The 72,089-nt window shown below is 37.0% G+C and overlaps 2 protein-coding genes and 1 long non-coding RNA gene across 5 annotated transcripts in view; 2 read left to right on the forward strand and 1 right to left on the reverse strand.

Annotated features, from left to right (window-relative positions):
- Positions 1 to 6,375, forward strand: part of LOC145632184 (uncharacterized) — a 20,477-nt gene extending 14,102 nt beyond the window's left edge. Inside the window, exons 3-5 of the long non-coding RNA XR_014112514.1 lie at positions 3,784 to 3,935; positions 5,728 to 5,881; positions 6,024 to 6,375. This is a non-coding gene — a long non-coding RNA (uncharacterized LOC145632184). The remainder of the gene's footprint in view (positions 1 to 3,783; positions 3,936 to 5,727; positions 5,882 to 6,023) is intronic.
- A 2,882-nt stretch (positions 6,376 to 9,257) lies between these two features.
- Positions 9,258 to 27,903, forward strand: LOC145632185 (uncharacterized). 3 transcript variants are annotated; one of them, XR_014112515.1, is made up of 8 exons: positions 9,258 to 9,351; positions 12,995 to 13,222; positions 13,383 to 13,433; positions 15,444 to 15,495; positions 15,564 to 15,622; positions 15,736 to 15,781; positions 22,794 to 22,997; positions 27,765 to 27,903. XR_014112515.1 is itself a non-coding variant. In XM_081684495.1 (7 exons), exons 2-7 carry the CDS (start codon positions 13,094 to 13,096, stop codon positions 22,931 to 22,933), a joined length of 477 nt encoding a protein of 158 aa, XP_081540621.1. In that variant the 5' UTR covers positions 9,258 to 9,351; positions 12,995 to 13,093; the 3' UTR covers positions 22,934 to 23,282. The 3 variants fall into 3 exon arrangements, 2 of the variants coding, with proteins under 2 accessions (XP_081540621.1, XP_081540622.1); XM_081684495.1 differs by lacking the exon at positions 27,765 to 27,903 and having other exon boundaries at positions 22,794 to 23,282; XM_081684496.1 differs by lacking the exons at positions 9,258 to 9,351; positions 27,765 to 27,903 and adding an exon at positions 10,843 to 11,052 and having other exon boundaries at positions 22,794 to 23,282.
- Positions 27,904 to 40,148: 12,245 nt separating this feature from the next.
- Positions 40,149 to 41,393, reverse strand: LOC145630883 (zinc finger protein 8-like). Its single transcript, XM_081683007.1, has one exon. The coding sequence runs from the start codon at positions 41,168 to 41,170 to the stop codon at positions 40,187 to 40,189; it is 984 nt and encodes a 327-aa protein (XP_081539133.1). The 5' UTR covers positions 41,171 to 41,393; the 3' UTR covers positions 40,149 to 40,186.
- Between the last annotated feature and the right edge of the window lie 30,696 nt (positions 41,394 to 72,089).

The raw sequence follows: 72,089 nt of genomic DNA on the forward strand, positions 1-72,089 counted from the left end.
ATGAAATTAGATATGTCAAAGGCTTATGATAGGATCGAATGAGATTTTTTAGAAGCGGTTCTGAATAAATTTGGCTTTGATCAGAGTTGGAGTAGGTGTGTGATGAATTGTGTTCGTTCTGTTTCTTTCTCGGTGTTGATTAATAGGAAGCCGTATGATGTTTTTACCCCGAGTAGAGGGATCCGACAGGGTAACCCTCTTTCCCCTTATCTGTTCATTCTGTGTGCGGATATTTTTTCTCACCTTCTCCAGAGGGCGGAGGAATGTGGTACTCTTCATGGCATTAGAATTGCTCTGACGGCTCCGGATATTAGTCATTTGTTGTTTGCGGATGATTGCATTATTTTCTCGAAAGCTAATATGCAAGATTTGGAGGCCATTAATGATGTGTTGGAGGTCTATGAGAAGTCGTCGGGTCAAAATATTAATTTTGATAAGACGACTATTTTTTTTAGTAAGGGTGTTGGAGAGGGCAAACGGCAAGAGTTGGCTAATAGGTGTGGTGTTAGGGTGGTTGATATACATGATCGTTATCTTGGGCTTCCTACAGTGGTGGGGCGTTCGAAGAAGGTTATCACGAAAGGGATTACAGAAAAATTGTGGAAAAACTCCAAGGATGGAAGGGGATGGTTCTTTCAAAAGCGGGTAGGGAGGTTATGATAAAGGCGGTGGCCCAATCTCTCCCTACCTATGCAATAAGCGTGTTCAAATTTCCATCTTCGTTTTGTGATGAGTTGAAATCCTTGGTAGCACAATTTTGGCGGGGGCAAAAACAAGGGGAAAGGAAGTTGCATTGGTTAGCTTGGAAGAAGCTATGCCGGTCAAAGAAAGAAGGGGGATTGGGGTTTCGAGATTTCAAGTTGTTTAACAGTGCTCTTCTTGGGAAACAGGCTTGGAGGTTGGTGGCTCAACATGGCAGCCTTATTGAACGTGTTAATACTACCCAAATTCTTCATATATTGAGGCAGAGATGGGGTTGAATCCAAGTTATACTTGGCATGGTATTTGGGAGGCAAAGTGGATGGTTAATAGGGGAATGAGATGGAGAGTGGGCAATGGAGAAAATATCAATTTCTGGTCTGATTGTTGGGTTTCGATTACTCAGACTAGGAAAATCATTTTGCCAATGGGTGCTAATGCTGCGAATTTAAAAGTTGCTGAGCTTATTGATCAACAAGCAAAGTGTTGGAAGATGGATCGCCACTCCGAGTTGCTGATCCCTTTCGAAAGGGATAGAATTCTCAGTATCCCTATTAGTAAGAGGCTGCCTTGTGATAGTTTGTATTGGGACTTGGTAAAAGATGGCTGCTATTCGGTGAGATCGGCTTATAAAGCTCTTTTTAATGATGATTGGCATCGTGGTGAGGAAGCTCCTTCCAATGTGCGTAGTTTTTGGTCAAAGATTTGGGGTCTTGATGTGCTACCACGCATTAGAGTCTTTGCTTGGAGAGCATCCCAGAATGCTATCCCGACGAGGAGTTGCATCAGCCATCGAATTCACAGATATGAGGCTCTGTGTGGCATCTGTAACAGAGCTGATGAAACTGTCCTACACGCCCTGAAGGATTGTCATGTGGCTAGGGCTGTTTGGAGTTGTTCCTCCTACGAGCATGTGGCGTCTTGCGATTTTAGTAGCCTTATAGACTGGTGGAATTTTTGTTTTAGCTCGTTGGAGGAGGAGGATGTTGAGAATATTGTTACTCTTTGCTGGGCCGTGTGGAACGCAAGGAAAAAGCTGGTGATGGAAGGTGAGATCCCCAATGTTGATCAGATTGTGAGCTATGCTTCGAAGATGAGTGCTGAAGCTCGTGCTGCTAGGCAGTAGTGTTGCTCGAATGGGACTGCTGCTGGGATGAGCTATCCTTCGGTCTGGAGTGCCCCTGCTGTTGGAGTGTTTAAAATTAATGTTGATGCAGGTTGTTTGGGGGATGTAGGCTCGGGGTTGGGTGTGGTCTGCAGGGATGGTGGTTGGTAAGGTTAGGTGGGCTGCGGTGTCCCAGGTGCATGAGACATGGGATCCGAATGTGGCCGAGGCAAAAGTAATCTTGCTGGGGCTCAAGCTGGTAAAGGAGAAAGGTATGAGCAATGTGGTGATCGAGAGTGATTGCCTTGGAGTTATTGAAGCTCTTTGCAAGCGTGTGAGAGGCTCTAATTCCGTTCATTTGATTATCGATGATATTCTTGAGTTTTATTCTAGTTTTTGCTAGTATCACTTGGTCTTTTGTCAAGAGGAGGGGGGGTAATAAATTAGCTCATTTTGTAGCTTATTTTCAACCATGGCTAGTTGGTTTGAGAATGTGGAATGATGTAATCCCTGATTTTATTTTGGATACTTCTTTGAGTGATATACCAATATAATCTATCCCGTCCCTCGGGGTCTTTCAAAAAAAAAATATTTTGTAGATAAAAATATATGGCCGAAATAGTAGGACGGTGTCAGTTTTGGATAGAGTTTTGTATTTTTTTCATATCTTTTTTCGTTATAGCTCGAAATTAATATTATAATATATCATAGGAAAGATAATTTCAAGATGTATCCAACCATATAATATTTGGATAAAGATTATGAGGCACAAAAATAATATCTGACTGTCTTTGAACATCTTTAAATTCAAATAGAATTATGATTAAAAAAAGGAAAGTTTTTATAAAAGGAAAGTTTTTATTTAACTCAAATTCTTTAATCTTATCTTTTCAAAAAGGATAATTAAGATCTTTTAGAAATTTATAGAAGATTCTAATTAATCCTAATTAGTTTAGGAATAGAATTAGACCTTTGGACCCTCCACATGATCATTGAGCCGTAGGTAAAAACCAGTTTGGGCCCAGTTTAGTATTTTGGCCATAACTTCCTTATTATTCATCGGAATTGGGCTTATAATATATCGTTGGAAAGGTCTTTTCAAACCCATCCAACACTAGTACAAAGTTGGGCTTAAGTAACATTCATTGGTAACACTTTAAAAATTTCATGATTGGTTGATTTTTCAGTAACACTTTTGTAACATTTTAATATTAGGTAACATTTTTTGTAACACTCTAATATTAGGTAACACTTCATAGTAACACTTTATTATTAGGTTATTTAGGTATCATTTAATTGTAACACTTTAATATTAGATAGAACTTGATTGTAAAACTTAATTTGATAAAATAATAGTAAAAATAAAACCCTCACAGCCTCACAACTCTCTTCCTCCTTATTTCTCGGTTTCTCCATCAAGCATTCAAGCTTTCTCTTTCTCTTGAAACTACACCTCCTTTCCACCGCTAACCCCTTCTCGATCTCGGTGCTCCACTGTAGTCCACCGCAGCCTACCTCCATTGCAGCACGTGCTCCTAGTTAAAGAGACAACGATGTTTGCCCCCTCAAAAGACATCGATTGTCACCTCCTGGCTTCCATCTTCGGCGGCTTCCACCTTAAAGTTTGGGTTAGTGTTAGTTTCGTTTCTTCTCCCTTCCATTATCAACAAGAGTTTTGAGTTAGCTAAAGTTAGGGTTTTAATTCCCTCTCTCTAATCTTGTTGATGATTTCTTAATTTGATGTTTAATTTCACTATTGCCTCAAAAAAAAAAAAAAAAAAAAAAAAAAAAAGTTCACTATCTTCATACTGAATTTTGTGTGCATCAAAATTGGTCGATGTATTTTGATGAGTTTGGGGTTTTTGCTTTTTCTTCTTTTCGATAATTGCCGTTTTGATTTACATTGTAATTTGATCTTTGTTGACTAATCTATCCAATTTAATTTAATTATTTTCTATTCTGAATTAATTCCTCATAAGCTTGTCGAGAACCCAAGTAATTATGGGCAAAAGAGATGAAGAAATCCAGGACAATACCAGTTATAATCGGAGGAATGGTGTTTGATTACTTTGATATTCAATAAGCTACTGCTGCTATTCCTGCTACTGCCAAAACCACTACTACTAGCAAGGTTTTTTGTTTATTTTTATTTTTTTAAAGCTCTAATTATGGAATTGGATTTTTATTTTTCATTATCTCGATACTTTTTCTTATTAGTTGTTAATTTTGTAAGAAAGTGTGATAATTGCGTCATTTGCCACATTTTCTAAGCTTTAATTTTGTGGGGGTTTAGATGATTAAATGGCTAATTTATGCAATTTACTCTTTTTTTTTCTTCTAGATGTTGCTTAATTTTTTTTATTTGGATTTAGGTGTCTAATGAGTTTAGCTTCTACTTCAGTAAAAAAAACTCAGTTTTAATACTATGTTTATCTCTTTCCCATGGCTACATTATCAGTTACGTCTATAGTCAAGCTCTCGATTATACAAGGACTAGGAAATTAGCATGATTATCTTACTTTAATGTATTAGTAACACTAAGAGGTGTTATATTCTTTTAAGGTGAATTAACATATATACTTAAGTATTAGTTAGTATTAATCCCCAAATTTAATTACCAATTTATTAAAAAAGTTTAGGATTACCGTCAAAGCAATTAAATTGAAATAAAAAGAGAAGCAATCAGTAAGCTTCTATAGGCAGACAAATAATACTTGCTACTTCAAGAGTAGTTTGGGATGTCATAGTATTAATGCAAACTCTAGTTATATTAAGGGTTGGTCCCCTAAGAGCTAGAACTGAACATCATTTGTAGAACTTAAAATGTTAGGTTGAACAAAAAGCATCTATTAGCAGCTCATAAATGCTTATTAAACCACAAGAAAATAGAAAGCAGATAAGACTTTAAAAAAATAAATAAATTAGAATCTTGATTGTTAATCTAGCCGAGGTTCAAGACTTATCATATGTCACAAGTCATTATGATCCAATTGCTGGATTTTTGCTCTGTTTCCTCAGTATCATAAACAACAGCCGTTTTACTGATAAGAGTTTACCCAGGGATAAGCCATCATGATTACCTCAATCATAAAGTTGGGGTGATGAGAATTGAACCTCCAACCTCTTAGTTGAGAGCGTGCGATCTCTAATTTTCTACCATCAAGTTTCCACTTGATTCTCATACCTTATTGCTGCATTCACATACGTCGTATTAAGCGTGCAAAAATGTTATGCAGTTCACCAGAAAAAGCATATTTTATTGTTCCTTGAGTAAGGTTAATGTACTTAATAGTACAATGAGCTACATATACTTTAGTAATCCCTCACCAAACTGTCCTTCATGTTAGGTGTTTAACAAAGATGTTGCCTTCAGAATAAGGGTATATAAAGAATGAATTTCGTTGAAACTTTGAGGTCTCTGCAATTCTGTGAGGTTGTGTGCAATTAATCTTGCTAATAGTCTGAATTCTTATGGTGGCTGGTCTATATGTCCTAGTTCTTATGTGAAGTCTGGTGCTTAGTTGCTCTTTATGTGCTCATTTGCTCGAATCTGTAGTCAGCTGCCTAACAAAGGTAATAAGCTCTTAAAATCGTATCCTAATCAGTGAAAGTGACCAGTTTCGGTCCTATGACATGCATGCATAATTCTGCAGAACAAAATTCAATGCATGGATTTGTGACTTAGTTCCTGCATCTGATCCATGTAGGGAGAGAACCTTTAGTTTGAACTTAATGCATGCAATATCAGTTAGCTAGTCATATATGAACTTTCCCTAGTAGGTATGTTTCTAGTAGGGTTAAAACATGTTTAGCATGGTGTATCAATTAAGCAAGTGTCAAATCTAGTTATTAATAATTCAATCCATGAATAATAAAATGATTACTCTCACTTGATCATTTCCTTTTTTTTCATTTTTACACAGGAATTGAACAGCCCTTCATGGATGTAATGCAAGTTTGTATTCCTTGTTCCTCAATGGTGAATGAAAAACTATAGTTTTGTTCTGGCCAGTTCACTTTATAGTCTGCCAACAATGAAAATTGGACATAGTTTTGTTCTGGCCACTCTCTTTTGAGGTAAATCAAGAAGGTGGAATTAGCTATGTAAACTCTGAACATCAGGCTAATAATCTGCTAGGGGTCTGATACTCTGAAAATCTGAAAATTTGTTTGTCATCAATAATGTTTGTCAACTTGTTGTCTTGTGTGTTCTTTGTAGGAAGCAAGATCTAGATGGAAGAATATGAAAAACGTAGACAAGCAAGGATAGAACAAAATAGAAGCAAAATGAAGGATTTGGGGGTTACATCCATGGCTTATGAAATGAAAGAGTCGATGAAGGGCTCTAAATAAACGAAAAAGCACTAACTCTTAATATTGCGTTATTTCATTTTTGTTCTAGATGTTTGATATATGATGCTTTCACAAATTGGATCAAAGGGATCAAGATGTAGAATTGGGATAACAAGTGAAGATGCTACAAGAAGCACTTACTGTTACTGTTGTTTGGATGCTTTTACTGCTATTTTTTTTGCTGCTGGTGCTGTTTTTTGCTGCTGCTGCCGCCGCTGCTGTTGCCACCGCTGCTGTTTTTTGTTGTTACTGTTGTCTGTTGCTGCCCCCTGCTGTTGCTTGCTGCCCCCTAATGCTACTTGCCGCCACTGCTGCTGCTGTTTGCCGCCAGTGCTGCTGCTGTCTGCCGCCACTACTGTCTGCTATTTCTGTTTGCTGCTACGTAATGCTGTTTGCTGGTTTGTTACAGTTGCTGCCGTTCTGCTAGCTAGCTGCTACCGCTATTTGCTGTTATTAATGTTGTTTATTGCTATCGCTGACTGTTTTTTGAAATTTGGAAGTTTTCTTATTTCCTCACTTTTTGCAAGCCAGAGATCGTAGTTGCTTTTCATTCTGTTTGGATTATTACGAAGTATATTGTTTGGCCAAACATTAAAATTGGTGTTTATGAATTTTCTTATAAGACTTATGAAATTATTTCAATCCAAATTGTTGCCTATCATATATGTTAATTTCTTATTCATAGTTGTTGTGCATATTAATATTAATTTTATATTTAAAAAAACATTAATAATAATAATAATAATAATAATAATAATAATAATAATAATAATAATCTATTAATTAATTAGGTGCTACATTAGTTTGTAAAAAGTGATACATAATGTCGAAAAAAGTGCTATTATATGTCCAAGATAATTGAAAAATGTTACCTAATAATCAATAAAGTGTTACATTAGTTCAAAAAAGTGATAAATAATGTCGGATAAAGTGATACTATATGATTGAAAAATGGTACTAAAGATAAGTAAGTGTCCCATAAGAAATAAAAGGTATCACTTTAAAAATGGTACTAATAATATTAAAAAATGTTACATAAGAGGGTTTATAGCAACACTTTTAAAGGTGTTACCATAGTTACCCAAAGTGTTACATAAGACCTTAGGTAACATGGGCGGATGTATCACCCACTAAAGTGTTACATATTGTCTATAATAACACTTTTACCACTTTATGTAACACTTTTTAGGTGTTACTTAAGGTTAGTTTTGTACTAGTGCAACTACACCATTATTGGACCCATATCATGGATCAAACTAAACTGGAATACACGTTTTTTAAAAATAGGGTAAGAAAAGAAATATTTTCAAAAACCAAAAGAAGAGATATTTTAATAAAAACATTCTCATCACTAGACTTTTCACACTTTTTCTTTGTTCGATAATCAATGACATGAAAGGTATTCATTGCTGGGTTTGGTTTTGGGGAGACACATTTGGGTGTCTACACTAATGGAGTTAGGATTGATAATTATGTTTCAAAGAGTTTGAAATTGAATATAACTACTCCTTTTGAGAATCCTTGTTTTGTACGAAATGGAATATATTCAGATATTATTTTTGTGCCTCATAATCTTTATCCAAATCTTATATTGTTGGATATATCTTGAAATTATCTTTCCAATGATATATTATAATATTAATTCCGAGCAATAACGAAAAAGATATGAATGAGATACGAAACTCTATCCAAAACTTACACCCTTACACTATTTCGACCATATATTTTTATCTACAAAAGATTTTAATCTGATTCAAATTGGGTTGGAAAGTAGACTTCAAGAGATTTCTAACGACATATTATATGACTTATTTAGACTTCTAGATCAAAAGATATGATAAAACAAAATCCGCAAAAACTGTCCTGCATCGCCAAAGTCGCCTAACGACAAGTCCTGTCGTTGGCGAAAGAAGCGTGTTTTATTCCTTTTCGAACTCTGATTCGATTCTATCAATTTTGGACTATTGTCTTATAAATAGGGTCCCTAGACCTCCGTTTTTCAATAACCAAAATTCTTTAATTTTCTCTCTCTCTAAGCTAAAGCTTATTCTTCTCTTCCTCTTTCTAGCCTAGCCTTTTACAAACACAATTCCTCGCTCATTAGATCTAGACACATTTAACCAAGTTCGAAGTTGCCTTCGCTCTAGACGTGAAAGGTTGATATTTTATGAGGGTTTGGTCCCAAATCCAGTTTAAACATTTTAACTCTTTCTTTCAATTCTTTAGTTATTTATTTAATTTTATTATATTTTCCTAGAAGTTACTAACGTGTGTATTTTGTTATTAGAAAGAGATACGAAACATCCAAGTAAGTACTTTAATTGTTCTATTGATATTATGATATAGAAATCATGCTTAAATTATTATTTTGATTCCTAGTATCATGTTTGGATGTTTTATTGCTTCCTAGTATCATATTTAGGGTAATGATTAAGTTTCTTATATCAAGTATGATTAAAAGAATGCTTCCTATTTTCTTTCCTAATATCATGTTAGGGTTAAAGCTATGATTTTTTATATGTTTAGTGACATGCTAGGGTTTGTTATTAATCTTGTTAGTATCATGCCTAGGATCTTGCTATTATTATGCTTTATTTTTAACATGAACATGATTATTTTGATTATGATTATGGTTATGATTATTATTATTATGTTGCTTGATGATTGATATTGTTATTGCTTGATCACGCCTTTTATGCATGTTTAAAGGGAATTGTTACTTGTAATCACGCTTAATAAGATAATTAATAATCTTGTTTAGGTTAATTTGATTATAATTCAAGTGATCACCAATAATAGTTTTGTTTGTGAATTAATATTCAACCAACATAGATTAAACAGGTTTAGGGTTAACCTATTGATTGCATGTTAGTCAGAAAGCGCACATGAATACGAGAAGAATAAAGTAGAGACCTATTTTATAGGGCGAGTTCTTTCTCTTTTAGATTGGATTCGTACCCTCATCCCCGAACACCAGTCATGGTTCTTGACCTATTGGAGTTAACGATCTCTTGGATCGTTAAGGGGTGTAACCTTCACCCTGTGAACGGTTTACAATTTCCTAAAACTTGTTGGCGACTCTTTCGCTCTAGCTTCCTTTCCTTTGGACGTCTCCATGCTTAAGTGTATGATCACAGTGGGGTTGAAGTTTGGGGTAATGCTTGAAATATTCTCTACAATAGGGGAGGGATCCGGTAAGAACATTCTCTTATATAAGAACCCTAGTTTTATAGGAACCAATCTCAACCGTAGAATTAGATTGATTTGAACGGATCAGATTAAAGGAGGAGAATTAAGGGCAGTTTTGTGAATATGATACCGCCACCTCTATTACTAAAACCCAAAACTCTATACAATACCACCATTAACGACCAAATACAAGCTTTGATTCAATACTTACTCATATTTGAGGTCAAAATCAACGATCAGTGTTAACATAAACAAGCATAATTAAGCAGTTTGAGTACATTTTTTCCGCAAAGCTCTAGATTGATGCAATTCGTCAGATTCGAGTGCGTTTTTTAATTCATTGGATGTTCATTACTTTTGTTCATGTCCGAATTTTTGTTATTTTGTCTATTCGTTGTTTGAATACGTTATTTTCGTTGTTCTAATTCAATAAATTTGTTGTTTGTGTTGTTCAATTCGAATTCAATAAATTTGATGTTTTTGATTTTTTTTTTTCACCTTAAATTGCGTCATTTGTGTTGGTCTAAATCTGAATTATACATATTCGTTATTTGTGTTATTCCAATTCATCAATTTCATTGTTAATATAATGTTAGGGATTTTGTATTTGGAATAATTGTTCAACCTATTCAAATTTAGGTATATATTAATATTGCTAATTTTTTTGGTCTTTACAATCAGACATTTCTGAGCCAATTTTGTAAGTTTATGCTTTATGTTTGAACTTATACTCCAAAATTTTCGAAGAATTTGATGATTTTGTAAGGCGATTTTAATATATAGTTCGAATTGTTGCAGGATTACAATGAATACGCTAATAGAAGTTTCTTGAATTTATGTGCCTGCTACCATTTTGTAAGAATTTTTATACAATACAATATAACTAGTACAATATCAAAAGTTTTTTTTTTTTAAAAAAAAAACGTCATGTCAAAATGAACATATAATCTATTATACATGATCGTTATATACCTTGTAGTTACATACATGTCTTTTTCAACATGACCACTTGATGTTATTATATCCTTCAATAGTTGAGAATCATTCATAATGATTATAGAACATATATGAACTTTTGTGTATTCTAACCCAAATTCAGAATGAATATTCATGTTGGAGATGTTACATAAAAATGAACATTATTTTTGAAATTTGATATATGAACTTAAATAATCTATGTCAAAGTGTTATTGAAATGAACATTTTTGTATACTTAAATAAACAACTATAAACATATATGTGTATCAAAAGAATTTCAATAAAAAAAAAAAAAAAAAAAAAAGAAACGTCATGCCAAAATGAACATATAATCTATTATAAATTATCATTATACTTGCAATTGCAGACAGTGGCGGACCCACGTAGGGGCCCGGGGGGGCACGTGCTACCCCAAAAAAAAAAAAAAAAAAAAAAAAAAATAATAATAATTTTTTTTTTAGAAAAAAACCACGGGGAAATGAAATTAGGAAAGGCTTCCTGCCTTCCTCGTCTCTTTTCTTGTTCAAAGTCTAAATCCTAACTTCTCACTTCCGCCCACCCGCCCCACCGCACTCAAATTCACTGCTGCCGCCCGCCGTCAAGCCGCCTTCCCCTGCGACCCTGCTGCTCGATCTTGGCCTCTATCCTCTGACCTCGGCTCGACGGAGTGACGGACGAGTGGACGACGGCTCTGTTACTTATCTTCTCCGGTCGTGGTGCTTCTCCAGGTAAATTATCTTCTCTCTCACAGTTGAATTTAATACTTTATACTTGTATAATTTAAGCTGTTCCAATTGCAATATCATCTCTGTTATTGTAGAGGATCTGAATGTTGAATTAATTTAGTTTAATACAACCTATAATTGCCTCTCCCAAGTTAGGAGTTTTTTTTTGTCTTGATTTAATTTAGTTTGGAAGAAATCGGCTACTAGAATGAGTCATGAACCAACTTAGTAACTGCCCACTCTTCTCGTGTGGAAGCCTGGAAGGCCTCTAAATCTCTAATGGTGGTGCAACATGTATGTGTCAACCTTTTCACAGCCTTCACTAGTTCACTGTTTCACTATTTGACAATTACTAATTAATCTAATTAATTACAATTACTAATTGTTGTTTCACTGTTTGTTGCTAATTGATAATTTGCTATTTGCTAATTGATAATTTGCTTATAAGTTTGTTGCTTAATGCTTATTGTTTACTTTAACTCTTTAAGTGGGTAGTGATTTTTCTTCAAAAAAAAAAAAAAAAAAAAAAGTGGGCAGTAGTGGGCTTATTAAACTAAATATTATACCAATGAAGATGATTAGATGAACATAATATTATACCAATGGTCTAATGTTATGTTGTGTGGAAACTAATTTGCCTTAGCGCATTTTGAACTTAGTGTCATAATGTACGTTGTCGGTTGTGCTACCCCTCCCCCAAAATCCTGGATCCGCCACTGATTGCAGATATGTCATTTGTCATTTTCAACGGGACCACTTGTTATTATATATTTTAAAAGTTGAGGATCAATTACAGGAAATTTAGCTTAGCGCTCATTTTGTATTTTATTTACTCTTGATTAAATAGGAATATCATCGTCATCTCCATTTATATATACTTATTTTTTTTAAAAAAAAAAAAATCAATTAAGAATTACATAACTCCATAATGTAAATGATTAATTAAATAAACACTTTCAAATCAAGTAAAAATAACACTTACATTTCTCTAGAATTTTCTTCCTTACTCTCTTAAAGATCATGCTTCGCTCTAAAAAAAATTTAACACATTGTTTTACTTGTTTTCTGACCAATGTTTAGTAAAATTACATTGAATTACTTACAATGATTCATTTTGCACACTTGATGTATCTTATTTTTCCTGAAAATTAAAATCGCAAAAAAATTAAGAAAACTTATGGTTTGTATTTTATTTTCAAAAAATGAACAAATGTACTTACGATTGTGCGTAATTTTCGTTGTTGTTTTGCATAATCTAGCGCAATTTCTTCCTTTTATCAAACATTTTTCTTGATTTTTTTACTTAATTTTGAGATTTCTTCCAGAAATTTAGTAAATTATTTAATTTTTTGGTGAAATAGAAAATGGAGAGAGAAAATGAAAACTGCAGGTAACAGTGTACATTTTTTTGTTTGTGTTTTATTTTATTTTATTTTATTTTTTGTAGGGTAATTGCAGTAAATGTTGTTAGTGGGGGAAGCAAGGGCTATATGGTAATTTTGTGCGGAGGGGGGGGGGGGGTGTAGGCAGTTTTGGCTAAAGGGGGGTGTAGCCATCAACAATTATACAAATGGTCCAATTAGGCCCTCAATATAATCAATTGAGAAGCTAATGGAGTTGACGAACTTTGGTCATCAAGGTTAATTTGATGTATTTGTAAAAATTAACTCTTAGGGTTACATGGTGAATCTAAACATTAATAGTATATGATGAGTAATTGCAAAATCCAGAGGTATATGATGAAAATGTAGTCATTAAATTTTTATTATTATTCAAATTTTTTAGTGATCACTTTTTTTTACTCCGTATTTGTTTAAATTGTTCTTGCCTTTATTTTTCTAACTTCAACAATACTTTGATATTCTTGCTAACTTAAAAAGTTCATGCTCTTTATTATTTTATTTTTTTTCCTTTTTTCCTTTCCAAATTCATAATAATTGCAAAGAAAGAGAAGTCTAAGTACAAGAATTAATTGAAGCATTGGAGTATTAGCATAAAAAAAAAAAAAAAAGCACACAGCCAAATCATTAGGGCAAGTGGAGAGATGGGAACTCGAGAAGTGTATGAGGAGAAGCTTCGAACTGGAAATGCGTATCACCATGCTCCCACCATCAATCCTGGCCTTGGCACCCCACGTTGCCCCCGTTGTCTCTCGCTCCTCGACTCTGATTCTGTATATTCTCTCAATCTTATTAATCTGTGTGCTTTCTCTTTGACCTTTTCCTTTTTCTTTAGCTCCATTTTGGTGTGCATATTAACAGTTTGACGATTTGTCTCAAAGAGTTTTCTTGCTATGCTGACTACTTGCCTTTTTGGGTTTCTTGTTGATTCAGAGGAGTGGTGAATGGACAATTACTCCTGTGTTGCATGACGCTACAACTGTGGTATGAATCCTGTCTTTTCTGTTTCTGTTTTTGTATACCTGAATATAGTAAGCAAGCTGCCTGTACAATCTATTTCTTGCAGTTCCTATTTCTCTCAGAAATTGTAGACGAACTTTGTATTTTGTTAAATTTTTGAATGGAACCTAATTGCTTATTTCTTAAAATCTGTCTTGATGAAGTGAGACAAATTGAAACCCACGAGGTGTTAATCGGATGTGTTTATAGTAGTTAGAGGATTTGGAGCTTTTTAATGCAATGTGCGAGTATATTTTTCATGTTAGAGCTAAGTGTGGTCATTTGTCTTTGTCTTGGTTCCCACTTAGGGTTCTTCCATTTTGTCTTGGCTACATATAGACTTTGCATCTTGATCTCAAGGTTTGTTTGATGGGCTTTAATGGGTTCAAGTTTGCAACGCTTTCTGGACTGTTGAAGTTTGTTGAAAAAAATTAAGGGCTGGGGGTGTAAATGGGTTGGGAACACGTAGTTTAGACAGGGGAGGCCATTCATTCTGGATGTAATAAAAAAAATAAAAAATAAAAACTTTGACAAGGCTGGATTTGATAATTAAGATGGAGAGTTCTGCTTGTGATTGCAGGAATTACTTGTAGCGAGTTGGTTGGAGAGGTCGAGATGACCATATATTAAAAGTTTGCCCAGTGGGAGAGGATGGCAACAGATAAAAAATTGAAAGCCAATACATTCCTCTGTTTGTTTAACAAAGGAGTTAATTGAGGACTTGAGGTGTACTTGATAGTATATGTGGAGGACATTTTCTATGTAATCTCCTTTTTTACATGAGATAATCTATATTTATTAATCAAGCACCTGTCTTGAAGCAGCTTTGGTTTTTGTTTGGTGTTTCTAAAGGTGATTTCTGATCACATGTTAGAAATTTTTTTGGTAAAGAGAGTGCATGTTAAAGTATGTATATGAGTGTATGGGTTGTCTATCAAACTAGGAAATCCCTCCTTTGAGTCTCTGTTTGAAAACAGGATTAGTTTGTTATTTTTAAGAATGTCATTCTTATTATTTGTGCCTCCTGATTTCATGCAAAATTGGTCTTAGATTTTGTCCTACCAATCTCGTGAAATGATTTTGCAAGACTTGTCTTTTAATGTGGTGGTAGATGCAAAAGATTATTGCTGCTGCTGTTATGCTAGATAGTTAGTTGCTGATATGAGGAGGGCTGATGACGAGAGAGATTTTTTTTTGACAAAATCATGAAGTAAGAGGAGGTGTAGGTGGATGGTGGTGTAGGTTGTTTCTATTCTTCCCAGCTGTTGGCTTTAAAAACCAGCCAACAGACAAGACAGTGTTAAACTGCCAGAGATAGACTAGTCGTTTTCCTTTATCTCCTCACTTGGTGGTGATGTCTTGATAAATGTGATTATAAAGTAAATTCTTACACTGATTCTCTCGCGGCAGTTGGCATTTGTTCCTTTTGCAGCTTAAGATTGTATCACCTTGTCTCGAGAAACTTATTAGATTCTTGTAGATGTCATGATTGTCATTCCAAATTTGTATATCGTTTAGTTGTCTTGGTTCTCTTTTAAAACTCTCTTAATTTTACCTTGGACACTTTCTTTTTCTCACTTAACATACCTTTTTCCAAACTCTTTTAACTGATTATCTTGTTATGTCCTTTTTTCTATATCATACAGCTCCTTTATGACGCTTCATGTTAGCAGACACTAAATCATTTTGGGACTGTGGCTTTGTTGTTGTTGTTGTTGTACTGTTTTTTGTTTATAAGATTGGCATTATTTGTCCACTCTTTTAAACAGTTGGAGGACTCAATCTTGTCCTTAAAGGATGTATTAAGATCTGTTTATAAAATGATTTTTTTTTCCCTATTCATATATGCCTTTACGGAATACAATAGTCATTGCACTGGGATCAAGGCTTTCACATCGTTCTGATTTTACTTTTGGTTTTTAAGCCCCCCTGGCTTCGTCTCTAAAATTTCTCCACCCCATTCATCTAAATGTATATATGTGGACTATTATGTAGGCCGGCTGTGGGATTGGAGGAATGCTAAGTGCTACTCATGTTTTCAACACTGGTAATTTCCTGTTTTACCTTACTTTCATTGAAAAGAAGTCTCTGCAGTCTAATGATACTTATTTTTAGGTATACCTTTCGTCCAGAAGTATGTTAAAGGACCCAAATGGCTTCCATTTGTTGTTGGGGTAAGTCCAATCCATTCACAGGCAATTGTAAATTTATCATGATATTTACTGACCTTCATTTCTGTAAATCTTATTTTAGCTTAATCTTACTGTAATTTCTGTACCTGCTGCAGCTTCCACCCTTACTTTTGTCTTCAGCTGCATGTGCTGCCTTTGGTGGTAAGATTTGATTTATATCTTACTATAAATTGTAGAATATCTTTTTTATTGAGTAATATTTTAGTGTGTAGCTGTAGGTTGATTGTTGGTGCATGATAGTTGCTGCAAGTCCTTAGGCAGTTGCATGTACGATCTCTTGTGCGAACAAGATCCTTAAAAAAAAAAAATTCCCTTTTCTCTCATTCCAATTATTTAATTTGCAAATTGGTAGAATTTGTTAAAAGACTCCTATATTACTCGCTGCTTAGAAATATTGGCATCAACTTTTTTGTTGTTTGCTCAGTCCAAGTAACTCGAGGAATTATTTGTTTGATGTCATTGATACTTAGATCGCTAGATTCACTACTATCAAACAATGAGTTGAGGCCTAAAGCCAAAAGGTTGGTTATTATAATTTTGCCTCCATAGTTTTGATCGAGGATAGTAAAGAAATTATGAATCTCTCAAGTTCTAACTACCCTCACCAGTCACCCTACATCACCACAACATGTCTGGGCTCTCACAAAGCCTCATCATCAATGTCTTATAATGTCTGTCAATCTGGTCTAACTAATGGCCTTTGCCTTTTTTTATGACCACTCATGTTGAGCTTTATTAATGCATTGGCGGTGTTCCTTCCAGTGTCAACTGACTAATCTACTTGTTGCTCATCAGACTCTTCACCAAAGTTGGCTAAAATAGTATAAATGACATTGGTCACAGAAAATATGGACAGCTTGGATCCCATTTGGCATGATGTAGCATTAAGGGTCTTTGATTATCGTTGTGTGACTAAGGTATTGGTTTGTGTGAATCCTTGGTTATTGGCAATCTTATGGCAAGGTCAGCGAGTTAGAGCTGAGAGAGTGATAGCTTTTGGATAAAGAGTTGAGTATCCCCCCCCCCCCCCCTCAATTAAATAAAGAAACTAATTTAAAACCTGCTTGTGTTTGGTTGTATATGTCCTAAATTGAGATGTAAGAATAGAGAATTACTTAAGCTTTAAATTACCTTAAAGGCAAGTTGAATTTAGATTCTATAGGTATTTGATGAATTAATTTGATTCAATAGTAGTAAAGGAAAAGAAGAGAAAGTAAGGGAAGGGTAAAAAAAGAAGAGAAGGGAAAGTAAAGAAATTTTATTTTCCAATGGTTGGTCAAGGAAAGGAAATAAAGGGAAGAGAAAAGAAGTTTGATTTGCAACTTTTATTTTTCTCTTTCTAGTCAAATTCTTCCAATTTGAGGAGGAAAGGAAAGCTAAAAAAAATTGTGTAGAGGATTCCCTCCCAATTACATTCCTTTCCTTTGAATTCTCATGTCATTTATCAAAACCAAATATGGGATCATAAATAAAACCTTTTCCATTCCGTTCTTTTCTAGCCAAATCCCTTCAAGGGAAAAAGGCCTCAAAAGGCCTCAGTTTAAAAGGAAAAAGTTATGATAATATTGAAAGTTTTCTTCATTAACACTATGTTAGGATAATGAGAAATGAATGGAAAGGAAGAGAAATGAAAGGGAGGCCTACATCATCCTTTGTTTGGATATCTTATAAAAGGAGGGAAGAGAAGAGAATTAGAAGGATCCATCTTTCTTCCCCTTTTATTAAACCAAATCCCTCCATTGTTGGAGAGATTTAGTAGCAAATGGAAGATCACCCTCTCCCTCCCTCCATCACCTCCCTTTCCCTTTTTCTCCTCCCCTTCATTATTGTTATCCAAACATAATTGGCTTTTATTTTCCTAAAGTTTTGAAGGAAATTTCTTAATTACCCATTGTTGCCCTCTCCTTTTGTGTTTCAATGTAAATTTAGCAATTTGTAACCATGGTATTGTTATCACTACCTCCATTTTTTATTTTGTGCAACAAAATTAGTGACACATTTCCTAACCCAAAATTTCTTAATGTTGTTAATGGAAACAAGGGGTAAGTGATTAATGGAAAAGAGATAAAAATAAGGATAATTAATAAATCAAGGCCAACCGCGACTAACTCCACCTACCACCACGAACATCACCCATTCAACTAGCACCAACAACCTCTTTCTCATCACCATCCTACCACCACCAACATCCACGCAGTCAACCATAACCATTACCACCCACAGGACCCTCCCGCTTCTTGAAAGTACCACCATCCACCCATCCTCTCCTTGAAACAACCACCACCCACCTTCCTGCTTCCCAAAACCACCGCCATTCACCCTCTCTCTTCTCGATCCACCACCATATACCCTCTCTCCCCGAAACAACCACCACCCAGCCTCCTCTTCCATCCCTTACGATGCAATGCCTTATCCTCATGCAAATATAGAAACTTAATATCCTTCCTAACTCCTTCCAACCAAGTCATTTTCGATCTCCCTCTCCCTCATCTAACCCCTCCTTGGTCCCACCCTTCCACTATTTATACCGGTGCACCCTTGAGTCGCCGTCTTACATGGCTAAACCAACATAGACGATATTCCCTTAGTTTGTCTTTCGAATAACCTCGTTTCTGATTCCATTTCTTAGAGTGTTCCCGTACATCCACCTTGACATTCGCATTTTTGTAACCTCCATCTTTATAATGTGCTCCTTCTTAGTAGCCTAACATTCCGTACCATAGAGCAACACTAGTCTTATGGCAATCCTGTAGAATTTTGCCTTCAATTGTAAGGGAATGCTTGGTCACATAACACTCTCGTGGTTGCTCTCCTCTTAAGCCACCTTGAGTCCTTGACTTAATTATGTGGGCCACGTCTTAATCAATGTCACCATTTTTCTGGATGATTGACCAAAGATATTTAAAGCATTCACTCATGGTCAAGTCCTTTCCATCCAAACTCACCATCTCATTGTTTGTCCCCCTTTGAGTACCAAAGCGGCATACCAAATATTCAGTCTGTCTTACTCCGACTTAGCTTAAACCAAATTCCAATATTTTCCTCCATTTCTCCAACTTAGCATTAACCCTATCTTTAGCTTCATCCACCAAAATGATATCATCCGCAAACAGTATACACTATGGGACTTAATCTTGAATTGGTCTAGTTACTTCATCTAAAACCATTGCAAAAAGGAAAGGGCTTAATGCATAGATGCAATCCAATTTTAATAGGAAAATCTTTTGTCAACCCTCCACATGTCCTCACATTTGTTGACACATCCCAATACAAATCCTTAACCAGGTCCACGTACTTTGGTGGGATACCTTTCTTTTGCCCACCAAAGCACATCTCTTGGCACCTTGTCATATGTCTTCTCTAAATCAATAAAGACTATTTGATCCTTCTTCTTTACCCAATAAAACTCCATCATCTGCCTTATCAAATGGATTGCTTCCATAGTAGATCTCCTTGGCATAAAACCAAATTAGTTATTCAAAATGGTTTTGCATGCCCTCAAACTATATTCAATCACTCTTTCCCACTACTTCATAGTGTGGCTCATAAGCTTGATCCCTTGATAGTTAAAATAATCCTGAGCATCTCCTTTGTTTTTATGGACCAGGATTAAGTTGCTCTTCCTCCAATCTTGCGGGATCCTTGTAGCTCTCCATATCTTGTTAAAGAGATCAATGAAGCAATCAATGCCAATCTTACCCAAACATCTCCACACCTCTATCGGTATACCATTCGGCCCAACTGCATTCTTAGGTTTCTTCTTTTTCAGTGCAATCTCCACCTCTATTCCTAATCCTTCGCTACACTCCATGTTGATTTCTTCATCACTTACAAAGGTATCTCCTATTCCCCCTTCATAACTTCCATTAAACAATTCATCGAAGTACCCCTTCCACTTTTGAACAACTTGGTTCTTATCTTTTATACACTTTACCATGCCAATATCCTTCCTTGCCTATTGTCATCTTTTCGCCATCTTATAAATGATCTTTTCTCCCTTGGAGTCAAGCTTTTCATAGACCTCTTGATAAGCCTTTTCTCTCGCTTGTCGAACCACTGCTTTTGCCTTACTCTTAGCCTCCTTATACGCTGCATAGATTTCGCCGCTCCTACATTTTCCCAAGGCGTGATAACATTCCCTTTTTTGCATAATTACTTTCCACCACGAAGTATATGGCAGTATTGAAGTTCTCCCCTTTGATTCCCCTAAGACCTCTTTGGACACTCTCAAGAAACAGTTCTTCATTTGTAACCAAGTCATGTCTAGATCCACCTCTCTATCCTAATCTGACTCCTTGATTACCTTTTCTGTAAAAACCTTAGCATTTGCATCCCTTAGAGTCCACCATCCTATCCTTAGCTTCTCTTGTCTTCCTTTTTTCTTCGCCTTCTCTTTCAAACAAATAGTCATAACCAAAAGCCGATGTTGGGTGACCACACTCTCTCCTGGAATGATCTTGCAGATTAAGCTACTTTGTCTATCCGTGCTCCGTTAGGAAGTCTATTTGTGTTGTATTTGCTCCACTCTGAAAAGTTATCAACTGCGAATCCCGTTTCTTAAACCAAGTATTAGCCAAAATTATATCACATGATTGGGCAAAATCCATAATAGCTTCGCCACTTGCGTCCTTTCGCCCATACCCAAAGCCTCCATGAACCCTCTTAAAGCCATCCCGGCTTACCCCAACATGCCTATTGAAATCACCTCCAATATATAGTTTCTTCGTATGGTAAAAACCCTGTAGCACCTCATCTAAATCCTCCCAATATTGTTGATTCTCTTCTGCACCTAAACCTAAACCAACTTGGGGAGCATAAGCACTAACGGCATTCTCAATCTCCTTGCCACAACGCAACTTCACCCTTATCAACCTGTCATTCTTCCAATAAACATCGATTACCTCTTTCGACAACCTCTCATCAAGAATCACACCAACTCCATTCCTAGCTCCACCATTCCTCATCCTGTGGCTTGTCTGTCCAGCGTACCACACTTTATACCCCAAAACCAAGCCTCGAGATCCTTCTCCTGTCCACCTTGTCTCTTGGAGGCACATGATGTTTACCCGTCTTCTCTTCATCACTTCTACCACTTCTGCTGATTTTCTCGTAAAAGACCCCACATTCCAAGAACCAATCCGCAAACTAGTCCTTCCTCACACGCTCCCTAGTACCACACTTAGGCAATATGGTGCGTCGCTTCGGGGCAACGACCTAACAACCCTTGCATACTTATCACTGCACCCAAGAAGTGAAGCGCGTCGCTCAGTAGGGAACGCCCCAATGGCACACCCTTGTTCATTTAACACCACACTCTTGCAATGTGGCGCGTCACTTCTGGGCGATGACCTAGCAAGCCTTGCATACTTATCACTACACCCGGGTCTAGGAAGTACAGCACGACGCTGAGTAGGGAACTCCCCCACTTAAATATCAGTTTTGCTCATGTCATGGGATGTGACAAAGTTTTACACTGGTGGCCTACTGAAACCCTCCTTTATCCGGGGACTGACGGTTCCCCACTGGCAGAGTTAACTAAAATTGGAAATTGTCCAGTTACAACCACAGTGTAAGGAAAGGGATGGGAAGGATTAAGAGAAAGGGAGGGAAATAGTGACCTTTTACTTTTCTTCTAAACAATTGAGAGAGTTAGTTTATTAAAGTGGAAGGAAAATGAACCCTTAAGGGAAAATGCATCCCTCACTTTCCCTCCAAAATTTCATATCCAAACATAATTTAAGAAATTGTAAATCACAAAAATTTTCAGTGATGGGTGCACTAGTCTCAACTCTTGATGTCATTAACTTTATCAATCTAATTCCCGATTCAGCTAAATGAGAACCATTGGTTTAGACTCCTTTCCAACTTTTAGTGTAATTGGCAGAGCTCGGAAGGCGATATGGGTTCAATCTGGGCTGATGAACAGGAGGCAGACTGCAGGTTAGGGATTAGGATGTGGGTTGAAAGTGTAAAATTAGGAGGTAATGGGGTGTTTGTCTTTATGTTAGTTCTATATTCAGTAACTAATTCTCAGGCAAAGAAAAAAATTCTTAATCAATATGTATTTCCATGCCACCATGCCAGCTTGATATTAATGTTGTTACTGAAACAGGAACTTAATTTTCACTAATTATCCAGGGTAGACCAGATTTTTTTTCTCTTTGTGGTTGCTCTCATGGTTGAACTTATATCTGCTAGCAAGCTTTCAGCTTTAATTCTAATGGAATCTGTCAATTTTTTTACAAAGTTATCTCCTTTTTCTATCTATTGTGAATGAATAGCCACTTCATTCTATTCTAGTGATAGTAGTGAAGCATCGAGGGTAAACTATTCTTCACAGGAACGAAGTATACATGTAACTCTACCCACTAAACCCATCTATTGGCGAGAGCATTTTCTGAGTGCAAGACAAGGAGTCAATCAAAATGTTAATACATTTAGAATCTAGTCTCTGGTGGAATTTCTTGGCAAATTTTCCTTTGCTCTGAAACATCCTTGACTTCTTGAGGTACAAATGTACAATGTATACAAATGTTCCAGAATTCACTTTGAAACCATTTAAAAACATAAAAGCAATTTACAGAGGAAATAAAAACTAATTAGGCACATTTTGCCCTTTGAAAGCAAACTAGAAGGAAATGTCTTTTTTGGATCTAGCCTTAGAGTGCGAAAATTTAGTTTTGTTAAGGAAGTTGGAAGCCACAAAGTTTTTATATTGAAAGGGTAAGAAGGGACTCGGGTATGCCATCTGTGGTCATGACTCAAATTATTGGGGCAGAGGTCTTCTTTAAATGGATGATATAGCATTTCACTGCAGGGATAAGGAGATATAATTAGGAAGTACTAAGATGGAGATGAGGGAGAGGGACACATTTACATTTCATGCTTTTTAGAGTTTGCATTTGCGTTTTTTCACACTAATTCTTGTTTTGCAGGCAGAGCATTCTTTCTTTCTTTTTCTTTTTTTTTTTTTATTTTTTATTTTTAATTTATTTATTTATTTTTTTTATAATTATTTATGGTACTTGATTGATTCAGTAATGTTCGAATAGATCGGCAAGTAATGTTAACACGAATTAATACTCTTGCTCTTTTCAAGTCTATACTTAATGTATGTCTGTCAAATAAGTTGATCAAGGCATCAAATGTGCAGGTTATGCTCTTCCTAAATTTACCCAGCTTACCGTGACATCATATTATGCTGCTTCAAGTGCTTCACATTATGGGATATCTCTACTCACTAGACACATTGAAGAGGCACATATGTCAACCTCTCAGCAAGAGAAACTCTGATGATGATGATGATGATGCGTGTAAGATGACTTACGTGACACAGCTGCTGCTTTGCTTGTACCAGGTTAATGTTTATGGCCACTTCCTGTAATGCATTTATCTAGAATATTCAATTCTGGATTTTTCGTTAGTTCCCTTCTCCCCTCCCCCCTCTTTTAAAGTATGACTTCCACCTTTTTTGAATTTAGTTGTCACATTACTATTAGGAATACGTCCAACCTTTTTATCTATATATTGTTAGGAACAGTGAATTATACTTGAATTTTAAGGCAGTTTTAGCCGAGTTATATGTATAGTTGAAGATATTTAAATCTTTCATAATAGATAGAGACATTTGATTGATCTGACATTTACTTTGTTGATCTTTGCACAGCCAAAGTTATTTCATTGTCCTCCTTTGCAACTTGCAATAGATATTTTCCTTGCTTTTGAGCTTAATTTTAGAAGTAGCTTGTAAACAATCAGCTTGTATTTTACTTAAATGGTGGTTCATTGAGCCCACACAACCCACATTATTTTGTGGGAGGAATAACTAAAGTCCAACCTTTCTTGCTCCAAAACTATTCGAAAGAGAAGAAATGTGGGACTTGTAACCACTTAGAATAGTTAGGCTGGGCCCAAATCTGTTTGTGTTAGGGCCTCAAGTCATGTCTGAATTCCATAGGCCCAGTAATCTGCTGTGCAATTGGGACAGTTGGTGATGGGCCAAAGAGTTTAAAACCACATGTCATAATTCTTGAATAAGGTGGTGTCCTACACTCCTATCCATAAACAAAAGAAAACGATATTAAAAGGGATTAAGGTTTAGATTAGGGGATACTTCAATCATGTTGTACTGTTGTCACTAAGAGGGACATTTTGATGATATTCAATGCTGCTTACTATGTTACTCGAACTCTTCATTTTACCTCGTATACCCGTGTTGGATCCTCGACAAGAACACTTCATTTTGGGCCAAAATCATGAATTTTTTTCTCTATATAACAAAATTTTAGGGCAAGGGTGGGTATCTGAGTGTGAGTAACATAGACTACTGCCCTTCTATATTCAACATCTCAATTGATCTTCAAACCAAAATTTTTCTAAAGTCTTCCTTTTCCACTCTTTACTTTCAATTTATAGGTGTCTCTCCAGTAAATCCATGATTGATTATTCAACTGGGGAACATAGTAAATCCTCTATTCTTTGTCTTTGATGAAATAGGTTTAGTCCAGAAATCGAGTTAGCGTGAACCATGAGCTGTAGAAGGTTAGGATCTTGACTAACTGAAACTCAATGTCAACCTTTCCTGTTTCCTTACTAGACATATGTTTGTTGAACTGTTGCAACCCAATTTTTGTAGTCAAAGTTTGTTGCCGTCTTAGCTTGATTGTGTTGCTCACTAAAAAGTTACAACTTAAAAGGAAGCTTTAGTTTTCGAGTTTGGTTAAGAATTATTTTTGAAATTCTTCGTAGGAAACTTCTTTTTCCACAAATCATTGCTAGTTGAAGTAAAGGTTTGAGGTTTTTCTTTCCAACTGTTTTGATGTCAACTTCACTTGTCTACTTGCCACTTCTCAACTAGATATTTTTGTGTGTTTTTGATTCAAAATTGATATTATCTTGTACTGTGTGGTTTAGAGTACTTTGATGTGTCTCAATTGATTTGCCAAAATATTATGTGGATCATATAATATTATTAGGTGTGACAAAGAACCGACAATTTTCTTTATAAGTCTAGTATTTGTATGATGGATATTCTTCATTTTATGTCTAATAAATACTTGGATAAATGATGAGGACAAATCGCAACTATTGCGACTGCCCATTTAAAGCTCCCATGTTGTATAAGGGAATTTCAAAAATATAATTTTGTTCCTTGAATTTGGAAATATGTATTTCATGTCTTATTTTTATTTTTGTTATAAAATATTTGGAATTTTATTTTAGAAATATATGAACTCGTTGCATTTTCCTATTTCTGTCTCCTTTTTTAGAAATCGTTATATGAGAGCTAATACTAGTACAGTAGGTGAATGAATAGGTAAGCTCTGAATTGATTGAGCTATTATTATTGATTTTAACTGTTGTACTCTTCTGGGTATTTTTTCTGGTTAGAAATTTAATGTGATGTACATGTAAGAAAATCATTCAATAACATTGTTTTGGGGATGGTAAGATGAAGAATTATTATTATAGGTTGGACCCATCATGTTCTAATTGGGTGTAGATTTACACTTTAGACCCTTGAGAGGTGGGGGGTAGGATGAGGACGAGGATGAGAAAAGTTCTAACTCTCGAGAACTTTATTAGTAGGATTCAAATCTATGATCTCAAGGTCATAATGTAGGAATTATACCACTAAACCAAGCTATCTTGGTACGTTGTAGCATTATGCTTATCAAATGACACGTAATTATTGTTTTATGGGTTGGATACGAAGTGTGCTAAGAAACGTGATCTTTAAGTGATTATAAGCTTCAATATAATTCTCACAAGTAAGCGTCATAGTCATTTTCTATACTTAACAACTTGATCAAACCAACAAATACTTATTGATTAGATTTAGAGGGTCCTAATCAATAATGAATTGAATAGATGAAGACAGATGACTAAGGACATATTGAAGTGATTAGAGAAGATCTTGTTTGAAGATATCTCCATCATTGTACTTCATTGTTACAGAATTCTTGAAATCTAGCTGAGATCTACATCAGTATGGCTAGCAACAACTGTAGTTTTTATTAAGATTAGAGGGACATTTTTCACTTAAAGGCTAAATTCTGTTGAAACACTCTTTCTGAATTATGGTCATTTTCTCTGAAAGAACAATGACATCCCAAATGTGGGCCCCAGATACATGTGAATGTGTAAGATCCATACATAAATATAACTTCATAGCAGAAAGTTACCCAAAGAAGAGTCAGCCAAAGATGGACCTACTGATCTAACAATATGGTCTACAAATTTGGTGGCATTTATTAGTAAGTGAATGCCAAAGTCACTCCCCAAGAAATTGACAGTTAGAGGAGGAAGGGAGGAGTTTTTGGTTGGGTTATGTGATGGTCGACCTGACAAAACTGACTATATCCGATTATCACTCGACCCAGAATGACCCTAAGTCTCGAGTTTTCAACCAGACCTGTCAATCCCACAGAGTTGATTCAATCCAAAACCTGAATTGACACAACCGGTTGTATTTATGAACTAATTCAAATTGACTAGACCCGAACTTGATCCAAAAGACCCGATTGCCGGGTTATGTGATGGTGATCTAGCAACCCCAACCCTGTGGGTGTGGCGTATGTTAGCAAGACATTAGCACACTGTATAAACTGTCAACCTCGTTAGCAACTTTTTATAGGGGTTAGTGGGGGCCAAGTATACTTAAATTCTACAGTGTCTTTGTGTTTTAGGAAGTGGTCCTATGATATGATGATAATGTGGTTTCTCTTTCTCTTCAAATGTCTTTATTGTTCCTTTAATTGTCATATACTAACACATATACTTGCTACTATATAGTACACTTTATATATATATATATATATACACACACATATTCTTGCATGAACAGATGCTCCCTTACTGAGATGCATTAAATATGGGTTGGACCCATTTTTATAATATGGTTGGATGATGCAATGTGTTATGGCTCTGTCAGTCATGGGTTCTTTTAATTCTCTCTCTCTGTGAAATCAGACAGTTCCTTGGTTATGTACATATAGGGCAGTGGTTCATGTTTTAGTTTTAACCCTCTTCTGTGTTACTCTTACAGTGCTTCCTCCCTGAATTAGGCTTCAGTAAATTCTTGGTTTTTGTTTTTTCTCTCTCCTTTTTTTCAAAGTTCAAACTTTTATTGCTCTAGTTTGGTGGTTTTACCTACTTAACTTTTATTTCGAGTGAAAGTACTGGTTCATCCATTCTATTATTATTGCCGTATGCCCGTATCTACATTTTTTCTTACATCCACTCGTTTTTTTATTTTCTCTCTTTTACTTTACTCAACTTTTTTTTTTTTTTTTTTTCCTACACCCATGCACTATGTCCATGCATCACATTAAACAAATGTCTATGAGAGTGAAGGATAACTCAAGTGGTTAGAGCTTCCCTCCCGATTTCAGGAGATCTGGGATCGATTCTCACCCCGCTCTCGTGGCTCTCTAAACACCAAAAAAAAAAAAAACCAATAAACAAATGTCTATAATAAGCGACTTGAAATTTCATAAATGAATAGATTTATATGTAGTATATAACATAATGACATTTTTTTTATATTATACATTGTATATTTGTAAAGTATGTAGTCAATTTTAGTAAAAAAAATAAATGTTACAATGATAATTGTAAAGGAAAATATTTGGTTAACCACGAGGGTCACCCGTGTGAGTAAGTTTGAGTTTGATCCTAAAATATTATATTAGTAAGGTGAAGGACTAATTAAATGGTTGGTTTTTTTTTTTTTTTTTTTTTTTTCTATATATTGGGATGATAATCAAACAAGCATGGTTGAACTTTTCTTAAGAATTTTTCACCCATATTATGAAATTTCTATCACATTTTTTATAGTCATAGTACACATTTTATTTTCTTTAGATTGCTATGAGCTTTTATTCAACTTAAATTCCATGTTCTTTTTAGGATAATTGTATAATTTGCTAGCTTTCTCAATTTTATCTTGTGCCATAGAACACATTTATCCGTTAAATAATTGAATTAATTAGAAATATTTTGGGAGTCTGGCATATTAAGATTTCACTCTAAATTTTTTAATTTTAATTTTAATTTTAATTTTAATTTAATTTTGATTTTTTTAAATTTGGAAGAAATATTAAATGGAGGAGCCATTTTTCAGATGTTAGCTCATTGTGTGTGGGCAGAAGCATAGTCCAAAGAGTGGTCCATGGGGTGATCCATGTATTGGAATTCGAATATGTGGGCAGCAGGCAGCTAGATTATTTGCATTTATTGGTTTTTTTTGGCAATAATGTGTTATGTATTTTCTTAAAAAACTGTTATTATATCTTCAATATTATAGTCATAGTCGATTCATGATTGAATTTATGAAATCCTAGTTTGATTTGAGAAACATGTTTAAGTTTCATAAATCTAGATGATACGAATATTTTGGCTTAATATTTAAGGAAGTGATTTTGGCACACCCATTGTGAGAGCCCAGTTTTCAAAACTCCTCTCACATGAAGGTGTCAAAATCAATTTTTGGTGTGCCAAAATCATTTCCCAATATTTAGATGCATGGATATTTCTTAAAACTAGCATGGGTGTCGAATCCTTTACACGTATGTATTTTTCCCCTTTCAATTATAAATAAACTAGTACTTGTGAGTACTTGACACCCTATGTTCATAATATTGACAACTCAGCTTCAAGTATACATGTCTTTGTGAATATACGTATATGTAGGGCGGAGCCCAAGGGGGGCTGGTGGAGGCCCGGCCCCCCGTGGCCCAACTGGTGATATATGTAATATATAGTATGACCCCCCTAGAATAACTAATAAATAGTCAATATTTGTCGTACATATCATGATGTTAGTGGTAACCCAGTTGGTTTGTTGGAATTTTTCATGGTAACTTGGTGAGAGAGAGGTCTCAGTTCGATTTCCCACTTTGAGCATTTTTTTTTTTTTGCTTTTTTTTTGGGTAACTTTATCGTTTCTTGGCCCCCATAGATTTTTATTCTTGGCTTTGCCCCTATGACAGGGTAAAGTCGTATCCCCAAATCAAAAGTAATACCTAAATCCTCTAACTAATGTAGATAGGGAAGTAGGGTCGAATCCACAGAGAAACGGATCTTTCTATTCCTAATTAACTATTATAATCTAGATTATGAGGTGGCCAATATTTATATTTGAATACTAAACTAAACTATGGAGATCAAGGATAGGGAGAAAATAATATATAAAAGGATCTAGGGCATAGGTTTACCAATAAATAATATTCCAGGGTAGAATATAATAATCATTCATCAATACAAATATTAATCAGATTATAAAGGGCTTTCGCTACATATTATAATTACACAATTAATTTACGGGTATTAAATCTCATCTTTCGAATCTCGACCTAATCATTTATAAATTAACCTGCCTATTGAAACTAGACCTAAACATCAATTTTCATCTGTCGAATCTCGAATCAATATTGTCAAACTCATGCATAAAAGATCTGCGCAAATCTAGTCACAGAGCATTAAACCAATCAATAGGAAATTAATCTAGCATTGATAATTAACAACAATAAATTACCCCTTCATATTATTTATGGATCCCCATAAACCCTAGAAATTAAACTACTCACAAATCATCATGACTAAACTAATCAAATAAATAAATAAAAGCATAATCAAGGAAGCAAATAAAATAACTGAAATTAAAGGGGAAGAAATTGTTACCAATAAGTAATCTGGAATTAATGGAAGAATTAAGAACAAAAGTTGAGAGAAAGAAATCTAAGAGAACAATTAAGAGAGTAAAGAAAGTGTACAAAAGGAGAAGAAGAGATACTAAAATCGTATTACGGAGGAGTATTTATACTCCGTACAAAAATCTTAAACTAAAACAAATTAAAACGACGTTAAGCGTCAACTAATAAATACACGCGCCCGATCGGGCGCGCCTTTTTTTGCTCCTAATACTAAACTCGCGCCCGGCCGGGCGCGTCACCGACGCGCCAGCCTAAGCTTCTCCCGCCCGGCCGGGCGCGCCTTCGGGCGCCAGCCTCTTTGGCCGGGCGGCTTATTTGGGCCACTATTTGGACTACGATTGGGCTCCAATTCTTTGGGCCAATCTGGGTTTCCTCTTCCGGTCTTGAATACTTGGTCCAAATGCCCCGGTATCACCTATATACCGAGCCCTTAATCACCGGTTCGATGGCTTTAGCCGGCCCTGGGCTATAGAATCTGGTCGTGCTTCTCCAATGTTCGTGATTGCTCCAAAATATCTCGGGAAAATACTCCATAAGCATAAATCCCTGCAAAAGTCAACCAAATCTACGAAAACACTAGAAAACACCAATTAGTAATAAAAGTGGCTCTAAAGAGCCAAAAACACTACTAATTATGACCAAGGGACGGGGGTAAAATACTATATAAAATAGACACATTACCTTACGTTTATGTATTGGAGGATGATAGAGTGATTGTTTTGGTGTGGAAGATAAGTGTCCACCAAGATGTGGAAAAATGGAAAAATGGTTTGGATTAAGAATTTTGGGTCATTTTCAGATGATAAGTCATTAGGTTTTGTTGTAAGTCATTCCACGTTAAGTCATAATTAGGTAATAATCAACGTAAGTTATAGATCAGTTCATTATTTATGGTTGGGTTAGTACGGTGCACACCAAATCAAGACATCTTTTTTTGGGTTTTTTTTTTTTTTTTTTTTTTTGAATAGTTTTTTGGGTTTATTTAGATTACTAGGTTAATTATAATAACCTATAATCAATTGGCCATGTATTAAAACAAATAAATTATATTGAAAAATAAAAACATGTTAGAGAAAATATTTAAATATATAATATTTATAATGCGCAAGCTGATATGTAAGGAAGTTTACTTTATATAAATAAAAGTCATAATATAATCTACATGCAGCCTTATTTTTATATAACAATGGTTTTTGTAGAAAGTTATTTTTAATAATACATTGTCAAGTGCCCCTTTAGATAGTAATGAATGATATTGACAGGGTACTTTAGCGGTTTAGCCTTTTTCTTAGGCATGTAAAATAGTTCATATGTTAAGTTGTGGTGTGTGTACGTGTATTGCGTGCTCATTTGTTGAGCATTTAGTGTAGATGAACTCATGGAGTGAGCTCAAAAGTGAAGGAAATAAAAATGTGCTATAAATGAATGAGAGTTATTTGAATATTGTGATGTATTATCACTAACATTCGTGATATTTATAAGTAATTTACAGGATTTAACTTTCACCTTTGTGCAAAAAAAAAAAAAAAAAAAAAAAAAAAAAAAAAAAATCTCTTTAATAGGTAGGTTGTTTATATAGGGAATGAAAATTAGGTATATTTGAAGCATAATATGATGGAAAAAGATATATGCAGCCCTTAGACTGTATATAAGAAGCTAAAAATGGAAAGAATTAACAATAAATAAACATTTATAACTTCGATTTAGTCGTGAATTATTGATAAATTCCCAATTTTATACTATAAAATAAAGTATATTAAATGCTTATACGCAACCCTTAAAGCTGCATATAGCATTACCCTTTTTTATTTTTATTTTTATTTTTGCAAAGAGCGATTTGGTACTACAAAGAGCTAATTTAAAACCCGTCTGCACCACTAATTGCTCTTTGTAACTCTAAAAAATGAAGAAAATAAATGATTAGAACCATACCAATTGTTGTATGTGGTCCCTACATACAACTCTAATTTGCCATGTTTTTATTGGTTAAAATAATAGGCACAAGTTCCATTACATTCAATTTATATTTGGCTCCTAATTTTCTCCCATTTTGTGTTGATGTGTCAAAATTCTAGTGGTGTTGTATGTAGGGACAACATACAATGGTTGTATGTGTATCAGCTCTCAGCAAAACGACTATATCCCTGAACTTGAATTTTGACAAAACCTTAACACATTATAAAGTCGACGCTTAGATGATAAATGGTTCAATTAATATAAAGTTAATGGAATATATGATAAATGTGAGATGATGTTATCTTTACATAACATGGACTTTAAATACCCCTGAACATAAAATGACATGTAAAACAAGATAAGCTAATCATAACACAAACCAATATTGACTTCATACTTGAATTGAGCCATTTAATTTGCTCATTTTAAAATGAACCGTGCGTGCGAACTATATCCGAACCAACTAAGAAAGATTTTAAAAAAAATCAACTAACTTGAACCAAAATCAAACTAATAAAAATCAAAGTATACTTAAATCCAAATGGATTAATTGTGTAGACCTAACTTAATTCGAAAACAAACTGATTGAAATCGAAGTAAACTTAATTCTGAATAAATTAATTGTCTCAAGATAGTCCGAGTTGTACATGACCCGACTTGAAGTGACAGCTCTAGGTTAAACATCATGAACTTATCTCTTCCATACATTGCCTGCCGAGGAGTGGCATGTGAACAAAAAAGCTCAAAAGAGGCAAGTAGCAGTTCATGTCAAAATTTAGATAGAGTCCTAAAAAATAACCCTAAAAAGTAAACTCTACTAGATATTCATCACTGAATTCTGAAGTGGAAAATTTTCCTTTTAAGTATAGTACTAAAGTTTAATTGATAGTCTCTGTAAAATAGGAATCTTTATGGGTGTTCTGCCACACTCAATTAATGCTTTATTCTTATACTTACCATATTTATGCTTAAAAACAAACACCTAAAAACCTAAGTGTAATCCCCCATTTTCCTTCTTATATTATGAAAAGACACAAATTAAATCCTTTTACGTAACTACATAAGCTAGTTGATTGTTATTGGTTGTAATTTTGCTATAAAGTGTAAATGTTCTTTATATGTCCATTTTTATTTTTTGTAACATAAAAATTAAAAATAATAATAATAAAAGAAACATAAGTTATGTAACATAAAGTTATAGGAAGAATGTTTTTTTTTTTTTTTTCTCAACCTAGTTTGAAACAAAAGCTCCTCTTTACCTACCAAATACTATTTTCGTGATACATGCCAAAACACTTTCCAGCTATGTTTACATCATTGATGTCTTAGCTTGCACATTGTAAAGAATTATTGAGTTAACGTGTTATAGAAAGCTGGACCAAAGTTGCCAAATGAATAGCTAAAAAAGACCAAGTTTGTTAATTGCTTAACGACTAATTAACGTGATAAAAATGTCATGTATGTAAAATAAGTGTGGTGTACATAGGTTGAATTAGGGTGTTGATAAGATAGATGATTGGCGTCTTCAATTGTTTTGTTGAGTGTTATTTGGTTAACAAATTAGTCATTTAGCCTCTGTTTACTATTTATATATGTTGTAATAATTTAGTTATTACATATATCAATAATGGTCGAGTTAACTGAGATTTTTGCTACTTCGTACTTTCTTATATAATTGGTTGGCAATCATTTAATGTAGAATTGATAAGAGTGGAGAGATGTACATTTACGCAATCACTATGGTAACTTTTATATAATACTCGAGTCTATTTCATTTTGGAGTTTTTTTTTCCCCTAAATTAATGCAACTAACAATTGTTGCTTACATAAACCAAGGGCCCGTTCTCATTGACTGAACTCAACTGAATTGAACTGAGCTGAGCTGAACTGAACTGAACTAAACTGAATTGAAATGAATATTTTATAAGAGAAGGAAATTAGGAGCTGAACTGAACTGAACTGAAATGAATTTCAACGTATGAGAACAGGTCCCAAGTCGTTACCAATCATGATGGGTTGAAATTGGTCATTTTCTACCTTATGTTGCAATAACTAATAAAACGAAAGAAAAAGAAGTACGGGCTACTGTAAGCTTCAATGATAAGAACCTTTCATAACTCTTGAACGAGGTTGATTTATGTTCAAATAATAGGACAATTTTAATTTTAATGTGTGCATTTGTTCATGAGTATGATAATTTTTTTTTTTTTTAAAAAAAAATTATCTGATAATATGCTCATTTTTTAAACTTTAGTTGAGAAAAAAAAAATATATATAAATAAAATTTGGTAGGGGCTATGGTGTAAGAATGTTGATTTAACAATGTAAAAACCAAAGGCCAAAAGGTAACAAATGTTTTTTTTTTTTTGGCTATTAAACCAACCAAAATTATTTCAGCGGTTTGAACATAGTATAAAGTTATGAAGTACTCCGTATAAATCAAACATGAATTTGTCCATATGATCATGACAGTCATTAATTGAATATGGAGAATATTGAACTAGTTGATCTTGATCATAGATGAAATTTTTGGAGATGACATAGGAGATCACTAATTTACTTTTGGCATCACTAATATTATCTCTCATATAAAATTAACTTAACAAAACTTAATAAGGTGAACGTATTTATGTGAAATAAATAAAAGGAAATGGAGGTTGTACAAAACAATAGCTTATTTCATATAAAATACATATAATACTACTTCAGAATCTTATTTTTTTAAAATTGATTTTTTATTTTATTTTTTATTTTTTGAAGGAATTTTTTTTTTTGTATATCTCACTGATAATATATCTTTGTTACAAATAATAACTAGTTGTATATATATTGGCTATTGCCTATTGGCAATTCGTTAGTAAAAATAAATGTTGTCGGTTGTTTTGAAAAATTCATGAAAATGTAGGTTTATTTACCACTTTGGTTTGTAAAAGATGGAACAGCTAATAGATGCAAACAGAAGTTGACTGGCGTGGCCTCTCAAAATACGTTAAAACTATGTACTTACATAATTATAGTTGCTAAGATCAGCACATAATGCTTATTATTATTATTGTTGACTTTTTCTGTCATTTTTTATTAATACTCCTACCATATTATTGTACTACTTTTCAACTCGAGTATTAAAATCATCTACTTCAACTCTTCTCAATTTAAGACACTTGAAGTAAATGATAAAAACACAAGTATTAAGCAAAATAAAGGTGTATAAGTTAGTTATTGTGTCAAATCAAGTTTACTAACCATGTACTAATAATAGTAATAAGTAGGTTTGATTAAACTTTAAAAGTCGTATTAATGTGGAATATGAATTGATATACTATAATTATTATTTGTAAATAGAGGGAGTATTTTTTTTCTTTTCGGGAATGTTTCAGTTGCATATAACTTGGGATCGTGCAACGAATTGGAATTGAACTGTAGTTAGCATAATATTTATCCTAGTTACTTTTTTCATCTTGTGAATTTAATAAGGGCCTTTAGAGGAAAAGGAGAGATCAAGCTAGCATATTAATGGTTCGGTCCAAGTACACAATTTTAGTGTAGATGATAATAAATTGCTGTGTTTGCTCTGCATTTTGTAAGTAAGGTCATTCAATGATGTTGGTACATCAACTATTCAGCTTATTAGGTTATGAGCTGTTTTTGTTCTTCTTGTTATAACATAGTAGATGGATTAAAAATAGGAAGACATGCAATTTCATCTTCTAAGTTTATTTTATTTTATTTATTTATTATATTTATTATTATTATTATTATTATTATTATTATTATTATTATTATTATTATTATTATTATTATTATTATTATTATTATTATTATTATTATTATTATTATTATTATTATTATTATTATTATTATTTACTTTTATTCATGCATTATGTAATTTTTATATCACAGTAAAAAATTTAAAATTTCAATTGGCCTACATTGATTAAACTTGAAAGGTTTAAGAGAATTTGCTTGAAATTTTAATTTTAAAATCAAAAGTGAATTAGTCAAATATAGTCACATGTAGAAAAATGCAATACCATTATGTGTTTTGAGCGAAATTCCAACTACTTCTGAAAACATATTGTAAAAATGTGACATTGAAATGATAACAACGACTACAATATATTTAAGGTATTTTGTAAAATGATGTTTAACAAAGTAATCTAAATTATGAAGCGCTGGAACAATGTGATTATGACTAGCAATTAATTCTCCACAAACAAAGTATTTATGTGCAAGAAGAGGGATGGTGGGGATCAAAAAATGCTCACTCATTAGTACATTTTATTTATTTATTTATCTATCTATTTAATTCAAGCTTTGAGTTAAAAGATCATTTATATAGAAATTTTCTCCTTCAAGCATTAACTATGATGTAAAAGAGTAATTTGAGTTTGAGATAAAAAGATATGTATTTATATAAGCCCTAAACAATTGATAAGTATTAGCTGTACAATAAGCAAAGATGTAAGGTCTTCTTTGCTTTGCCTACAATATTTCTTAATATGGATATCATATTTAGATTTTTCAGTCTTTGAATGTAATTGCATCTATATCTTCATTTTAGTTCCATGTAATAATGTTAGTTAGTTTTCCCTTTAAATTTTGGAGTCTTCTAAACGACCAGAATTTTAAAATAAAGGGAATACAATAAGAAAAAAATGTTTAAACAAAGATGTTCCACCATCTTCAATATAGTGAAATAATTCTACATCTTTGCTATTCCCTTTATTTATGTTTTTTCTCTGAAGTTTATGGTACAATAATGAATTATGAATGTCTACATGTTTGCAACTAGGTACAAATATGAGTCATGAGGGTCTAACTTCATTTCCTTCTCTCTCTCTTCTTTTTTGCTTAAACCAACAACAAAGTTGTTGGGCCTATCTCAACTTTTATCTGTCAAGGTCCCCCATTGTGAATCTATTTCTAGATTTTCATGATCTTATTTTTCACATTGTCTGTTTCCATAACTACCACATATGATATCATAGGTTAAAAATATCAACCAATTAAATGTCTCATTTTTACATTGGTATTATAATAAAAGCTTTTTCGGTCCAGAATTTGCAATTAGAGAATGATAGAATCTAGGGGGATGGATATATAACGCCCAACTAACATTAATTCAGTTGATTGGTATCTAGGTCATTTTATTTATTTGCATTTTGGATATTGATTTTAAGAATTGATGGATTTCACAAAAACTTGTTTAATTATATTCACATGTTAATTATACTGATAGAAGAAATGGGATTGTTGCTTGTTCCATCGCTTTGTATGTAAATAGAAGTACAAAACTTAATACAAGGCAATATTCCACGAGAAAATATCATCTCTGAAACGATATAATTAATAAGCGATGATCATAAATGTATGAAGAGTGTAATATTAACCATTTGGGTTTTGGAGAGGAAAATGAGGTAATAGAGTTTGATTTGAGGAGCTAAATTATGGTACTTCTTAATTGCTAATATGATTTCGTTTTATGAATTGTGATGCCTTAAGTATTGACTAAAGTCCTACCTACTCAAGCAAGAAGTTATGTGTTTAAACAAAATTATACTCAGTACAATATAGTATTTATATCATAATGTCTTCTTGTTTTGTTTGATACATATAAACTTGTGAAAAAGTAAATAGTCAAAATAATGAATAACGTGGGAATTCATGCATCTTACATAAATGTTTAATTGTTGTACATGGAAGAGTCTGATTGAAGATCAGATGAACGTATACGATACAGATAGAGAGACAAAGAGAAGAGAGAGGGTGTGTTTATGTATTATGAATGTATAGAGATTCACTTAAATCCTTAATTAGTGCCTAATCTAACCTATTTTCCTAACTTTTACATTAAGAAAGTCTTATGTTTGAAGGAGTGACACTCGATTAAGCATGTTGCAAGATGGTGCCCTATACAAAATGAAGTTCTAACTTGGATACGATGATCTATCCATATTTAGGCTGAAACTCGAGTGAACTTTTGATTTTTCTAATTAATGGTGAGCAATTTAAGATATTAATTAACCTCTCTTCAACTGTTTTTCTCTTAAACATAAATGATCTTAAATGATGCCAAAAGCTTAAGAATAATCGGTAGTAACAAAAAACCAATCATCTTTTGAACTTTCGGATGAATAAGGTGATCGGTTTTAGCCATTCCAACAGGTAAGACAAGCTAAAAAGACTTTGATGACTTCCCTAGCCATCATGAGACCGAATTCATACTTCCTATGTCCCTAAAATCTAAGTTATTTCACAGTTTGTCTTTTAAAGCTCAATTCATTGCCGAAAAAACATAATTTCTTATTTGGATTGGGATGTATCATCCACTAACAACTTTTTAGTCAATTTTAATCAACAATATCTTCTAATCCCACTATAAATTCTTAAATGTTCTCCAAAGAAGACAAAGTTTTGTCCAACTTACCTTATTTACATTTATTATAGGAATTTAATTAGATAAGTATTAATTATAAGTTTAGGGAAAAAAAATCTTTAATAAGAGTTGATAAGACTATACTAGGGAGTACTAAATTAATTTTTAATATATTCAGATAAGTTCTAATAAATTAGAAAAAGTTTAAATAAGTTTAAATAAACTCAATTAAAATCAAATTAAAGCCGTCCAAATAATTGAAAATGAGGTGAACACATTGCGCCTTATACTATTCTCACCATTTTCATATATTTTTCAATCTTCATTAACTATATTCTCATAGTATTCCTCCCCCATGCCTGGAGGAAAAAAAAAAGACCTTTTGGGATATCTCCAGAGTATAAAATATTGTCGTCATCAATTACATGTTATCTTCACTATAAAAATATGAGTATATATGTTTGAATCAAAAATAAAAGTTTTAATAAGTATATTCTTTCAAAAAAAAAAAAAGTTTTAATAAGTATAAAATAATTTTAAGTCTTGATATGTAAATTATCGTGTTTTTCTCTCTCAATCCCTAACATTCATTTTTTTTTTGGTAGGAAATTCTATTGGTTTCTACTTTCTACTGGAGGAAAGCCACAATTTTTTTAGTTTTGTTTTGTTTGTAGGTTTTCTTAATAATTATTTCTCCTTTTAAGATTTCACCGTGATAAATAAGACATTGGCAGTTTATTATCCTATCCGTAAGAGAGACATATTTTCCTTTTCACTTTATAGGATCATAAATCTGATGGATTATTGAATTATTAGTTCATCGATAAGGATTCAAATATGATCACATTTGATGTGTTATCATGTTAGAATAAGATTGTGTTTTCAATTCTACCGATTAAAATTAGGGTGATATCTAAAATGTGAGATCTGAGATGATGTTCATTAATTTTCTCAACGCGGCTCTTTTTTCACCAAAATTAATAATCAATCAAACCACATTCCAAATTTTGTTTATCATATTTAATTAGGCTATATGTTTAATCACATTTCAAATAAACATGTTTCAACAAAAAAAAAAAAAAAAAAAAAAAAAAAAACCTAATAAGCTAGAGACTTATTAGAAGAAAAATGTTTTATTTGGTAAAAAAAAAAAAAAAAAAAAAAGACATACACTCCAAATTTACTTTGTATGTAATTTAATATACTACGTAATATAATTTAATAGACTAATAATCAAATCCCAATGTAGAGTATGTGTCCATAAGAAAGTACAATTAAAACTTGTTTAGATTGACAGACACTTTAAAAAATGGCAGGGCAGGACTTATCTAATACAGTGTCCATCACCTGAAATATGTGCCACTTTTGCAATGCAATGAAGCAGGAGCCTCCCAGAGCTAGCAGACCACCGCACCAGCTCAGCTCTCAAGTCTGAACAACTCACTTTAACTTACACCCCAACACCATTATTTGACTGCCCCCACACGTGTGTATTTACTTCTTCACATGACTTTTCCATTGGAGCCTACTACTTGCCCTTCCTCACTAGACTTGTTTGTAGGCCTCTTTTTTCTTATTTTTATTCCTTAATTTTGTCCCACTTACCATTTTTTTTATTAATTTTTTTTTACAAGATTTGAGAAAGAGAAATAAATATCATGCCTAGAGGTTTCAATTCGTATGATCGGATTGGGACTGATGAGATCGAGTCGGATTGAGTCAATTTTAGAAGTTGAGTCATGGTGAATTACTATATCCACCCGAGTTTAAATTTGAATCGGATATCTTTTGGATTGGTTTTGGATCGAGTTGGATGTGTTTTTGACACCTCTAATCATGCCAATGAAAATTTAAAGTGCTTGAATGCCTAGAAACTAACTTACTTGTATAATGTGAACAATGTAATTTGATTATATATGGTGGACATTAAGAATTGAAAAGAAAATAAATAAATTGAGTTTTCATTGGTTAATGTCTAACCATTTATCTAACCTTATACCAATTATGAGGAAATTAAGTTGAAATAGATTATTGCGAATATAGCCTGATTAGTAGTAATATGACAAATCTGAATAGATGAAGTGATCAACATTATCTGAAATTCTCCAACAAGACGAGTTGAAGTAGCTTAATTGAAAATACTCATAAACAACTCAAAATATTGAGCATAAAACTTACATATTACCTTTATTTTTTGACGGGACATATTACCTTTATTAACCTAATTAGAAGAAAAAAAAATTAGAAATTTTAATCTCATTTACATTAACTATTAACTTGAAAAAAACTAAAAGAAGTCAAGCTTTGAAGAAGGATTAATTAATTAATTAATCTCATCATTCGCAGCGCAAAATAACACACACTCACTTTCCATTAAACCCTAATTCGTGTTCAAATTATCAGTTGATTGAGCTAAGCTTAGGCAATAGCTAAATTAAATTAACAAATTAAATGACATAAATAAGTATATAAAATAAATAAACTAAAAATTTACTAATGTTACAAATGAAGATCTAAACTCACTTGATCACTACTATTGCGCCGTACTTGATTTTGATGACTAGAAGAGTTCATCAAACTCATGTTCATGTTCATATTAACATTATTGGTACCACCTTTTAAAGAAGCAGCTGAATTACTATCAATGCTACTACTAAAGCCCGGAGAATGATGAGATCCACCGATCAAAGGGTGGTGCAATGGACGGTCACGATGAATTCCGCTCGAGGCGTAACTGCTGTGATGAAGGTGATGGCTGGTTTGATGAAGGGATGAATGCGAATGGACTGCAGAAGGGATTCGCCACACTGCGAGTGGACTGCCGTTTATCGTAGGCGGATGATGCGGTGGTTGGTGGTGGTGGTAGGCGTATCTAGGGTTATTGGTGGCGGTGTTTGTGTTTGAGAGTGATGTAGGGTAGTAAGAGTTGTTAGCGCGATTTGAGTAACTGTTAGCTAAGCTGTAGAAGTGGTGGTGGTGGTGCGTGGGGTCCACCGTCATCATGGCGGACTGAAGGTGGGCCCGCTTAGCGTGTTGCCGTTCGCGCTTGTGAGCATTTTGGTGGCCTCCTAAGGCTTGGGAAGTAGGGAAGTTTCTACAACAATAGTGGCATTCAAATTTTCTACCACTTTCACTACTAGTATTATTGTTGTTGTTGATGTTGTTGGCTTCCTTGTTACTAGTAGAAGTATTGAGAGAGTTTATGTTATTGTTTGTATCTTTAGAGGTTTCGAGATTGTTGCTGTCTCCGGAGTCGGAGTTGTCGGTGGCGGTGGTGGAGGAGGAGGAGAAGTCTATGCCGAAGAGGCGGATACCGGAGGCGGAGGAGGAGGAGGAAAACTTGGTGGTGCTGGTGGTGGGAGCGGGCCGAATGAAGGGGAGTTGAGAGAAGGAGTCTACGTTCATGAAATCATGAGTTTGATCTAGGGAGCTTGTTGTAGTTGTAGTTGTGGGTGTTGTTGGTGTTGCTACTGCGTTTTCCATTATTATAAAGGGAATGGATTTATAATGAATAATTTGTTGGTTTTGTTAATTGTTGGGGTTTAAAGGGTTATTATTATTTGGGAAGAGGAAGGTGAAGTTTGAAGTTGTTGAAATAGAGAGGAAAAAAGAGGGGGGTTGGAAGAGAAGGGATCAAAGGAAGCAAATGTGAAAGAAAGAGGGAGTAGAGGAGACTATGTATGTATGTGGAGTTGGCGTGGTGGTGGAAGGGAAAGAGGTTAAATGGTGGGGTCTAAGGAAGCTAAGCTAATGGTAAGTTGTATAGTACAATTTGCATGCATGGGGCCTCTTGTCTATAAAATGGGGTTATTTTCATAAAATTCATAAGAAAATACTCATATACAATTGAGTTTTAGAAATGGTTGAAAAAAAAAAAAGTTTTTTACCACTTTCATAAAAAAAAAGTTTTATTTTAGCATCACATAAAAAATTAAATTGTCTTTTTACTACCAATCACACCCAACTATTATATTTCGTCTATAAATCCGTTAATGGGGTCTATTATGTACACGTGTCACCATATTATTAGGTGTAAAAAAAATAAAAGATAGAAAATAAATAAAATCAAAATCATTGCATCCAAGCTAGCCACAACCGCCAGTACCCCTTTCGCAGCCCCATCGCCGGACCAGCTCCCAAGTGCCCACAGCCGGTCCGTTTCTGGCAACCCCCTTCCCCCTCCTTGCTGGCAGCCCCTCTTGCCTTCTACTTCCGTCAGCCTCTCCTCCTCCTTTCCCCTTTCCTTTTTACGACCACTGACCTCGCCTACTCTTTCTCCTCCCTTTCTGACCTCAAACTTTGATCCCCTTCCCTTCTGACCCCTTCCCACCGAATTCCGATCTCTTTTCTACCTACCGAATTTCGAACACTTCTAAAACCCTAGCCACCACCTTGACCCCCTTCCTAGCCACCACCAAAATCCGACCCCTCCATAGCCCTACACGAAATTCTGACCAACCAAGGTGGGTTGATTTCGTTCCTGATTGATTGGCATGGAAGTTCAGGGGAGATAAAGAGAAAATGTCAAAAAGGTGGGCCCTACTAACATATTCATGGACGTAATCCGTTAGTTAGTGGTAAAACCTAATTTTTGAAAACTTTGTTGGTGGTAAAATACAACTTTTTTTAAAGGAGGTGGTAAAAGCCAATAAGTGATTTTTTTTTTCATGGTGGTAAAAGTCAAAATTTTCTAATATAAATCAAATATAATCGATCCTGTTGTATCCGGGTCGAGAAACTAATTTTTTCTGGTTTTGGGTCTTGTTTTCGATCTGATTGAAAACCCTACCAAAATTATTAATATTATCCGTAATAAATTTGAAAATTTTAATTTTATGAGCTTATTTGAAATAGATTTAAAAAGAAAGTCATTTAAAAAAGTTTCCCTTTATTCGTTTGAGTTTCTCCGTTTTTTAATAAGTGTTCCATTTTCTTTGTTTAGCTAAAAATTACATTTAAAAATCTTTCCTCTCTTGGTCCCCACCTAAATCTATTTCTACTTTTTTAAAAAAAAAAAAAAATTGTTTCTTTTCTCTCACATTCAATAGTTTTAAAAAAATGTTTTAATAAAATATCAACCCCACTATCTTTCTTTTACGATTTTTCAATACTCTAACTACCCAACATTTCTCTTATTTTATTAAACTTAATTAAATTTCCTAGAACTATGCGTCAGTCAAAGTGTAACACTTATTAAAACACCAAGAGAGTAACATTAATAATTTTTTTGAAATTTTGCTTAAAAATCTTAAAATTGGTCCAAACCAGTTCGGTTCGGGTTTTAGATTGATTTTTCTAGTCCAGTCCTTGCCTATTCGACGTGGTCTCCAATTTTTATAACTTAACTTTTTAGTTTTCGGCCTGCTCCAGTCTTGGATCAGTGAACAACACTAAATATAAGTATTTTTTAAGTTCAAATCAAATTTCATACATTCAAAATTATAGGAGGAAGAGTCCACCAAACAAGCTTGATGGAGTTGGTGGCAAACTCGCCTTGTGACTTTAAGCATACAAATTCAAGCCCTACTTTTCTACTCTCAAGTGTTAACCTGCAAAGTTGAGCTAGTTAAACTTGTGAGATGTGGATTAGTCCTTCATCTTACCTAAAAAATGAGGAGTCCGTCTTATTATAATTAAGATGTTTAAATCTTTTTTATTTTTTGTTGAAATGGGATACTCATATGCTTTGTTTAAAAAGATTGTGCTACAAGCTACAACAATGATAAATGCAAATATGTAGTAGAGAATTAAATGTATAATTAAGTGTAATGTATTACACAATATTGATCACTTATAAATGTTTATCACTACTAAAAAGATTTATTTTCTATCATTTTGAGGTCTTAATTTAGTGTTAAGATTCGTGAATTAAGTCTCCATTTAGAATATTATTATCATCTATATTAATGTTGCACTCTTCATCTTTAATTTTACTTATTAAATCCTAGTACTTGGAAATTTCATTAAACTTAATGCTACGAGATTATTTATTAATTAGTTGATTAAATTGCGTTAGTAATTGCTCCCACCATAATTTAAAGTAACCAGATAATTAAATACCTTTACAAAACTATATAAGCAAAGAAAAATTGAAATTAATATTCCCACATTTGCTTCATCTTCTTAAAACAATCTCACCTTTGCATATTCTAGAAACAATCCCACCTTAATGTAGGACTTTTAATATTCTAAGAGGAATTGCATGAATCATATTCATATACTACCTCCGTTACATATTAGTTGCAACTTTGGAATATTTTATCTCTCACAAATATTGCCCAAAGTGGCAACTAATATGTAACGGAGGTAGTACATTTAACTACCAAGGTCATTTCATAACACATAAAGAACCTATAATTATACCTTTGAAGCGTGATTCCACGTGTGATCGAGCAAGAACAATAAGGAGAACAAGAACCCCAAGCATGATTCCTCTACTTGATCCACGGGCACAAATTGAACCTCCACTAATGCTAGTTAGTTGTGATTGAACCTTTCAATCAACCTTCTACGAAGAGGAGAGGAGACAAACGAGCCACGAACCATCACCACCACCACCGTGCGCCAGTGTCTGTACTATACGGAAAAAAGGGGGAGGAAGAGAAAGGCGTGTGAGAGAGAGGGGTTAGGGTGTTTGGTTGCTTGCTTCACAATTTACTATATGAAACTACACTAGCTCTACTCCTTACATGACTTTTCATTACCTCATGAGGCCCATCAATGGGCCGCACACTTGTTCAATCCAATACCGTTGTGTGTGACCTCATAGGATCCATTATATTGGGCTTTGGACTATTTGACTAGACCAAAGATCATTTATCATATCTAGCATAATAGACAATGACGACCTAAGAGAATGAACTAATTATCTCCATAATAGTGATCCTTGATATATCTAGTAATTGCACTTGACGAAAACATAATTCCTTCACTTAACACCCCATATTCTCAAAACAAGCCTTTTACCTGTTAGTGAAATCGGTAACTTTTTTAGAGGGTATTTTGTCAAGTATTGTCTTTTACTTCCTCCGTTCTTTATCACTTGACATGTATTCCTTTTTAGGAAGTTTATTTTTACTTGAAATGTATTCCTTTTTAGGAAGTTTATTTTTACTTGACCTGTTTCCTCTTTTGGCAAATTTAATTTAATAATCCACTTTTACTTATTTACCCTCACATTTTGAAGATAATTAAAACCATATACCCTTTCTAACCATACCCCCTTCTCTCTCACCTCAATCATTCAACCTTCTTAATTCTTCATAGTTCACTAGACCACCATATCCTCCCTCCACCCTCCGAGTTATCCATGTCAGCCACCCATCTCCACCACCCAACAATTGTTTTTGAAACACATTCGCAAAACATCAATCATCACCCTTATCTACCTCTTCACCGTCGATGGTCTCAAACTCTTCCCCTCACACCCTCTCTCGTCACCTCCACCGCTCTACTGTGCCCTGTGACCACCTTAATTTGTAAAAATGCTTGAAGTTCACCAAAAATTGAGGCCATGGTGGTCAAATTTGGCTAGCAATTGTAGATCTGAAACGACCATAGCCAATTTCGACCACCAATAAGCTCTTAATTCTGAAATTCTTCTCAGGGGCGGTGGTTGATGAAGTGTGGGTATTTTCTCTCTCCTCTCGTTCCTCTATTTTTGTGGTGGTATGTACGATGATACATATGCGATTTGTCAAGTATGAACAGGGTTTGGTGGTTATGGTGGTGGCATAAGGGGATGTGGTGGTGGAGTGAGAGGTTACTGTAGGGAATATTTCAAGCATTATCCCTAGCTTGAACCCCACTGTGATCATACACTAAAGTACGGTGGCGTCCAAAGGGAAAGAAGATAGAGCAAAAGAGTCGCCAACAAGTTTTTTAGGAACTTGTAAACCGTTCATGAGGTGAAGGTTACACCCCATAACAATCCAAGAGATCGTCAACTCAATAAGGTCTTGAACCAAATAGGTTTCGAGGATGAAGGTACAAATCCAAACTAAAAGAGATTGAACCTGCCCTAATAATAGGCCTCTACTTTATTCTGATCGTATTCATGTGCGCTTTCTGACTAACATACAATCAATAAGATTAACCCTAAACCTGTTTAATCTATGTTGGTTGAATATTAATGCACAAATAAACTATTATTGGCGATCACTTGAATTATAATCATATTAACCCTAAACAAGATTATTATTTATCTTATTAAGCGTGATCACAAGTACAAATTCCCTTTAAACATGCATAAAAGGCGTGATCAAGCAATAAATATCAAGCAACATAATAATCAATTAACAATAATAATAATTATAATAATCATAAATTATAATCATAATCAAAACAATTATAAAATATAATCATGAATCATGTTAAAACATAAAAATAGCAAAATCCTAGGCATGATACTAACAAGATTATAACAAACCCTAGCATGTTACTAAACAATAAAGATCAAAGTTTTAGCCCTAACATGATACTAACGATCATTAATATTAGGAAGAAAATAAAAGGCATCATACTTTTAATCATACTTGATATTAAAGTTACCCTAAACATCAAACTAAGGAAAACATCCTAACATGATACTAGGAATCATAATAACAACCTAAGCATGATTTCTACATAATAACATCAATAAAAACTATTAAAGTATTTACTTGGATGCCTCGTACCTCTTTCTAATAACAAAATACACACGTTAGTAACTTCAAGGAAAATAATAAGCAAAACAATTAAATTAAATAATTGAAATAAAGATTTGGGACCAAACCCTCAGAAATTAAACCTTTAACGTCTAGGGCGAAGGAAACTTCGAATATGGCTAGGTGTTTCTAAATCTAATGAGTGCGGAATTTTTATATTTGAGAGAAGCTAGTTTAGAAAAGAGAGAGAGAGTAATCAAGAGAATCTTGATGAGAGTTGGTGAATGAAAACGGAGTTTTTAGGAAGCTATTTATAGAGAAAATCAGCCAAAAAGATAAAACATCAAAAACAGAGTTCTGACGCGTAAAATCAAATTAGCGCCAAACGCTGACCTTAGCGCCAGACGCTAATGCTAGCGCCAGGCGCCAAGCGTAGCGTCAGGCGCTACAGCCGGCGTTTGGCGCTGACTAAGAAATCGATGTGTTTTCTTAAAATCATATAGAAATTGCCGTACAGGAGGATAAAATCGTATTTTCCTCAAAAACGTTCTTTGATTTTAATTAAAACTCTAAAAAGTCAATTTATCAATGCTAATTAAATTAGGAATGAAAAGAACCTTCTAGAAGAATCTAGAAGACTAAAACCATTCCTAATTTCATTAGGAATGATAAATTCATATTAGGCCATCCTCTAGATCATTGGGCCGCATATAAGGCTCAAACCAGGCCCAGTTCAGTAATTTGGCCATAACTTCCTCAATATTCATCGGAATCGGGCTTATAATATATCGTTGGAAAGCTCTTTTCAAGCCGCATACAACTTCACTATTATTGGAACCATATTATGGACCAACCAAACTGTATTGGCTGTTTTCTAAAAATAGGTTTTCAAAAACAGAGAGAAGAGAAAAGAAATTAAAACTATCCGTAATACTAGACTTTCCACACTTTCACTTTATTCGATTATGATTCGACGCGAAAGGTACTCATCATCGGGTTTGGTTTTGGGGAGACACTAATGGGTGTCTACAGAAGCCCCCACTTTGACTGAGTTTGGAGAAACGCAAGTTTCGAAAACAAAAGTCAAAGTATCGATAGGGACGGAGAATGATTCAGAACGTTCTGCGATCCTAAATCATTCTTGTAACGCCGATACCTGCAAACTAGCGTTAGTTAAACAGATAAAAGAAACGCGTATCTTGCACCGTCGAGCACGCGTCTCTGAAGTAACCGATTTGCTGCTACTTTACTATTTTGATGACCTTCTTCCAAGAGAATGCCATCCCGCTTGAAAACTGCTACGCTTGTAACTGTTTCCAATATCGAAGATTGTTTCGCTTGAAACGATCCTCTTCCGCTTTATGACCATCTTCCACGTCTAAGGGAACATGATCGAAGACAACTTTGCTTGAAATCACCTTAAGTTGTTTTTGACAACTCTCCACAATCTAGGGAATGCTGTCGAAGATATCCTCGCTTGAAGCGATCCTCATTTGTTGCTATAATTTTCCAAAGGAAATTACCGAAGACCTCCGCTTGTCGATCTTTAAAAGTTCGCTTGAACCTTACTTCCGCTATGCCTATACGTCGGCGTTTTTGCTGCCTTTGAACCTGTATGTCGGTGCCTTTTGCTAAATGAATGAACCAATACGTCGGTGCCTTTTGCGATGAGCCAATGCTTAGGCGCTTTAAGCTAAGTGAGACGATCTTTCATCAGGTCGATCACTTTGTGTAATCAAGCCGATTACTAAAAATCGCGTCAAATTGCTTAGAAGGGCTAACTGGCGTACCAAGGAACCCAAAATATATTGCAAAAAAGTTGGAACAACCAAACTGAGGGCTGACTGTTCTGGCGCCGCTGAAATAACATTAGCGCTAATAATCTGACTGTAACGCCAGACGCTGCAGCTAGCGCCAGGCGCTAAAGCCATTGATTGACGCCAAGGTCTGGCGCTTGGTGCCAGAGTCGGGTATTCCTTAAATACCCTTTTCTTCTTCATTTTCGCTGCTGCTCGTCGTGTTTTTTGCTCGAAAATTTCCAGAAATCCATTTGCTTCGTTCTTGCTCGTTTCTCAACCAAATTCGCTCAAATTTGTTGCAAATCAAAGATTATTCCATCCATTTCCCGATCTATGTAAGTTTTCTTCGAACTCACACCGGTTTTAATGAATTTTGCATGTGTTTATTCTCAAATTTCATGAAAATTCAAAATTTAGAATGCTTAATTCTCTTTGTTTGTCAAATTTTATGCCATGAAATTGCTTGATTATGTTTATATATTTCCTTGGGAGTAATTTGAGACTTGTTTGACTCAATTTGGTGAAGAAATGAACGAATTGCCATTGTTGAACCTCTTAAGGTCGGGAATACAATGTGGCTCGTTCTTGATGTTTTTGCTAGCAATTCTTGTCCAATTTGTCACAATAATCACTTTAGTATTGCAAGAAATTGTTTTATTGCTTGAAAAATGCCATTATGCTCAATTTGAATTTGTGGTCTGTTTTAGTACTATGTACTCTGTTTTTCTTGCGAACATAGTATCGTGCGGCTAGGCGAACCTTAGATACTATAGAACCTTAATTTGTGAATATTCTGCACAATGTATTATGGCTAGACAACGAGGTTCCGGTTCACGGTCCCGAGACATTCGACGGGAGCATGAGCTCGTAGAGGACGATGCCGAGCCGTCCACTTCGCTTGGTCGACTCCCCGAGTGGGATGAGCGAACCTTATAATTTTCCCCCGTCCATCACATTGCTGAGAGGGTGAGACGGGGCATCACTATCGGGAGGACGCGCTGTCATGGTTCCGGCTGTGACGGCTTGGGCGATCTGTACAAGATGTACATCGCCAGAGATGATCAGACGAGACTTCTATGGGAGTCTTGCGATCTTACTGCGTTGTACGAGACCTTCGAGGCAATGGTTGCCTCCAGCGCGGGTCACCATGTAGTTCGTGCTCTGGTGGAGTTCTTTTAGGACACCACCAACACTTTCCACTTTTCTTGAGGTGAGATGATGGTTACTCCTACCGACTTCAGTCTCATCACAGGACTGGAGTTTAGTTCCGTGCCACTGCCGTTTGACAGTGGGATCGACGTCTTTTCCCCTGAGGTCGAGGAGCTGTTGGGTCCGCTTGCTATTCGGGCTCGAGCTGAGGTAGAGTCGTCTTAGTTCAGCGCTAGGGGGATTCGCCGCTCGACCCTAGCAGCGGCTTTGGACAATGGTGCGACCACCCGAGAGCAGCGGGTGCGCATCTTTGCACTCATCTTACTGTCAGGGACGTTCTCCCCTGACAAGGGTAGTAGGGCGCTGCTTTACTACCTTCCTGCCGTCCGCGATCTACACCGGATCAGGACTTATGACTGGGCCAGCTTGGCCTATGCTGATTTCATTCGAGCGCTAAGGGACTCGTGTCGACATCGGTCCTTTGGGACGAATGTTGCTTTGTCCAGCTTTTGGAGGGTCGTAGAGGTAAACCTTATTCCCTGTAAAGTTTAGCTCTACGTTTTAGTTAGCATTTGCTGATAATTTTAGCTTCTTGTAGATCTGGTTCTACGAGTACTTCCCTTCGGCCGCGCCGGCGAGACCGTCGCCGTGCAGGTTTCCAGTTAACGCTTCCAAGGGCAGCCGCCGTGTGGGGATGTCCACTGCATATGTCCAAGATTGGATCATCTCGGTATGATTCTTTTCTTATTTGTCATTTTGTGATGCCTTAGATAGATTCTCGCCTGATTGACGCTCTTTGCAGGAGCCTGAGGTGCTGTACCAACCGTGGGTCGACCTGACAGTCCCAGGGTTAGCCGCGCAGTATTCTGCTGAGCGTCGCTATTTCTTGGGGACTTATGGAGCGACTGCATACCTTGGAGAGAGGGTTTCTATTCAGCATTCCTCCGATACATTTGTCGTTCCTGCTCCTCCACCACGTCATATGTTTAACGCCATGAGGTTGTTAAGCATGTTAGAGGGAGCTGGCACCCCTTGGCGATCTTACACGATCCCTGGGCGATGCTATGCGGAGGAGTTACTGCCGTTGTTAGCTCCAGTTCTTGTACCTGCCGAGGATGTGGCGGTACGATTTTTCAAATTTTACCTTGAGTGAAGTAGCCCCCAAGTAATGCTTTACTGATTTTGTTTTGCTTTGTCAGGACGATACTGCTGAGTTCGTGCCACCCCGTATGTCTATCCATTATCAAGGGACATATGGGCCGATTGAGGAGATGATTCCTCCGCCTCCTGAGGACGAGCGCTTCGTGGAGCGGTCGATTCCTCGCCACCAGACTCGGGTAAGCTTGTTTATTTGCAACTTCTGTCCATATATGTTATGCATGTTTACTGACTTATTTCTTTGACAGTTCTCACGCGAGGTGGTTTCGGCGATGGCACGGTGCATAGATGCCTTTTGGATCAGCTTGCCCGGATGAGGAACGTGGCTACCTGCCGTCGGGACGACGCCGTTCAGGAGGTAGTCTTCTCTTCATATGTTTTTGTATTACCGCTTCTATTTTGCCTGTTTCTGATTTTAATTTCCTTTGCAGGGTCATCCCATTCCTTTTCGTACCCGCACGAGACCTGAGGTGCGGAGGGATCCGGCGAGGTCTTCCTCTGAGGGTGCACATGCTGCGCCGGTAGGCGAGGGAGAGGCTACCTCGGCTCTCAGAGGTGGTGGGATATACGAGGTTGGCTCGTCATCGCAGCAACCTCCAGAGCCTCAGCCTCAGCCTCAGGTTGATCTCGGGTGGACGGGTCCTACGTTGAGCTTTCCTCCTCCCGCGGAGACTGGAGCTGATGCTGGAGCTGGAGCTGGAGCTTGTGGAGAGGTTACTCCCCGTACAGTGGAGTTTTATGCGATGATGGGTTTACGTCCCCCGGCGCCGTAGTTTGTTCTTGTGCTTTTTTATTATTTATTTGACTTTGTATAGAACTTTGCCTTTTAGACTCATTTTTTTAGACATATTTTGTATATATATACTATTATGAGTTTATTTATTTATCATGTTTTTTCATTTTTTATTATTATGTGCATGTTTGTGTGTGCAAAGAAATGTGACAAATAATTTTGCGCAAAAAATCTGTCATTTTTATTATTGATGGAGGGTATCTGACTTTCTCCCCCAAAAAGAAAAAATGAAAAAAGGAAAAGTCAAATGAAATATTGGATTTATAAAAACTTGGAAATTAGTCTAAATAAAATCCAAAAAATAATATAATTAATACAATAGCTAAATTAACTAAAAAAAAGGAATAAATGAATATTTAGAAAAAGATAAGGAAATCGTAAAGTCATTAGCAGACTCAAATTAAGTTAAAAACGCGGTTATTAGAAAGCGCGTACGATGAGGCAAATTGGCGCTAGCTGGCGCCATGCGTTTTGGTGTAGTGCCAGGCGCTACACTTAGCGTTTGGCGCCAGGCTCTAACGTCAGGCGCCAATAGTAGCGTCTGGTGCTAAAGAGCGCTGATCCCGAATCCTTCCCAGATTAAAACTGTTTCGATTTCGTGCATAAATACCCCCCTGCCCAGCCGATTCTTTTCATAATTTCAGCAAATAAAATAATTCTTAGCTTTAGAAAAATAATATCATGTCTCTAGTCACCAAAGCTTTTACCCAATACACCCATGAATGGTGTCGGTCTCTTAATGCCAAAGAAAGAAAAGAGTTAGATGTGTTTCACTTGGGGGGTATATATGGTATCAAAGTGGTAGATCTTGACTTAGATTTTATTCATACCGCTCTAGAATATTGGGATGTAGATATTCATTGCTTTAGAATAGGGTATGATGAAATTAGCCCTTTGCCGGAAGAATTTGGTGCTATTTTAGGTTTCCCTGCAATAGATCTTGTAGTAATCCTTAGAATAGATGCATATTATTATAAGGATTTTGAACGCTTCTTCAATTTAAAAGAGAGAGATCTATCAAAAATAGTAGATGGCAACATAGTTAATTTGAAAGAATTTGCTCGCCATTATTTTGATAAACCTTACTCCGAATCTTTTCATGTTTATAGAAGAAGGGCTTTCTTATTTTGCATGCTTAATCAATTTTTCCTTACTAGTGGTAAAAATAAAGAGGGTCAATCAAATATAACCACTGTATTAGAACAAATTGAATTAGGGAGAAATCCAATGCCATTAATAGTTGGAGAGACTATGATTAGTCTTGATGAATTGAAGAGGAATCCAAAAGCACCTTTTCGGGGCTCTCCAATTTTATTACAGGTAGAAAAATAATATTTTTAATTACAGAAATCAAAAATATATTTTTGTATAGTAATAATAATTTATTTGCATTGCAATTTTTTTACAGATGTGGCTAATGGAAAGACTGGAATTAATTAGCCCTCCGGACAATATTGAGAAGTACACTCCAAATTGCTTCGTGAGGAAGAAGAAACGCTTCTCTAAGATGGGGCGCCATGAATGGAAGAAGGTTTTCGACTCCTGCAATTTTGCCATCAAGTGGGTCATCCCTTGGTGGAAAATAGAAAGGATGGTTGGTGTCAACAAGCAACCTTTCTGCCGTCTTCCAAGCTTGTCCCGTATGACTTTACTATCCCTGCAGGGTAAAAAGACAATACAACCTACTTCAGACTATTCCTTCCGGAATCTTCGTCCTCCCTACGAGTTCCCTGTCTCCCAAGAAGTAGACAAATTTGACGCTTATTGGAGAGCTAGACCTTTATGGGAAGTAATTACCCAAAAGGTTCCTCCTTCCTTGCCCAATGATGTGAAAAAGTGGCTTCTAAAGAAACCCTCAAAGGACGTGAAGAAAAATCAGGGTAAAACTGATGTGAAGAGTCGTCTAGGTGACAGGGTGATTCCTGCTAAGGAAAGCTTAGGTGAAAGAGTTGAATTCAAAACACCTACAATGCATAGGAAGAAGAGTACTGCAAAAGATAAGGGAAAAAGGAAAGCTGACACCACAGAAAATAAAGCTTGGGTAGAAAAGAAGCATGGAGTCCTAGCTGAAGGGGAAACTATCTACTCCAAAAATGAATGTAGGTCCTCTACAGGATTCCTACTACCTAAGGTTATGGATGGTGAGGAGGAAGCAGACAAAAATTGGAAAAGGGCTAAGAAAGAGAAGGAAGATTAAGAGCATTGCTTAATTTCCAATTATTAGACTTAGTTTTTTTTTTTTTTTTATTTAAAGTTAATTTAGTTAAGCATTATTTAAATTCCATCAATAATGTAATTTATTTTATTAATGAAATTTCATCTTTTTAATTAAATTATTTACTTTAAATTTATTTTATTAAAGCAATGAATACCAAAAAAATTAATTTTCCAGAAATTTTTCGAGTACGGAAGTCGAAAATTTTTCGAAAAAAAAAACACCGAAATATTCCCAGAATTTAAACTGTTAATTGGCGCCACGATTTCGAGACTGGCGTCGGCTGCGGCAGTCTGGCGTTAGGTGACGGTGCCGTCAGCTGGCGCTAACGTTCAACGGCTTGCGCTGGAACGTTTTCCGTGACGCCGATATTTCGTCGATCTTCTGTCGAATGTTTTATTAATTCTGGGATGCGAGATTTTTGAAAAATAAAGTGGCTGCACCCGTCAAGGGTTGCCTACGTATCCTTTCTTAAGGAATCAGGCCAAACGTAGATATCTTGAGTGTCCTACTCAAGTAATTATGGGTAGTATTTCTTAAGTTGGTCAAGATTTGTCATATTCGAGAATTCATTGCCATCCATATCAGTTAATTTTGCTGCACCTCCTGACAGGATTGTTTTGACAATGTAGGGTCCAGACCAGTTAGGTCTAAATTTTTCCCTTGGATCTAAAACATTTTTCCTTAATGCTTTTAACACCAAGTCTCCTACTTTGATGTTTCTTGTCTTGACCTTATTATTAAAATGCCTAGCCATACGAGTTTGGTAACACTGAGTGTGATGTAGATCTTCTAGTCGTTTTTCATCTAGTAGAATTAGCTCTTCATATCTTGCCCTAGTCCATTCAACTTCATCGAGTTTGCTCTCTAGTGCAATGCGTAGAGACGGAATCTCTAGTTCGACAGGTTGTACGGCATCCATTCCATTTACCAAGGAAAATGGCGTATTTCCTGTTGATGTGCCAATTGACGTGCGGTAACCCGACAATGCGAAGTGAAGTTTGTCAGGCCAATCCTTATAATTTTCCGTCATTTTCTCGATGATAGTCTTAAAATTTTTATTAGCTGCCTGACAGGGTAAAGTCGTATCCCCTAATAAAAAATAATTACCTAAATCACTAACTAAGGTAGATAGGGAAGTAGGGTCGAACTCCACAGGGAAACAGGTCTTTTTAATTCTAATTAATTATTATACTCTAAATTATCTAAGTAACCAATATTTTTAAGTATGAATTCTATACTACGAAGAATAAGTTTAGGGAGAAAAGAATCAATAATAAGGAAACCTAGGGTCACAGGTTCACCAGTAATTAATATTCCAGGATAGAACGAAGTAATTACTAATTAACAATGCACAGATAACATGATGAACAGGCTCTCGCAATTTATTAATCAGCATGGATCTAACAGGCTCTCGCAATTTACTAGACCTAAGTTCCTATTAAAAATAGCCTTTAATATTAAATCAACATCTGCTCGATTCATCAATTCAATATTTCTAAACATTCACAATCAAATTACATCTGCTCGATTCATAATCTAATTGCAAAGAATTAAAACAATTCAATAGGAAATTATCATGCAATATCAATAATCAATAATAACAAATTATCCCTTCACATTAATTATGGATCCCCATAAACCCTAGAATTAAACTACTCACTAATCATCATAACTAAATCAATCAAATAAATAATTAAAAGCATAAACAAGAAAACAATTAAAATAGCTGAAATTAAAAAGGGAAGAAATTGTACCAAAGTAAATCTGGAATTAATGAAGGAATTAAGAACAAAAGTTTAGAGAGAATTTAAGAGAGAGAAAAATACTAAGTAGAGAGAGAAAGTCTAAGAAAAGAGGTAACTAATAATTCCGTACAAATCGTATTTAAACCTTTCCTAAAACACGAATTAAAACTAAACTAATCAGACTCTAGGAAAACACGCGCCCGATCGGGCGAAGGGCCGCCCGATCGGGCCCGCCTTTTTCACAACGTCTATACTGATGTGCCGCGCCCGATCGAGCCTACGCTCACCCGATCGGGCGCGCCTCTCCCTTGAGAGTGCCCTTGTGCGCATCCGCCCGATCGGGCGTATGCTTGCCCGATCGGGCCTGTAGACACCTAAAAATGTCTCCCCAAAACCAAGCCCGATGATAAATAACCTTTCACCGCCACTGTTGGTCGGGTTTAGTATTTAATCCCGAGAGTGCTTAAAAACCGTATTTTATTAAATTCATATTTTTTGAAAGGTCCATGGATCAGTCTTGGTGTTTGGTAAAAGCATAGTTTTAATTTAAGCCCAAACCTTTTTTATTTTATTATTATTTTTGGCCCAAATATTTTATTTAGTTTTATTTATTATTTTCTTATTTTAGCCCGAATATAAAAAGTCAGAAAAAAGCCCGTAATCATCAATCGGCACTCAAAAAGCCGAATGAAATTAGGGTTAAAAATGAATTTAGATGGAAAAATGAACTGGAATTGACCGTGTCACGGTCAAGCTTGACCGTGTCACGGGAACACTTCCTGTTTGACGGTAAGACTTCCCGTGACACGGGAGGTTCTGCCGTGACACGGGGAGTTCCGTGTCCTTTCCGCGTAAACCCTTAACGCGTTTTCCGTTCCGTTTTCTGAAAATTTCCCGCGACACTCCAAAGACTGACCGTGTCACGGGAACTTGTACCGTCTGACGGTACAGTTTAACCGTGTCACGGTACAGTCTGACCGTGTCACGGGATATTTTTTAGGGTTTTTTTATCATTTTAGGGTTCCGTGTGCTCCCTCGGCACATTTCCCTATAAATACCCCCTCATTTCTGATGAACGGGGCAACCAGAATTCTATTATTCTTATTTTTCCTCTCCTCTGTGCTCTTAACCTAAACACTAGCCTACCCTTTTCACTTCAAAATTCCCTCTTCAAGCACTCAAAGGAGTCCATATTTTACTCGAGGTTCTATCCTTAAACCAAGGCGTGAAAGGTAGAATCGTTTGAGGGTTTGGCCCCAAAATTAACCTTGTTTTTATTTAATTTAATTTAATTGTTGTTTTATTATTTCCTTGAAGTTACTAACTCGTTTTATTATTTTGTAGTTGCAAACAAACAGATTCAAAGTAAGGATCATGCTCTTTTTATTATTATTATTTTTCTAACAATTTTTCTGTTGTCAGAATTATGATTAAATTGGTTCTTTTTATGTTTATATTGATCCTATTATTTATTTTGATCACAATATTGCATGTTAATGGGAATATGTAATTGAAAATCACGCCTAATAAGATAATTTGGACAACCGGTTTAGGTTCCTTTTAATCTTGTTGTTTAATCAAGTGATCACAATATTTTAGAATTATATGTTGCATTCATATTCAACCAATTTAGCTTAATAATAGTTTGGAGCAAGTTGAATTATTGTTTGTATGCCTTTGAGATCACAGGAATGCTTTTCACTATAAGAATCGAGTAGAGGCCAATACGGGCGAATGTGACTCCATGACTCACTTCGTACCATCATCCCCGATCCTCCTTTCGTGGTTCCGAACCATATGGAGTTAGTAATCTCATGGATTATGAATGGGGTGTAACCTTCACGGGTCAATCGTTGTTGCCTATCGTTGTCCCTTATCGTGGTTGCCTTTTTATGATCCGTGGACGGTTTACAAGTTCCTTAAAAACTTGTTGGCGGCTCCCTACTTTATTTGTCCCTAATCGTTGTCCTTAATCGTAATGTCAATTCCCACTTCCTATGAGTGCCAAGCATATTCACAACATGCTTTTTAACGTAGGCGCACTTCGAACGACGCCTACAATTTGGCGACTCCACTGGGGACGGATTCTTAATTATTTATCGATTTGAGTGATCGGTATTTAATTAAGATGAGTGGATGAGACTTGAAAGATTCTTGAAAAAATTTTCCTGTGATTAATTTGGCATTTTTGCATCTACATAGACGTTTTAACGTCGCATTCAGGTCTGTCCCGTAGGAAAAATTGGATAACTCGGTTGCGCGCAAAAGCAAACAGGGCACCAGTCAGATTTTCTGACTGCCGTGTCACGGCAGAGTCTGCCGTGTCACGGTACAGTGTACCGTCTGACGGTAGACTGTACCGTGACACGGGAATTTCTGCCGTGTCACGGCAGTCCTAAAATCTGTCCGGTGACCTATTTTCTTTTTCCACAGTCGACTTCCTTCGATTTTTTTGAAAAAACGTATGTGTTCTACATGCGTCTTAGCCCCGGGGAATTTAAGCTCTATCAACCCAAAAACGCTCATGGCAATAAGGGTTCATCCGAGTTATTAAATCCACCCAAACCATGGAGTCGAGTTCGATTTCATAACGAACTCGCGGAGCCGCCCGTTGGCATACACCCTCAAGGGAGGCTGCCTTGCTAACGCGTCCAAACTCTTAACCATGGTACCCTTTTGACACCCAAAGCTTGACCAATAGTTGAACATAGACCTCGACTTTAGGTTGCGAACTTTTTTTACATCATCGTGCCTACATGCTATGTGTTTGTTCGGTGCTAACCCTAATGTGTTTGCTTTTTTGTTTGACCCATGACCGAGGGTTTTTTCTCACATAGTAATTAGTACGGACTTAAAATCGATTAAAGTCTAAAAAAAAAAATCACAAAACTGACCTGGAACTGTGCACCGTGTCACGACATTTTTTTTGCCGTGTCACGGTGAACAGTGCCGTGACACGGTAAAGGCTACCGTCTGACGGTAAGTCTTAACCGTGTCACTCCAGTCTGCACCGTGACACGGTGCCCAGGAAAGTGTACCGTCAGTCTTTTTTCTTGATTTTTTTGTGTCCAGTATTGAGTCGTGTCTAGTTATATGGTCACAACACGCGTCTATAACCTCACCTAATCACTTACATGTTATGTCCACACACTTTTCTTTTTAGTCGTACATCACTTTTGACCGTATTTTAGGGAAGTCTCGTTTTTTTGTGTCGTTTTTTTTTCGGAGTAAGTCGGATGGTATCCTCCCATGTTTTTTTTTTATTTTTTTTTAAAAAAAAAAAAAAAAAAAATATAAGTAGAACTTCATTTTTTTTAATCCGGATGGGTTAAGGTTAAGTGTGGTCATTAAAAGGTGTATTTGTTTCGGTGTCACAGCGCTTGGGCAAGAAGCAAGGGTAGATTGTTACGGTTCGAATCCATACCTCAACAACCTCTCGTACCAAAGAGGCGTACAAGGAAACCACCTCAGTCCTCTCCACAAGATCCGTCTCCAGTCTACTTTCAACCAATGGCCACTAAGGAAGACATCGAGAACCTCAACAGGACAATCGAAAGGTTGTCTGACATGGTGCAGACACTCACTACTAGAGTCAGCACTGTAGAGCAAGACAAGCAAAACAGTGTTACTGCTGCCGCGATGGACAAGATCAAGGAACAGATGAGTAAGATTTCAGAAGAGTTCACTTATGTGGAACAGCCTGTCACTTCCACGTCCATAAGAGAGAAACTCCCTGAAAAATTTTCAACTGCTGATATTCCCAAGTTCAAGCCTACTGATAACCCATTGTTCCATTTGAAGGCTTTTTCTGCAACCATGGCTCTTAAGGGAGTAGATATGACACTCTTCCCTACGGTGTTTCCTCTTTCCTTAGAGCATGCCTGTCAACAGTGGTTCTATTCCCTAGAATCCAAGCATGTCGCGACCTGGGAAGATGTTGCCGAAAGCTTTATGAACCGATACAAGTGCAACATTCAGGCCAAGACTCTGAACGTGAACTCTCCATTCTCAAACAGAAAGAGAATGAAGGCTTCACTACTTACCTAAGTAGGTGGAGAGAAACAGCTGCACTCCTGGTAGACCCTCCCAAGGAGAAGGAAATGGTTCGCTTGTTCATTTCCAATCTGACGCATAAATACAAGCAACACTTGAAGTTTCTGCCTTTAAGTACCTTTGAAGCTGTATACGATATTGGAATCAATATCGAAGATGAACTGATGAAGTCTGTTGGTAACAACAATAACAGCAGCACTTGGAAAAACAAGAAGAACGACACTCCTTCTTCTTCGTCTTCTAAGCCCAATAATGCTACCAACAACATCGACATTAGTGATGTGCTGGCCCTTAATGCTCCTCCTCAAAAATTCCAAAGGCAAAGGAGGATTTATACGCCTTTGGGAATGACTTATGATGCTGCTTATGACCGTCTTCATAGTAAGGGATTGATTATGCCAATTGGACCATTCCCAGAACCTCGACCTGAGAATAGGACCGCTAGTTATGACCCCAATGCTTATTGCAAGTATCATCAAGGCAAGGGTCATAACACTGAGAAGTGTTGGAGGCTGAAAGACGCAATCCAAGATCTGATAGATGCTAACCAACTTCCTGTCCCTCCGGGGGGCAAGAAGCCTAACATTCAAACAGGTCCTCTTTCTGATGCTCTGGCTATCATAGGAGATGAAGTCTCCTTTGATCCGTCAATACTCATTCAACCTGTGAATGAACCTCTGCCAGAAGTTGTATTTATCTCAAGCACTGAAGAAGTGAATGGGATTTGGGATAGCGATGATGAAGATATCTATCTCAAAGATATAGCCTGTTCGTCTCTTGGCACCAGTGAAGATGTTTGGGGGGACCTTGAGGTCAAGGTTCTCACTAGAAGTGGACGGTTGCAACAACCTAACCCACCTCCACCACCACCACAATCAAATCCGATAGTTGATCCCATTGACCCTGTGAATAGTGATGTGGTCAAACAGCTACAAAAGACCAAGGTGGAGATGAATGTATGGAAGCTTTTGGCCACTTCCCACGAGCATCGAAAGGCTGTAATGAATGCTCTGGTGAAAATAGGAGTCGATGACGACATGACTCCCCAAGGACTGGTCAACTTCCTCACTACTGAGCTGCCGAGTACCAGCAATCTGATTTCCTTTTCTGATAAGGATCTACCCCCGGAAGGGGATCAACATAATAAGGCCTTACACCTCACTGTGGTGTGTAGGCAGATGAATGTTCCTATGAGCCTGGTTGATAATGGCTCTGCAATCAATGTGTGCCCACTCCGTACTGCAAAGAAGTTGGGTATAAAGAATGAAGAGTTGACTCCTTCCACTCAGGGGATTCGAGCTTACGATAATACTCGCCGTCAAGCCGTGGGTACTATCATACTGAATATAATCACTGGGACCGTTGAGCATCGCACCAAGTTTCAGGTGGTGGATATCAAGGCCTCTTTTAATCTGCTGTTAGGACGCCCTTGGCTTCATGAGCTAAAGGCGATTCCGTCGTCGCTCCACCAGAAAGTGAAAGCCATAGTGGGAGGGATTCCGATTACTATCGATGCTTCTCCTATGCGCATTCAAGTCATTGATACCCCTATCGTCCATGTTGAACACGACGAGGAAGATGAAGACCTGTGGGGTTTTTCTTTAGATGATGTTCTTGCGATCGAAGAAGAGGAAAAGTGTCATCTCGACTTCGATCCTTATTCAAACACTAGTATCAATGCCATTCTGAAGAAGCAAGGTCACTTTCCTCGAATGACCCTTGGGCTCAAGAAGAAAATGGCTAAATCTTGGGGCCATCCTGGTGCAATCAAGAAAGACACTTTCGGCTTAGGATTCGAACCAACAAAGGAAGACTTGAAACGGGCCGCCTTGAAATTGAAGGCTCGCAACAATGCTCGAATCACGAAGACAGAAATGGCCATGGATCCACATCCGTTCACTCTCAACGGCCAGTACATCAAAGAAGGGGAAGACTTCCCATGCTATGAATTCCCCGAGCCTTTTGTCCATGATGGGATCCGTGAACCAGGATTCGAAGTATTCCTCGATTGTGACTTCCTCGATGAAGAACTCTCCACAGTCGAGAAGTCAGCCAACCTGAACTCTGGTGATCTGGGAATTAATCTTCTTTTTGGAATGGAGAGAAATGAATCCAAGCCGGTCTGCAATGATAGCTCTGAGCTCGTTCAAACGGTCATAGCAAACAAGGAGTTTGATCCCTCCGAGTTAATCGTCCAAGCTGACAACATTTCAAGGGGATGGCGCAAGACATTGAGGATCACTACGCCAAGTGGAGAGAAGTTGGAAATAACCGCTGGCGAGGGTCCTATGTTTGATGAGTCTGAATCATCTGGGTCCGAGTCCGAGTCTGAGTCTAAGTCTGTAGATGAGTCCTTAGAGTTTGAGGCCGACCCTCTTTCTGCTATAGAGTTCAGCCCTGAGTCTCTTGTTGAGCCTTATCTTTCTAGTCCTAATAATTCTGGTGAGGTCGCAGCTGACCTTGCCTCTCTTGATGTTTTAGCCAATGAATTCAATAAAATGAATACCTTTGCTTACGATGTGTGCCATTTCCCTAGCCCTGATCAATATTGCTTTGCTAATGATAAAAATGACAAAGAAATAATAAAAGCAATGGAAGAACACGAAAATAAAACAGCAGTTATTGAAGATACAGAAACAGTTAATATTTCCAATGATACGACTGTTAAAGAAGTAAAAATTGGATTAACGCTAAGTCAAGATGAACGCAAAGAGCTAATTAACTTGCTTAGTGAATTTGTTGATGTATTTGCTTGGTCATACCAAGATATGCCAGGAATTGACAGGGATATAGCTCAGCACACGATACCACTCATCCCAGGTATGAAGCCTGTCAAACAAAAGCTGCGCCGTATGAAACCAGATGTGGCTCTCAAAATCAAAGAAGAAATCAGGAAGCAATTGGCCGCAGGTTTCATCAGAGTATCCAAGTATCCGGAATGGATAGCAAATGTGGTCCCAGTTCCAAAGAAGGACGGAAGAGTCAGAATGTGTGTTGATTACAGGGATCTCAATAAAGCAAGCCCAAAAGATGGGTTCCCTCTACCTCATATTGACATTCTGGTCGATAATACAGCAAATCATGCACTCCTGTAATTCATGGATGGTTACGCCGGATATAATCAAGTACTGATGGCCGAAGAAGACATGGAGAAAACCACATTCATCACACAGTGGGGTACATATTGCTATACGGTAATGCCATTCGGGTTGAAAAACGCGGGTGCCACCTACCAAAGAGCAGCTACAACACTCTTACATGATATGATGCATAAAGAGGTGGAGGTTTATGTCGATGATATGATTGTCAAGTCTAAAGATCGCCCAGGTCATATTGTCGCACTTCGCAAATTTTTTGCAAGACTCCGTAAGTACAACATGAGATTAAATCCAGCAAAATGTGCATTCGGAGTCACGTCAGGCAAATTACTTGGATATGTGATCAGTTCTCGAGGGATTGAAATAGATCCTTCAAAAGTAAAAGCGATCATGGCCATGCCACCACCCAAAAATGAGAAGGAGATTCGAGGCTTCATTGGAAGGTTGCAGTACATAAGTAGGTTCATATCAAAGCTCACAGCGATATGCGAACCTATATTCAAGAAGCTTAAGAAGAATGTCCCAGTCACATGGGATAATGACTGCCAAAAGGCTTTCGACAAAATCAAAGAGTATTTGGCAAACCCACCCGTGCTAGCGCCGGCAATACCTGACTTTCCTCTTCGACTCTACCTTACGGTCACAAGAGAAACGATGGGGGCGATGCTAGCACAAGAGATCGAAAACAAGGAGAATGCAATCTATTACCTAAGCAAGAAACTCCAAGGATATGAGACGCGATACACGCCACTCGAGAAATTGTGTCTCGCACTTGTATGGGCCGCACAAAAACTGAGACATTACATGCTCACTCATACAGTGCATGTCGTATCTAAGATGGATCCTCTCAAATATCTGTTCGAGAAAGCAATACTCAACGACAGATTATCAAGGTGGATAGTCAATCTAGCTCAATTTGACTTGAGATTCGTACCACAAAAGGCCATCAAAGGTTCTGCAGTTTCTGACTTCTTAGCAGACTTTCCGCTAGAAGAAGCTGAAAAAGAAGAAGATGAGTACGATTTCCCTGACGAAGATTTACTCATGACCGAAGACGATAGTTGGACACTTTATTTCGATGGAGCCTCAAACCAAAAGGGATGTGGTGTGGGAGTCTTGCTTGTATCGCCCAATGAAGAACACATCCCAATTTCCATGAAGCTCGACTTTGATGTCACCAATAATGCCGCAAAATATGAAGCATGCATTTTGGGATTAGAAACAGCTGTCGCCTTGGGAATCAAGAAACTCAGAATCTATGGTGACTCCTCACTAATCATTAACCAAATCTCTAAGAGATGGAAAGTGAGGAGTGAAAGTCTCGCTACGTATCAAGCTCATCTGGAAACTCTCACGGAGCAACTAGATGAAGTGGAATATACGTATTTGCCAAGAGAAGAAAACCAGTTCGCCGACGCACTAGCTAAGTTAGCATCAATGGTGCGAATTCCAGCTGACACGATCAGAATGCCACTTACCATAGAGAGAAGATATGAACCAGCTTATGTTCATGCACTTGATGATGAACAAGAAGAAGATGAAGAACCATGGTATATAGACATCCTCAATTATGTGACAAGAGCAGAGTATCCTCCTAATACTGATAAAAGGGCACGCCGTGCTTTGAGGCTCCTGGCCTCACAGTATGTGCTCATCAGGGGAGAACTCCATAAGAGAACCGCAACAGGAAGGAATCTCTTATGTGTAACTAAAAAAGAAGCACATAAAACCATGGAAAACCTTCATGCTGGTATATGTGGAACTCACATGAATGCAAAGATGTTAGTCCAAAAGATTCAACGACAAGGTTACTATTGGACTACTATGGAGCGAGATTGTCACGAGTACGTCAAGAAATGTATGAAGTGCCAAATCTATGCAAACTTACAGCATGTTCCACCTTCACTTCTCTACACGTATACTTCTCCATGGCCTTTCTCCACTTGGGGCATCGACATCATTGGAAAAATCACACCACCAGGACAAGGGGGGCATGAATTCATTCTCGTAGCAATCGATTACTTCACCAAATGGGTTGAGGCAGCCTCATATGCCAAGCTGACGGCAAAACATGTAGCTCAATTCATTGAGAAAAATATTATATGCCGCTATGGAGTACCACATGAGATGATCAGTGACAATGGAACACATTTCCAAGCCGAATGCGCGGAATCGTTGCAGAAATATCACATCAAACATCATCGATCATCACCTTACAGACCACAAACAAACGGAGCAGTCGAATCGGCCAACAAAAACGTGAAAACCATCATCGAAAAGATGACGGAAAATTATAAAGATTGGCCAAGTAAGCTACATTTCGCCCTTTGGGGTTATCGAACCTCCGTCCGTACATCGACAGGGGCTACCCCCTTTTCCTTGGTCTATGGCGTCGAAGCGGTACAACCAATCGAGCTCGAGATACCTTCTCTCCGAATTGCATTGGAAAGCCAACTAGATGAAGTCGACTGGATTAGAGCAAGATACGACGAACTGGTCTTGCTTGATGAAAAACGCTTGGCAGCTTTGCATCATGTCCAAACCTACCAACAGCGTATGGCACGACATTTTAATAAAAAAGTCAAGACCAGGAACATCAAGGAGGGTGACCTAGTGCTTAAGGCCCTCCGCAAAAATGTGTTAGATCCAAGAGGAAAATTCAGACCAAACTGGTCAGGACCGTACATTGTTAAAGCCATTCTGTCCGGCGGAGCGGCACAATTGGTAGACATGGACGGTAACGGCTTCCATAATTTAACCAACTTGGATCAACTCAAAAAGTTCTACGCCTAGTCGCATGGGTTCATGACCTAATAGAGCTACGTCTGGCCTGATTCCTTTTTAGGATACGTAGGCAACCCCTCAAGGGGGCCCGGCCACACTAAAATAAAAAAATACTCCCTCCATTGATTTAATATGTGCCCGGTTCAACATCGTGTCACGGCAAAATCTGAAAAAAAAAAAAAAAAAAGGGGTACATATGCCGCGACACGGGAAGAATTCCCGTCTGACGGGAAAAAATCCCGTGTCAAGGCAAAATCTGAAAAAAAAAAAAAGGGTTTTGCCGTGACGCGGGAACTTCAACCGTGTCACGGGACCTTTTGACCGTGACGCGGCAGATCTTCCAGATTCCACATGCTCAAGCACAGACGCTAGACAAGCATGTCCTACCCTACCGTTTGCAAAAAGTAGCTTGCTAAACATGCAAAATATATATGCCCTTCTACGATACACATGATAAGACTCAGAGACAGGGCGATTAAAATATAAGTTCGCAAGTTTTTCTATGTCTACTTCATTACCACACACAATTCTATTTAAATCTGGATCTGTTAGATTCAGATGGCGTTCAAAGTCTTGGTAATAGTATTCACGTAAGGTAGGCATGGCTATAAGATTCCTAGCAGGAAATCCAAAAATGGCGCCAAATTCCTCCGGCAGAGGACAGATTTCATCATAATCAAATTTGAAACAGTGCGTTTCTGGACTCCAATAATCTAATGCTGCCCTAAGAAAATCATGTTCAATAGCTACATGTCGCAGGGCTAGCAAACCCCTGACATGAAACAATTCTAACTCTCTTTTTTCAGCATTGGTCAAAGAATAAGACCAGTCGCGCAATGTATTATCAAAATTCCGAGACATGATTATTGAAATATGAAATTCTAAATTATTTTGTGTTTCGTAATTATGCATATCATGAATAACCTGGTCTTATTTTATAGCAAAAGCGCTCGAAACTGCCCAGAATTTATCTTTTCGCACGCGTGAAACAATCTGCTGAATAATAAGCTTCCCGTGACACGGGAAATTCCACCGTGTCACGGGAACCTTTGCCGTGACACGGCAGGATTTGCCGTGACACGGTGAACAGTGCCGTGTCACGGCACCTTACGCGCCTGCTTTTGTTTCATCTTTTCCGTATCTATCCGGATTTTCTTGTATTTTCTTATCTTTAACGTTTGTTTTTTCAGTCTTTTCTGAGAGTTCTATTCCTAATAAAATTCTCACCTTTTTTAATTTTATTTTTATCTTTATTTTACGATGCTTTTTATTTTTTATTTTTATCTTTATTTTACGATGGTTTCTATTTTTTTTATTTTTCTTTTTGGGGAAGATTTTTTCATCATTTTATCTTTATTTCTTTTCTTTTCTTTTCTTTTGGGGAAGGTAATTTTATTTCTTTTCTTTTGGGGAAGGTCGGTACCCTCCATTACTCCACTTATGTCTTCTTTCATCGTGTCATCACTAAGTACACAATCACACACAAAGAGTCTCAAACACACACTAACACACACAATAGTAGATATATAAACTGTAAATAATGTACAAAGAGTCGTAATACATAAATGTATCAAGTGTCATCACAGTATGCACATAAACCCTCGGTCAAAAATCTCTAGAATCAGAATCAGTCTCATCTTGTCCCTGTGCATGTGGACCTCCCTGTGTGTATGGAAACGGCGAACCAAAGAGTCCCTCGACCATCCGAGTACGGGGAGTAGCGTCCCTACTAGTCCCCGCAGGCCCAGTAGTAGTCAAGCTCAAAGCAGGACCCGTCCAGCCGGAAAGCGGAGTAGACTGGCCCAAAGATACTGGAATCGTCGGCGAAGGCATCGTCCCATATAGCGGAACTGAGAATAGGCCCGACAGTGGTGGAGGAACCCCGGATAATGGGGCCGAGAATGAACCAGGATCCAAAGGAGACCCAAACTCAGGAACTGGAGGCTGTGAAAATGACGGACGCTGAGAAGACTGCCCCTGCTGAGCCTCCTAGAACGGCTGAGTAGTCCGCGGCTCTCGTTGAGATCGTCGGTGAGCCTCAGGAGATCGTCTACTACGACCAAGCTCCTCCTCGTCCGAGCCTCTGGGCCTCGAGCGCGAGCGGGACCTCTGTCGCTCCTGAAAAAACACAAAATCAAAAGGTGTCAATGATGCAAAACAAAACAAATGGTGGAAATGAAAAAGTAATAAGTGATACCTCAAGGACGTCGCTAGAGCTCCGACAACTCGCACCACGCCGAAGCTTGATGATGCAATACTTCAGCGCGTCCACCAGCTTCATAATTCCCATCACCTCCGGGCGGTTAGGCTGAGGACAAAACAAAGAAAAATCAGTAATAAGCAGCATTAAAAGAGTGGATAATACGTCGAAGAAAACTCACCGGCTCAAAAGCCTCAGGCACTGACTCCTGCGCCTGTCTATAACCCTCCGGCGCGTCAGCAATATGGTCCTCCGTGATACCGATCGGCCCAGGGTAGCGGACAGACTGAGGAGGAATCTGAATCCTCCCCACAGGGTGAATGGTCGTCTGAAAATATGATCGAATAATCAAGTTATTCGACTATTTAAAACAGAGACTAGTAAAGAAGATTCTCGAAATCATACCTCGGGAAGACGGGGTGGAGGAGCCAGAGAGGGAAGCAAATCCCGCGCGTAGTCACTCTCCATGTGAACAAGCTCCTGCCACGGAAAAGTGTAGCGCTCTCCCCTGTTGATCAACCCTCTGATCAAGCGGGAGTCCAGCATCGACTCTGGCGGGGAAGAAGGCACCACAAAGCGATCGCCGCTATGCTGACGGACGACTCGTTCCCCCAAATACCAGACGAAGCGCCCAGTACCAACCAAAATGGTACGGTACACTGAAAGACGTAGGGCCTCGGGCAGATCAGTCATCCCAGCCCAAGGACGATACTGAACATCAATGGGAACCTGAAAACCATAAAATGTTAGGCGTGAAACGACAGAAACAACATCAGAAGGAAAAAACGCAACAAAGCTAATCCTTACGCCAACGGAAGAGGTGCCTCGGCGTAGTACCCCACGAAGCGCCGGAACAGACTCCACCCGTGACTCTCCTCGGTCACGCCAGCTGGCCCCGACCGGGAAGTCATGGACCACTCCCTGACGCCGGCGAGGAGCCAAGCCTGGGAAGTACTCATAGAACCATAACTGCAACAAAAATAACATTCAGCATACGAATCGAAAAGCCAAAATGGAATAAGAAAGGGAAAAGATCATCACCTCTACGACTCTCCACAGGCCGTAAACAGTGACAGGGGACTCGTCATTCAGCTGACGGCAGCCATGACGTAGAGATAGAAGAAGATCCGCGTATCCAAGACTGGCCCAGCTGTAGGATCCTATCTCGGGAATCCTGGCTAAAGAAGGGAGGTAACAGAGGAGCACGCGTGAACTCCTGTCAGGAGAGAGGGTCATAGAGATCAGGATCAAGATGAAGATCCGCACCCGCTGCTCGGCCGTCGTGTCCTCCATATCGAAGCCGCGAGCAAGAACTGAAGCCGACTCCGATCGTCCACTCCTAGGACCACCTCGTGACACCGGACGAGTCCTGATGTGCTGAACGATCGGACCTAACAAATCAGCTACCTCAGCCGATGTCCAGGATAGATCAGACATCTGGCCTACTGCCCGGTCGGTAAAGCGCAGCCCGCTGATCATGCTGAAGTCTAAAGGGGTCACCGTCATCTCCCCCCAGGCGAAGTGAAACGTGTTGGTAGTATCCCAAAAATACTCCAACAACGCACGAACAACCGTCGCGCCGCAACCGTGGGGGCTGCGAAACCCTACAATCGCCGCATAGAAATCGACCAAGCCAGACGACTCCCATAGGGCGCTCATAGCAGGATCCTCCGTAATGACCTGGTGAAGTCGAGGGATCAAATCACCGGCCCCGGAACCATGTTGGCGAAGTGTGCCATCGACTATGCCGGAGAGTGCACGATGAGAAACGTGGTTTTCACGGCAGAAAACCAACTGGTCTGGAGTCCAGGAAGGTGGAACCCACCTACCCCTACTCGTAGAAGTCCGAGGCTCGGACTCCAAGACGTCGTCGTCCACGCCCTCAGGGACAGTGGGAGTGTCCTCCCGAAAAGCCCGACGCCGACCGCGGGTAGAAAGGTCGCAATCTCGTCGTCTAGGCATGCTATTGTCAAAATCTAAATGTTTAGCATCATTTCCTAAACATTCAATTCAAGTTGCATATTTATAAATAAAAATCTAAATACTTAGCATCATTTCCTAAGTTATTTAGTTCTTTATTGAATTATAAATGTTTAGCATCATTTCCTAAATATTTTAAAATTGCAATCTAAAAACTTAGCATCATTTCCTGAGTTATTTAGTTGGTTATTGAATTATATGCTAAATTATTACCTCAAGGCTAAAATTTGGCAAAATTATGGTATTTAGTTTCTCCACGACAAACTAATACTACAGTTCTCCTAGCCGCATGATACTATGTTCCCCATGACAATATAGTACATATGCAAAATATGAATCAACACATCATTTCACAAAAATTCACCATTTCAAAGCATGAACATTATTTCACAAAGTAGCACCCAAAAACGGTGATTTGCTCAATTCTCCATCTAATCATGCAATTTTTATCTCGAATTTCTCACAAACACACATGTACACATATACAAATAAAATCATGGCAAGAATTTCAACATAAAGCTTCAAAATCAAAAACCCCCAAATTGATTTTTTAGGGTTTGTCATGAAATTGTTAATGTGAAGCAAATTCAAAGCAAAAATCAAAGGAACTTACATGGGTGTGTGTAAAAAGTCGAAAATGAGGAGAAGATCGAAGAATTACAGCAAATTGGTGAGATCGAACTCCAAAATTCAAATAAAAAAAAAAAAAAAATTTCGGCCACCAGCACGACTGCCGCGACACGGTCAACAACAACCGTGACACGGCGAAGAAGTTCCGTGTCACGGCGAGCTTCAAAACCGACGGAGCTCCGATGATTTAGGCGACAGTTCCGGCGGACACAGCAACAACAGCAGCAAACAACAGCAGCGAGGCAGAAGGAAAACGCGACAAAAGAAAATAAAAAAAGAAAAGAAAACAAAAATCAGAACAACCGTGTCACGGTTGCCCTTAACCGTGTCACGGTAAGCTTTGACCGGCCGGCGGTTCGCCTTAAACGTGGCGCGGCAGTTTTTGGTAAGAGAGAAGCAAAAATGGTGAAAGGTGAAAGCAAGTGTGAAGAAGAAATGTGAAATGGTGAAATAGTGAAAGCAAGTATGCGAATTTAAAGACAGAAAAGGACAAAAAGAAAAAGTAACCGTTGCTTTGACTGATTCAAACAGCGAAAAGAAAAAGGAAAAAATAATAGGAGTCCCGTGACACGGGATACTAGTCCCGTCTGACGGGAATCCCTGACCGTGTCACGGGAACATTGTAACGTGGCGCGGTAAAACTGAGCTTGGTCAGGGAATATTCTTGGCTTTTTGACCAGTTTGGCTGACTTTCCGAGTTTATTGGGCGATTATTTTTCGCTACAGTTACACGGAAAATCTCAACTGATATTTAAGGGGGACTAAAATTACCATTTTACCCCCTAGCAAGCGTCAAAGTCTATTTTTCGGCATTTTAAGCATTCACTTATCAATTTTCAGTAATCGCCGGCTTTCCTCAGGCTTGGAAAGCGTTATCGTTGGATTTTTCTTCAAGTATAGAAAACCGCCAAGTCGGCTTTCCTCAGGCTTGGAAAGCGTTATCGGTGGATTTTTCTTCAAGTATAGAAAACCGCCAAGTCGGCTTTCCTCAGGCATGGAAAGCATCATCCGTGGATTTTTCTTCAAGTATAGAAAACCACGAAATTCCTTTGTCGGCTTTCCTCAAGTATGGAAGGCATTATCGGTGGAATTCTTCAAGCATAGAATGACACCAAATTCGTTTGTCGACTTTCCTCAGGCATGGAAAGTATTATCCGGTAGCTTTCTTCAGGCTTAGAAAGGTACCAAACTCTTCAGTCGGCTTTCCTCAAGCATGGAAAGCGTTTCAGCCAATATCACTTGGTGGATTCCTTCAAGCATAGGAAGCTACCAAATTCATTTGTCACCGATACACCGGTGTCAGATACGCATTCTATCCCTTTACTCTTTTATCTGTAGAACTAACATTTTTCTGCAGGTATCGGCGTATACAGAGTGATTTAGGATCGCAGAACGTCTTAAATCATTCTCCGTCCCTATCGACTACTTTGACTATCGTTTTCGAAACTGACGTTTCTACAAACTCAGTCAAAGTGGGGGCTTCTGTAGACACCTAAAAATGTCTCCCCAAAACCAAGCCCGATGATAAATAACCTTTCACTGCCACTGTTGGTCGGGTTTAGTATTTAATCCCGAGAGTGCTTAAAAAACCGTATTTTATTAAATTCATATTTTTTGAAAGGTCCATGGATCAGTCTTGGTGTTTGGTAAAAGCATAGTTTTAATTTAAGCCCAAACCTTTTTTATTTTATTATTATTTTTGGCCCAAATATTTTATTTAGTTTTATTTATTATTTTCTTATTTTAGCCCGAATATAAAAAGTCAGAAAAAAGCCCGTAATCATCAATCGGCACTCAAAAAGCCGAATGAAATTAGGGTTAAAAATGAATTTAGATGGAAAAATGAACTGGAATTGACCGTGTCACGGTCAAGCTTGACCGTGTCACGGGAACACTTCCTGTTTGACGGTAAGACTTCCCGTGACACGGGAGGTTCTGCCGTGACACGGGGAGTTCCGTGTCCTTTCCGCGTAAACCCTTAACGCGTTTTCCGTTCCGTTTTCTGAAAATTTCCCGCGACACTCCAAAGACTGACCGTGTCACGGGAACTTGTACCGTCTGACGGTACAGTTTAACCGTGTCACGGTACAGTCTGACCGTGTCACGGGATATTTTTTAGGGTTTTTTTATCATTTTAGGGTTCCGTGTGC

Source organism: Chenopodium album, chromosome 5 (assembly GCF_948465745.1).
Source record: "Chenopodium album chromosome 5, dcCheAlbu1.1, whole genome shotgun sequence".
Classification (NCBI taxonomy): domain Eukaryota; kingdom Viridiplantae; phylum Streptophyta; class Magnoliopsida; order Caryophyllales; family Amaranthaceae; genus Chenopodium; species Chenopodium album.

Coding starts and splice junctions, on each gene's coding strand:
- LOC145632185 (XM_081684495.1), top strand. CDS start 13,094: ATGGGAACTCGAGAAGTGTATGAGGAGAAGCTTCGAACTGGAAATGCG. Junction 15,496..15,563: donor TACTCATGTTTTCAACACTG/GTAATTTCCTGT, acceptor ACTTATTTTTAG/GTATACCTTTCGTCCAGAAG. Junction 15,782..22,793: donor TGCATGTGCTGCCTTTGGTG/GTAAGATTTGAT, acceptor TCAAATGTGCAG/GTTATGCTCTTCCTAAATTT.
- LOC145630883 (XM_081683007.1), bottom strand. CDS start 41,170: ATGGAAAACGCAGTAGCAACACCAACAACACCCACAACTACAACTACA.